A 69,468-nucleotide genomic window follows, 5' to 3' on the forward strand; every position below is an offset into this window, starting at 1 on the left:
TAAAAGCACACATTCTACTCATGTGAAAACATGCTGATTCCCAGACTGTCTGCGGGCTGGATTTAGAAGGTGATTGGGCCGCATCCGGCCCCTCGGCCTTAGGTTGCCTACCCCTGAGCCTAGGGCTTGCTGATCAGAAGGTTGGTGGTTCAAATCCCTGTGACGGGGTGAGCTCCCATTGCTTGGTCCCTGCTCCTGCCAACCTAGCAGTTTGAAAGCACGTCAAAGTGCAAGTAGATAAATAGGTACCACTCTGGCGGGAAGGTAAACGGTGTTTCCGTGCGCTGATCTGGTTCGCCAGAAGCGGCTTAGTCATGCTGGCCACATGACCTGGAAGCTGTCTGTGAACAAACACCGGCTCCCTTGGCATGTAAAGCGAGATGAGTGCCGCAACCGCAGAGTCATCCGCGACTGGACTTAACGGTCAGGGGTCCCTTTACCTTTTAGTAACTCTAGAACTGCAGGACGGCCATTGAAGCTGAATGTTGGAAGATTTGGGAAAGATGGGGGGGTAGTCCTTATTCACTCAGCGCATGTGGAACTCACTCCCACTGGAAGCAGTGACAGACCCTCCAAGTGCTCCTATTTCCCAGGGACAGTCCTGGATTTATAGAAACCATCAAGAGACAATTTCTGCGACGCTATTAATGCAGTAAGATCTGCGAAGGAAAGGAGGATGATAAAGATTAGACCACCCGCAAGAAAGAAGGAAAAGGAAAAATCACGGCACCTGCCACCAATTATATTGGAACACATGAGCAGAGAACACATGGTACATTTGGAAAAAGTAAGTTTTTACATTATTATTATTATTAAATTTATTATTAAACTTATTAACATTGTTAAATTTGCATTAAATTTTTATTTTTATTATTATATTAGTAGTATTATAATTAAATTATTAATTAAATTTCTATGCCGCCCTTCATCCAAGGGTCACAGGATGGTTTACAATATAAAAATGCAAAAATACATGCCATAGTAACAAACAGAAAGAATACCCCCACCCTCTGCCGCCCCAGTTTAAAAGGCCACAGATGACTGAATCAGGCAAAGGGCTGAGAGAAAAGGAAAGTTTTTGCCCGGTATCTAAAGATATTTAACGAGGGCACTAGGCGAGCCTCCCGGGGGAGAACATTCTACAAATGGGGAGCCACCAGATAAAAATCCCTTTCTCGAGTTGCCAGCCTCTGGATCTCTTGTAGAGGTGGCACATGAAGAAAGGCCTCAGGAGATGGTCACTGTATTTAAATACCAATTTCATTGATGCTTTGCAAAACATAAATGCACTTCACACTTCACATCTGGAATTCCCCGATTCTTAATTGGATTGCTTGACATTGGCATGCGCAGCTGATGAAGCTGACATGTAGCGCTGAAAAGCTCAGGGTTGACCATATGTGCTTCTCTAATTCTTTTTTGCAGGTCAAGGTGGGATGAAGGGAGGTAGCCAACACTCTAGACGACTGAAGGAGAAGCATCATCTTCACAGTCATTGTCTGTGGGTGAATGAGAATTGAAGTTTAACAGGTATGCTCATATTTAAAACCTGGCTACCTTTAATGGTTGCTTTGTGCATGGTGGCAATTGATTTGTCCAGGACATTTCATTCTCTCTCTCTCATATATTTGTTGTTGTTTTTAGTCATGTCCGACTCTTCGTGACCCCATGGACCAGAGCACACCAGGCACTCCTGTCTTCCACTGCCTCCCACAGTTTGGTCAAACTCATATTAGTAGCTTCGAGAGCACTGTCCAACCATCTCCTCCTCTGCCATCCCCTTCTCCTTGTGCCCTCTATCTTTCCCATCTTTTCTCTTCTCTTCTCATGAGGTGGCCAAAGTATTGGAGCCTCAGCTTCAGGATCTGTCCTTCCAGTGAGCACTCAGGGCTGATTTCCTTCAGAATGGAGAGGTTTGATCTTCTTGCAGGCCATGGGACTCTCAAGAGTCTCCTCCGGCACCAGAATTCGGCAGCACCTCTGCTTCAAGGGAAAAGCATTTGCTGGTGGCAGCAAGTCTTTTGCAGAGATTGGCCCCCTCCTCTCTCTGGCACTCGTACCAAAGTTCACTGATGTCCTTGTATGTTTTATGGAGATTACTGTAGCCCTTTGGGAGCTTACGTTGTAATCCTTACATGCAGCGTTGCCCATATAAACAATTGGCTGAAATATCATTCAAAACGCCTGGCTCTGAGCCAGAGAGCATACTCAATGATAGGATAGGGGAAGAAAACTATGTTACCAAGGGAATATTCTCGGAGGAAGGGTCTGGATTGCAGAATATACATTAGGCACAGCATAACCCAAGTACTTTTCTTTCAGTTGATCCCCCAAATCCCTCCAAGTCTCACAAAGGAAGGAAAGTGCAGACATAGCTGCTTCTCTCAAGCACAACCCTGACTTTTCTTTGCCAATGGCTATAAAGGCTTTTTGTAAATCCTCAGACCCAGTACTGCACTCAGCTCTGTTGAGGAATCCCAAACAAACAGTGCCCAAATCTTTTTGGAAGTAAAATCCTCTCATTGTAAGGAAACCTGGAATGTGTTTGTGTCACACACACATACAGCCAGCCAAAGAATGGGGAGCAGTCGATGGATAATGTACAGTAGGTGTGTCGATGATTATTCATTCTGAAGATTTGCTCGTGCCTTCGGACCACCAGACCCAGGCAGGTTGGCCGAGGCTCTTTTCCCCTCCCTCATACCTTCCTTTCTGGCTCATGGAATCGCACTTTGCGATCACGTACAAGTTTTTTTTGAGTTGCAGGAGTTTCAGTCTAGATGAAACTCAGGGTCCCCTTCCAAACCTGCCATCCTGTATTTGTGAGAGTGGAATGTGCAAGGCAAGGAACGGCTTTGGCTGGCTGGCTTAAGTACCACAATTCAGCATACCCAAAGAAGTTGCCCTGTGCCATAAAACCAAAATGGGTGGGCCTTTCCCCCCAGCCTCTCTCACTTGGCTGGTAAGGAGAATAACAATAGACTGAAGTGTGTGTGAGAGTTAGAAGGTGGGGCACACAGAGACATGTCACCCCTGGAAAACCTAAAGACAAAGCAAGGTCTGTCTGATTCTTAGGTTGTATATATGGGTAAATAAAATCGTATATCCTAAAGACACCACAGTCTCTGTTAACCTTCATTCCAAGGAAGCCAAACCTGGGTAAGTACAGGAGTCCCCAGAGTTCCTCACCTATCAGATTGGGGTGGCAAGTAACATTATTTTCTGCAGATTCACGGTAAATGTGTGTGTGTTGCAGAAATCCCACCCCCACTAAACAAAAAGGCAAATGGAAACTCAGCACGTTGTAGACAGACTTCAGAATGTCTCTTGCTTTACAGGACCAAGAGTCCAGACACTTACCGTATTTTTCACTCTATAAGATGCACTTTTCCCCTCCTAAAAGTAAGGGGAAATGTGTGTGCATCTTATGGAGTGAATGCAGGCTGCGCAGCTATCGCTGGAGCCAGAACAGCAAGAGGGAGAGCTGCGCAGCGCTCCCTCTTGCTGTTCTGGCTTAGCCACGTGAAGCCTCTTCAACATTTGATTCAGAATATTTTTTTTCTTGTTTTCCTCCTCTAAAAACTAGGTGCGTCTTATGGCTGGGTGTGTCTTATAGAGTGAAAAATATGGTAAATAAGAATTTAATGTGCAATTAACATACGTGACAATAGTCCACATGTCTGTTCAGAGGTCTTTTTGTGTTTAATTGAGCTTACTCCCATTAGCCTGTTATGTGCAGATGACATGCCATGTGATTTCAACATTGCCAAGTGATGCAAGACCCCCCCTTCATGGAGAAAGACCCCCCTTCATGGAGAGATACCCCCCCTTGAGTTTCAGCAAAGCTTTGGGGGTTCCATGTATGACTGCTGCAGCATGGCACCAATCTAGAGATCAGATGGAGAAGTGCTGCCCCCTGCTGGTGGATATATAGAGGACTTCAACATGACAACCTGGGCTGGTATCTGACAGCAGGGATTTAAGAGGCAGGGATAGGGATTTGAACATCTCTAAATATATGCTTCTTTAGACACACTCTTTATTATCTCCCCCCACTCCATTGCTGCCAACAAGCTTGGCTGAGCCTTTGCTGCATCACATGACGTACAGCAGGGGTCAGAAACCAGGGCTGTGGGCCAAATGCGACCAGGTCTCTCTCTCTCTCTGGCCCTTGGAATGCTCTCCAGCCCCCCCCCTCTCACTGGTCCTCCTGGAGCATTTTTGCTGCTGAATCCTTGAACTCTTGTTAATGACTCTTGCCTGACCTGCTTGGAGGAGAGAGGCTTGTGAGTGTCTGCAGAAATGAGAGGTTTCCTAAGAGGGTTTTTTTGGGGACTTCTCCAGACTTTGGGGCTCTGTAAGCCTGCTGATCAGTGCCGGATTTATGTATAAGCTAAACACGCTATAGCTTACCCCAAAAAAATTTAAAGGAAAAAACAACCATGTACATTTTCAAAATATAAGATAAAAAAACAAATAAAATAAAACCTTCATACAGCAACAGTGTTTTGTGTTGTGTAGGCTCCTATGATGTAAGTAATGAGCCCCACCTGCTAGCCTGCTCCCTAAGATATCACTGGTTTGCTCATTTCTATATATAGGGTGCCTACATTCTGCATGGACTGGTTGCATGGCAACATGGGCAAATGGTTTTGATACCTATTAGGTCCATAAATTACAATATAGCATATATTCAACACAAAAAACAGTAAGAATTTGTTGTTGACAAAGGACAGCTGGACATATAAAAGGCCCCATTACCTTCAGTAGCTTAGGGCCTCATCAAACCTAAATCCGGCCCTGCTGCTGATATTTCCCTCTTGGGTGTAAATGGTACCATTTTGGTGACAGAAGGGACTAAGTGTATACAAAGACTGGGGAACCTTTGGGATTTGAGTGCAGATCCGATCAGCTTGGACTACCAACCATGCTAGCTGGGGGGAGATGTAGCTCAGCAATATCTGGAGGGCCCTGATGTAAGATGGCGCCCATTCAGCTTTATTTCTTATTACAAGTAAGGTGAAGGTGAAGAGACCCCTGACCATTAGGTTCAGTCGTGACCGACTCTGGGGTTGCGGCGCTCATCTCACTTTATTGGCCGAGGGAGCAGGCGTACAGCTTCCAGGTCATGTGGCCAGCATGACTAAGCCGCTTCTGGTGAACCAGAGCAGCGCACAGAAATGCCGTTTACCTTCCCGCTGGAGCGGTACCTATTTATCTACTTGCACTTTGATGTGCTTTCAAACCGCTAGGTTGGCAGGAGCAGGGACCGAGCAACGGGAGCTCACCCTGTCGCGGGGATTCGAACCACCAACCTTCTGATCGGCAAGCCCAAGAAGCTCAGTGGTTTAACCCACAGCGCCACCCGCATCCCTAGTAAGGAAGGGTATTATTTCTTGGCATTCCATTCTGTACACATTTGTTCCTCATTCCAGAGTACATTCCTTCCTCTGTTACAGGAGAGGTGATCACAGCCACCCTTCTATTCCCCCAGAATGAATAACTAAACTGAGTCAGGAACCTTTTTCAGCCTGAGCACCACATTCCCTTTTGGGCAAACCTCCTAGCTGGTGGGCGGAAGCAGAGGTTTTAAAAGTGGGCAGAGTGATAGATGGGCATTTTACATTTTGTACTGCAGTTTCCACACAGGGTCACAAAGCTTCCCCACCTCTGAACTAAACGAATGTGATATAAACAAGGAAAGGAAAGGAAAGAAGATTTTAATAACCAAAACAGATGTTACAGAGATGCAGAGGGAGAGGAGGGGATCATTCCAGTAAGAGGGAAAGAAAGCAAAGAAAGAGGGGAGGAAGAAGGAAAAACAGAAAGAGAGAGAAAAAGTGAGAGAGAGAGAGAGAGAGAGAGAGAGAGAGAGAGAGAGAGAGAGAGAAATCCTTCCACACTTCTAGCCAGACCTGGAATAGTGCAAAGCCAAGTAATCTGACTGAAAGGCCAGCAAAAGCCAGACTGGATCCAGACTTGAAAGCTGACCAGGCAGCAGTAGGAAGAAAACACAAGCAAATGCTATTAAAAGCTTGCTGGGCCAGAAAGCTCCTGGGCTGGAGTTCATTGTTCCAGGTTGTTGTGAGGAGCTGGGGGTGGCTACTGCAGCTTCAGAGCATAGAAGACCCCCCAGCGCTGGTCCCCATCCACAAAGTGCTGAGGGACAGTTCTTTCTGCCAAAGTTCCATTCCTTTATGTTCTCTTCATTTGGACAAGTCTTCTTGCCTCTAATAGCTTCTTTGACTCTGCTTCTTCACCATGCCACTGTCCTTTTGGCCCTCATGGTACCTTTCCTAATCTGCAGTATACAGTTGAACTTCTGACACCATGTTGTGTTTTGAAGCAACACCCAAGCATTTTGGAGTGATACAACCCTTTGCCTTTCTAGTTCCTTTTCACCAATCATCTTGTTCAGGGGGGAGTTTCCTCTTTTGAAATCAAATGTGACCGTGATAGATTTTATCGGCAATTGCCCAATTGCTTCTTTGGAGAAGAATCAAGTTCACAGTGAGTTCATCTATTACAGGGTAAGCACTTCATCCTTATGATATAGAGCAGGGCTGGGTAATATCTGGTTTTTAATATCATGATATGTGAGTATGTATAAAGGTAAAGGGACCCCTGACCATTAGGTCCAGTCGTGAGCAACACTGGGGTTGCGGCGCTCATCTCGCTTTACTGGCCGAGGGAGCTGGCGTATAGCTTCCGGGTCACGTGGCCAGCATGACAAAGCTGCTTCTGGCGAACAAGAACAGTGCACGGAAACGCCATTTACCTTCCCGCTGGAGCGGTACCTATTTATCTACTTGCACTTTTTAGCGAGCTTTCGAACTGCTAGGTTGGCAGGAGCAAGGACCGAGCATAGTAAAAATCAATAAAATATATATGTTTTTTTTTTAATGATGGCCACGCTTCTCCTTATTTACAACCCTCCCCCCCCTTTTCAGCTTTTGACTTCATATGTCACTGTGTCGTTTCCATCTAATATCAAACTCATGCAGTGAGGTTTGACAGAAAATGGGGGCAAAATCGCCCAGCTGTGAGGCGTGAAGGCCGCTTCCTGCAAGGCCCTTTCCACCTGGCCTAGGGGGCAGGGCCCAAACTCACCAGCCCTACAAAAGAGGCTCCTTAATTCTTTTAATATGCTGTAAACCGCTTTGAGATTTTTATTAAAAATATAAAGCAGTACAGCAATTTTTTTTAAAAAAAATAAAAAAAAATCTGAGAAACAGAAGGAGAACCCCAGAGATTGCAGAAGATTCAACAACCTTCACATAGACTGTGTTTCAGCAATGTACCGTATTTTTTGCTCTATAAGACGCACTTTCCTCCTTTCTAAAAAGTAAGGGGAAATGTGTGTGCGTCTTATAGAACGAATGCAGGCTGCGCAGCTGTCCCAGAAGCCAGAACAGCAAGAGGGATCGCTGTGCAGCAAAAGCAGAGATCCCTCTTGCTGTTCTGGCTTCTGGGATTCAGAATATTTTTTTTCTTGTTTTCCTCCTCCAAAAACTTGGTGTGTCATGGTCTGGTGCGTCTTATAGAGCGAAAAATACGCTAAGTGTGCAAGTGTGGCCATTTCTACTATCTCCAGAAAGGACCCCACCTGCTACAGGCTCAGTTACTTTTTATCTTATGTGCAGTTCACTTTATAACCTCTTTTTCTGAAGAATTTTAAAGGAGGAAGCATCAGATGCAACTATTAGGCAATCTTTCCTGGGAAAGAAGTTTCCTAAACATGCTTCCACACCCCTCGCAGCTCGAGGGTATATTTTGCGTGGAGCCTGAAGCTCTCAAGCAAGATTCTTCCTCTTTCAGAGCGAGAGACCATCCCAAGTCCATTTCTTGACACCTCTTCTGCCTTGCCTTAGTTCATTCTGCAGACGGCCAAGATGAAGGTGCTTCTCTTCTTCTTCTTCCTCCTCCTCAATGCCTGTCAGTCTTTTGGCCAGCAAGGTAGGTGACCAGGGAGGTGGATGTCAAGCTTTGGGGAATTGACTTCCTCCCCCCATGGCAGCAGATAAGAAGATCAAACGAAAGGAACGTCTTACCAGTTAGAATCTTTAATAATCACAGCGAGAGAACAAAGAACACGTCTCCTAGAAATGGCGGTGCTCCCAACTAAGGGTCACCCCCCGGTCCCCGCTCATTCCTACGTCTTGTAATCTGAGTTTGTACCCTCTGCCCTTTCTGTTTGGACACTTTCTGGGGGGTGGGGGATGAATGCTGTTCAGAGACTGAATCTGTTAACCCTCTCTCTTCCAGTGTTTCTTCTGCTAGCTGTTCCCTATCCAGTATTTCCCAGCTTCTGCCTTCTGAACTGTGCCCCTCTGCACACCACTGTTCCAAACCTATACTGTCCTCCTGCTCCTGGGAAGATTCAGGATCAGGGGGAGGGGGTGGCTCCCACTTTCCTTCCTCAGTGCAACCCTCCTCAGCACAGTCTCTGACAGTGAGGTGGGAAGGAGCAGGGCATGGACCATTTCACTTGGAAAACACACATAAGCCACATAAGCACTGGGTGGAGGGGGTTTGACCTGAGGAGTGCTGGGGCACTGGCTCAGAACCCTTTTACATGTCATTGCCCTGGTGCATGCCAAGTCCCCTCCCATCTGGGTCTGCAAGAGCAAGGAGGGTCACAGCAGCAACTACAGGAGAAGAAAACCCACTGGCCGCACTGCAGGGCTGTTGTGTTGCAGCTGAGCAACAAAGAAGAAGTGAGAGGCTCCCTTGAGCATCTCCCCTTTGTCGCACCTGCTCAGGTGAAAAGTTTTGAAGAAAGCTATAAAGAATTTATTTATGTATGCGACAACAGTGGCAAGAGTCTTGATTGCACAAGGATGGAAGAATGAGGAAACCCCGACAAAAGAACAGTGGCAAGAGAAATTGATGAACTATGCAGAAGTGGCGAAATTGACATGCAAACTGTGAGACAAAGACAACTGTGACTTTAAGGAAGAATGGGAGCCTTTTACAAATTATCTAAAAAGACCACAAAATGAACTGGACTCCTTGGCAGGTTTTGAATAAACATACACAAATTTACTGAGGGATAATATATATGCAGAGGTTAACATAGGTTGAGAAACCAGAGAGAGGAGCTGAGGGAAGGAGGGTTTGCTGGGGAGGTGGGAGGGGGGGAAAGGGGGGGAATAATGAAGATGATTTGTTTTGATAATTTGCTATGTTGAAATTGTTAATAAAAAACTTTTTTAAAAAGTATTGAAGGCAGCTGCAACATTCTCTCTTCCTCCCCCCTCTTCCTTCAGGTTCAGGCCTCTCTGGGAAGCAAGTCGTTTTCCCGCAAGCATCGAATACTGCCCATGTGGTTTTGAAGGCCTCCCCGAAGCAGCCGTTGACCGCCTTCACCGTGTGCCTGAAACATTACACGGACCTGACCCGTGCTTACAGCCTTTTCTCTTATGCCACCCGGAACAGCCACAACGATATCATCATCTACAAGTACAAACCCAACCAATACAGCTTCTATGTGGGAGGTGAAGCAGTGACCTTCTTGACCCCAGAAAAACAGTCGCTTGAAAGAGAGACTTTGTGTGCATCTTGGGATTCTGCCACAGGGCTGGCCAGGTTGTGGGTGAACGGAAAACGTCTGCCGCCCAGGAGCCTGAAGAAAGGATACTCTATCCGCGCAGACTCATCAATTGTGCTTGGTCAAGATCAAGACAACATGGGGGGCGGCTTTGACATCAAGGACTCCTATGTTGGAGAGCTGCTGGACGTGAGGATGTGGGAGAGGGTGCTGTCCCAGGAGGAAATGAAGCGCGCCCTGCTTGACGACAATATTCCTGGAAACGCCATGTTTGTTTGGGAAACAGTCAATTATGAAGCAAAGGGTGATGTTATTATTGAGCGCGCATGGTCACCTTAAACACACAAGCATGTTCTGGAAAGTGGGCATGCCATTATTCTTTAAAATGTCTTGGTTGTTCATGTTTGTACGCAACTCGTTCGTGTGCAGTGAGTTTGTACGTATCTTCAATCCAATCGTTGAAGGCAGCTGCATTTTTATTCTTCCAGTTCATCAATAACCTGTCTTTTTGCCATAGTAAGGGCATGGAGATTCCACTCATATTGTCCCTTTGTTAGGTTCCATGTATAATCCAAAAGCATATTTCCCTCTGCAAATGTGAGATCATTCTGTACAGTCATTTTGATCGTCCCTACTACCTTCTGCCAAAAACTTATCAATATTGTAGAAAACATATGTTTTAGAGAAGCGTTATCCTTGTTACATATCCAGCAGCTACACAGCTTAGCTCGTCCTAAACGTAGACTTGCCATGGACAAATTCAATGATATTTGGAATTCATTTTTATAAATACTGTATTAGGTTAAGGTCTGGTTAACCACAATAACTTGATTTGTTTGTTTTCTACATGGGTCCTATCTTTTCTTCTTCTTTTGTGTCTTATCTAACACTGTGCACTTGCAATTATGTACTTTTTAATCTTTCAGTAAAGAATATAAAAAGGGAAATGTCTTGGTTGTTCAGTAGATATGGCCTCTGGGCTGATTCCTGCCGTTTCCTCTAAGTAATATATTGCATTATACAAGCCTCTACAAAAACGTGTTCTGTCCACGGCGAAGCAGCACAGAGTTACCAAGAGAGCACTTCTTCCTCATGGTTATATGCTAACAAATCCCGTGAGAGGGACAGGGGAACAAGAAAGTACTTGGTTACGACCTTTGGTTCATCTAGCTCAGTGTTACTCACACTGACTGGCAGCGGCTGTCCAGGGTTTTGGAAAGGGTACCAGGGAATGAACCAGACAGCTCTGCATACAAAGCAGGCACTCCAGCAATGAACTATGGCCTGTCTCCAAATATTAGTGTATGAAAGTTGCCATCATTTGTCTATCCAGCTCCGTTTCACTTACTGGTTGTTGTTTTTAACAAAATCAATACTCTACAACATGCAAAGCAGCATAGAATTATAGAATTGTAGTTGGAAGGTTTCCCCCTTGGGTCATCTAGTTCATGGGTAGGCAAACTAAGGCCCAGGGGCTGGATCCGGCCCAATCACCTTCTAGATCCAGCCCATGGATGGTCCGGGAATCAGTGTGTTTTTACATGAGTAGAATGTGTCCTTTTATTTAAAATGCATCTCTGGGTTATTTGTGGGGCACAGGAATTCGTTCATTGTTCTCCCCCCAAAATATAGTCCAGCCCCTCACAAGGTCTGAGGGACAGTGGACTGGCCCCCTGCTGAAAAAGTTTGCTGACCCCTGATCTAGTTCAACCCCCTGCAATACAAGAATCTCAACTAAAGCAGCCACCCTAGACCCTCCAAGTATCCTTATTTAGAGAAGCCGTTTCGGTTACTGATTTGAACCCGGAATGTCCTGCTTTTCCTTAGGATGTCCCTATCTTCATTGGAGAAATGTTGGAGGCTACGGCATTCACAGACCCACCCACACCCCAGACCCTTTGAACAGTAAGGTCTAGGATAGAGAGCTCACCCTGTCCCAGCCCACAGCCCTCCAGGTTCAGCCCTCTCCCCAACATTGGGACCCATCAGCTCTCAGACAGTTCAGGCAGGTGGCATGAACCATGAGTTTCAGAGATGTTCTGGCGTTTCCAAATACTGTATGACTGTGGCGGCACGGCACTGATTTATTGATCAGATGGAGAGCTGCTGCCCCCTGCTGATGGGTTTATAGGACTTCAACGTGACAACCTGGCTTGGTTCTCGTAACAGCATGGTTTTGCAGGGATGGGAGGAAAATGACTTGCTTGCCTGGATAGAAGAGACACAGAGGTTTGACAGTGTCTGCAGAAATAAGACATTTCCTAAGAGATTTTTTTGGACTTCTCCAAACTTTGAGGCTCTGTAATCCTGCCAATACTTCCCTCTTGGGGTTGGTGACAGGAGAAGGAGTTTTGTCATTGGTGTATACAAGGAATGAGGAATTTCTGGTACTCCAATGATGGGGATCCATTTTCACCTTCCCCTGGTGATGGGAGAGTTTATCTGGGTGGCAGCAATTTGCTGCCACTGCTTTTTATTTTCCCAGAATGTTGTGGCACATCAGAAAATAAACAAATAACTAAACTGGGAGCCTGAGGACCACATTGCCTTTTAGGAAAATGCCCTGGGACCGCTTGGAGATTGAGGCCTGAGGTAAAAATGGTTGGAGCGAGAGATAAGCATTTTACATTTTGTATACCGCAAGGCAGTTTCTACACATACTCACAAATGTGGTATAAACAAGGAAATAAAGAAAATGTAGTAAGTTTTTAATACCTGAAACAGATGGAACAGAGATGCAGAGGGAGAGGAGGGGATCATTCCAGTAAGAGGGAAAGAAAGGAAAGAAGGAGGGAAGAAGGAAAGAAAGAGAGAGAGAGAGAGAGAGAGAGAGAGAGAGAGAGAGAGAGAGAGAGAAATCCTTCCACACTTCTAGCCAGACCTGGAATAGTGCAAAGCCAAGTAATCTGACTGAAAGACCAGCAAAAATCCAGACTGGAAGGCGAAGTTTCTTGCAAACTCTGGCAGTGGATCCAGACTTGAAAGCTGACCAGGCAGCAGTAGGAAGAAAACACAAGTAAATGGTATTAAAAGCTTGCTGGGCCAGAAAGCTCCTGGAGCTGGACAGGAGTTCACTGCCCCAGGCTGTTTGGGGTGGGGGGGCAGCAGCTACTCCGGCTTCAGAGCATAGAAGACCCCCCAGCGCTGGTCCCCATCCACACAGCGCTGCAGCTTCTCCCTCCATCCAGAGGCCAAGGACTCAAACTCGCTCTCTGAGAATTCCTAGGCAGAGAAGAAAGAGAAGAGTCACTCACAATCCCTGGTGGGGTGAAATTTATTGTTTTGTTCTCTGTCCAGGGAGGGGACAGATCTGTCAATTGAGGTTTCTTCCAGTTTCTTGTTTTTCCAAGCATAAGTTCAGTTGTTTCCATCTGCACATCAGTTTGGGGACTTATTTTTAAAGTCCTTGTGAAAATCCATCAGCATTTCAGTACAAATTTCTCCCAACATACACATTTTCTTAAGTATTTTCGCCTAATGCATGCATTTTTGCAAAGCGTCTTTCCCCATATATTTATATTTCCCCTCAAAATGCGTTTTTATGCTTCATTTCACCAAGGTGTGCTTTTTTTATGCACACCTTACCTTCATTTTTGCATTTTTGTACATGTTGCTTGGTTAGAAACTGCTTTGCAAAATCCAGAGAAGTGCAAATTTTCAAGAATAGCTCTGTTTCAGTTCACATATTGTTCCAGTTAGTGCAAATTAGGTAGGTTCGTCTTTAAATTCAAACTGAATCATGTTGTCCCCCCCACCCCTATCACCGTATGGTTTGTTTTTATTTACACTGCTCAGAAATACTATGATTATGCACAATATAAATGCTGTAAATAAACAGAGAACAAGAAGGAATTGTAAATGTCCTCATGGTGCAGTAGAAATATTTATACTGCCCGCTCTCCGCTCCCTTGGAGGTTTTGCCTAATGTTTGTCTGAAATCTGCTTGCCTGGAGCTCCCACCTGCTGCCTGATATATTTTTTTTTGGGGGGGGGAGGATTATTACAATTAATTACACCTATTTGTTGCTCATAAAAGGTCTCGAAGCAACTTACAACTGTAAAAAAGAGACAAGTTCTAAAGCTTAAAACATCATATTCTAAATGTGCTTCTCCTGCATTTTGATAAAAAGGACAAATCCTGCCTCACCTCAGCCCAAGATGACCACCATAGCATTATTTACTTTGAGTGGCCATAATGCCACTCCCAGCCTAGGTCACTGGTTCTACTTTGGCCCTTTTCAACTGCTTGCCCAGTCCCCCGAAATGCCCTTGCTCCCCCCAATATTTGTTTTCATGGTGCCATCATTGGTCAGGGCCAGCCCACCCATGAGGCAGACTGAAGAAGCTGCCTCAGGCGGTGGAATCCCAAGGCAATTCTCTGCTCCTGCCACCAGAGAAGTGAGAAGCGGCAGAGGCAGCTTCCGGCGACATCTTACCACTGCTTCTGCTCGCTTTTTCCCAGCCACTGGAGAAGCGACTCCAGCTTCCAGGTTTCGGCGAGATCTCCCCGGGAGCTGGAAGCCAAAGCCGTGTGACCCTGGTAAGTGAGGCTTTGGCAGAGGGGAGATGAAACAGGACAGGCTGTTCCTGCCTGTGGTCCAAGTCCGTCAGTTTTCAACAGGTAGGGGTGTGTGTGTGTGTGTGTGTGCGCGCGCAGCCACACAGGGAGAGAGACAAGCTCAGCTCTAGGCTGTTTCATCTCCAATCTGCCAACCCACCTGGACAAATTGCTGCCGACTTCTTTCCAGTTCTTGCAGCTCTTGAGTCAAGGCTGACAGCATCCGCTCTGTATAGTCCAACGCCTGGACCTGCCTGAATCCAGCCTCCTGCAGCACCTGGAAGGTGTTGGCAATGAGGATGAGAGGTGAGGAACCTTTCTGAATTCAGCTCTGCCAGAATCAATGGCTCCCACCCCTAGCACATCCAGCCTTTTGGGAGCCTGTTTATACGATCACATTCCCTACAGCAGTGGTTTTCAACCAGTGTGCTGTGGCACCCTAGGGCATAGATGTCAACTTTTCCCTTTTTTAAAGGGAAATTCCCTTATTCTGAATAGGATTCCTCACAAGAAAAGGGAAAAGTTGACAGCTATGCCTTAGGGTGCCTTGAATGGTGCTCAGGGGTGCCTTGGGCAACACTGGCCTCTGTCCCTCCTTCTTTCCCTCCCTCCCTCTGATGCCCTCTCACGTCTCTGCCTCCCAAAGGCTTGCACAGCTGTTTGTTGCAGCAGCCCTGGCTACAAGCTCCCCAGGTGAATGGTGCCTCCGGCGCTGGCCAGGGGTGCTGGTTGCCAGGAGCTGAGGTGCCTCAGAGTAAGCAAGCAAGCAGGTGAGGGAGCCCAGCCAGCCAGCCCTCCAGCCCTTGCTGTTGGGAATGGACAGACAAGTCCCAGGCCCTGGTGGGGCAGTGTGAGGAGGCACCTCTCTTTGGGGTGGGTGTGGGGAGCAGCTTAGAGACCAGGAGTGGCAGCAGCGGCTGGCCAGAGGACTCCCAAGGAGAGGGGAGAGGAAATGAGGCTGAAGGAACCCTAAACACAAGGGAGGGTGTTCGAAAAAGGGTGAGAGGCTGTGGGCTCTGCAGGCAAGGGGTGACATAACTGGGTTCCTGAGTCCCACAGGGGTGCCACAGAAATAATGCAGTGGGCCAAGGGAGCCTTGGACTCAAAAAGGTTGAAAACCCCTGCCCTAGATTGAAAGCAGCATGTGAAGGACAATCATGAATGATTCTGGATTGAGAAAAGCTATGTTTTGGGGCTACAAATAGGGTACGCAGCCTTAATCTAAATAAAACATCTGCTATGGCCTTCTTACTTGCCTGCCTTCTTTCACAAACACACACACCCATACCTGGCCATATTCCCAGGGTGTGAGAAGGCTGTAGCCCCTCCGTCTGACGTACTCCGTGAAAGCTTTCGACCAGGGGCGAGGCCCACAGCAATAATCAGAGATGAGAAGCTGCCCGCCTGGCTTCAGCCACGACTAAGAGAGGAGAGAGAGAGATGGCTGGGTAAGATTTGAGGGCAGTGGGCGCTGGTGGGACAGGATCCAGGATACCATCATTATAATTACAGTGGACGCTCGGGTTGCAAGCATGATCCATGCGGGATGCACGTTCGCAACCCACAGCGTTCGCAACCTGTGTCTGCGCGTCTGCGGGTTGCGATTCGGTGCTTCTGCGCATGCGCGACTGCTGAAACCCGGAAGTAACCCATTCTGGTACTTCTGAGTTTCGGTGGTCCGCAACCCGTAAAGACACAACCTGAAGCGGCTGTAACCCGAGGTATGACTGTATACTATTATTAATTAATTATTATTATATTATATTATTATTAATTATTCTTATTCTTATTCTTCACTCTTTATCCATAGATCTCAGGGAGGTTCACAGCATGGTGTTATAGATTTGCAGGGAAGGGGGGACTCTTTAAACCCTAGAAGTTGCTAAACGGTAGGATTTTGACTGCTTGGAGTACTGAAAGGAAGACTGGAGGCCAGTGGAAAAATATAGACTAAGCTTTCTTTCCAAGCTAAGGTCTCACCTGGGAGAGAGGCATTAGAACGGCAAAAGGTGATGATGACGCATCTGAGGTGTGCCTGGAAAGCACAAGTCAAAGTGGTTTCCCCCTTGCCCTGTTCCTTGCCTGGGGAAAACCTGCTCTTTAGTGCTAAATTGGAACAAACGTCGATCCGGGGAAAATATAGATTGCTGTTTGCTCCAACTGAACACTAAAGAGCAGTTTTTCCTGGGGGAAGCAGCTGGACAAGCGTAAGTGTGAATAAGCCCTCTGTTTTGTTTACACCAAAGGTTGCTTCCTGTTTGTGTGTGTTTCCTCACAGAACTCAGCAGGAAAGAAGATAGGGGCAAAACCAGAATGTGATTGGCTCTATCGCCACCTAATGTCAGCCTCCCTGCCTTCTGCCCTACCTGGGGTTGCCATATTTCAAAAAGCAAAATTCCTAACACCTGCAAAGTTGGTGAGCTTTTTTTTTTTTAAGGAAGAACCCCAAATTGTTGAGCTTTGGGAGCTGTTTCTGCTGCTTTTTCCATCGCGTTGCCATACATCCGGGTTTCCCCCCTCACACCATTTTTACACCCGAAAACCAGGACAGGTCAGGGTTTCTCCTGACGCATGGCAAGCCGGGCCCTCCCAAACCCATTGGGCACGAACCGCTTGTTAAGGGCATTGATAAAATAAAGTACTGCTGTTTCCCATGTACTCTGAGCGCTGCTTCATTTTAGGGCACTGGGGGAAAACACAGTTTTTGGATTCCGCCAGAGGGCTGCCCCCAATGATGCGAGGCTGAATTGCTTGTATTTTTCTGCACGTTAAGAGGCAGGAGACTCACCAAGAACTTTGCAAAGAGAGCATTCTTGCCTGGCACATGCAGGACAGTGTCCCGGCTGTAGACGACATCAAAGGTGTTCTCTGGGAACGTCCTTCGCGTGGCATTGCCAATTTCAAACTGCACCTAGAAGCAGAGCCGGCACAAGAACGTTTCGGAGTGAAATCCAAGCAGCAGCCTCTCCTACTAAGTAGCATTGCAGCTGATCCACCTAGGACAGGCATGTCTAAATTCAATCCTAAAAAAAGCTCAGCAACTCTGGTCAGCTCTCACGCATGTTCACTTCATCGAATCTGGCCCTCTTTGAAGAAAGTTTGGACACCCCTGACCTAGGAAGTGTTTTCACCCAAGCTCCCATGAAATGAACAGGAGATCTGCCCTTTTAGATGGCTGACTTAGAGAGCTACACAACATCCATTTTTAGCTCTCCCCCCTTGAATCCTGGGAATTGCTGTTTAGCCCTCACAGAGCTACAATTCCCAGCACCCTTAACAAACTACAGTTCACAGAATATTATTTTGGGGGGGAGGGGGATGGAGTGATGTACTTTTAAATGTATGGTGTGTACACAGCCTTCACTTGCTTAGCTGCTTCCAGATGACCTGTTTATCCTGATATCTTTGCAGGGAGATTCAACAATATTGGCTATTGAATGAGCATTCATTTCTGTTCTGCTTTCGGGGAGGTTAAGTGATGTTTCTTCGAAACTATAATTATCCCACACTTCTCAGTGCTTTTTCCTGTAACTTTCCTTAATGCAAAAAGTCCAGTTTGGGGGAGGGGAAGCAGTTAGGGATGAAGGAATCTGTTAATTTCAGTTTGTCTCAGTTTCTCATTCTTCCAATTTTAAATTCAGTTCTATGAATTTCCATAGCAATTTGTGATTTTTAAAAAACAATTTAAAGTCTTGATGAATTCCATATCAATTTATGGATTTTTATATATATATATATATATATATATATATATATATATATATATATGAATTATGTATCAATTTGAGATTTTTAAAAAACATTAAAAAATCTTGATGAAAATTCATCAGTATTTTAGTGCAAATTTCTTCCTAATACACACATTTTTGTACATATTTTTGCACGTAATTAATATAAAATATATTTGTTGCTTGAATGAATATGCGCATTCTATGCACACTTGCTGCTGATGCGTGCATGCTTGTACACAGTTTTTGGTTGGAGAACTGCAACTCAAAACTCAGAGAAGTGATCATTTGTGAAGGACAGCTGTATTCTGGTTTGAGTATCGATTCGAGAAGTGCAAGTTGGGTAGTTTCTCGTTTAAATGCAAACAAAAACGAATCTCTCCCCATCTCTTTGTTGCCCCAAAGCACCAAATCAGCTTTAACTGCTTAACATGAATTTGCTGACATGAGATTGAGCCAGTTTGCTACAGTCTAGATGCCCCTTTAATTCCCTTTAATTAATTCGGAAGGGCTGTAGCTCAGTGGTGGAACATCAGCAATGCATGCAGAAGGTCTCAGGTTCAATCCTAGCATCTCCAGGTAGGGCTGGGAATGTCTACCCTACCTGAAACCCCAGAGAGCCCCCTATCAGTCAGGTGGACCTGAAATAGGTATAACTAGTATAATAGGGCAGCTTCCTTTGGTTCCCTCTCCCTTTCCCCTCATCATTACCAAGGATCCAGTCTCCTTTTGCGCTCGTTCCAAAGCCAACTCCACCATGTTGTGGGAAAGATCCATGCCCAGGACTTCCACGCCAAACTCCTTGGGAGGAAAGGAAAGAGTCAGGCCACCTCAAGGCTAGATGATAGCTCAAAGATGGGACCATAATCACAGGCTGTCCGTGAAATCATTTTTTTTTTAGGTTTACTTAAAATGTTGTGGTCCAGAGGTTTAATGCTTTGAGTTTTATAATGTACATTCTGGGAATGAGAGATCGTTTAATCCTGTTTTGTATGGTTTCCTTCCTTCCTTCCTTCCTTCCTTCCTTCCTTTTTCCTTTCTGCTCTCCTCTTTTGCTATATCCTTGTTTTCATATTTTTATGTTGTCACTGCTGAAAATACCATTAAAAAATTCCCTCCCCGTAAAAAAAATATGGGGCCATCATGGAAGAAAACAGGAGCTTCCAGCACTCAGTGGCATAGCATGAGTTGCCAGTGCCCAGGGCTGCCCAGAGGAGGTGGTGGGAGAGAGGGAAACAGATGGAGAATGCATGCACATTCAGCTGTCTAACAGTATCCGCGCCAGTGGCATAGCGTGGGGGGTGCAGGGGGGGCCGGCCGCACTGGGCGCAACATCTGGGGGTAGGGTTAGGGGGCGCAAATCCACAGGTTAGGGGGCGCAAATTACTTGTCTTGCCCCGGGTGCTGGCAACCCACGCTATGCCACTGATCCGCGCCACCCAGGAGATCACAGCCACAAAGATAAGAAGAGTCGTTCCATTGTCTGGAGAGGTCACTCCCAAGTTCTCACTGCGAGAAGTGAGGTTACAGGGAACCAGGCAGAAGGCCTTCATGGTAGGGGCGCCCGCCCTGTGGAACGCCCTCCCATCAGATGTCAAGGAAATAAACAACTATCTGACTTTTAGAAGACATCTGAAGGCAGCCCTGTTTAAAGAAGTTTCTAATGTTAGAAGTTTTATTCTGTTTTAGTCCTCTGTTGGGAGCCACCCAAAGTGGTTGGGGAAACCCAGCCAGATGGGCGGGGTATAAATAATAAAATTATTATTATTATTCGTTCACATGGAGAAGCTGTTTTCAACGGAGCCCAGCGATGGAAGCACTTAGCTGCATCGAGGCAGCACCGGGTGTTGAAATTTTGCACCCCTAACAATTGTGTGTCCGGGGCAACCGCCCCGTGCCCCCCCTCCCACGCTACGTCACTGCCAGCACTAGAGTCTTAAGTCAGCCCTACTCATTGCAGTAATCTGATGTCTAGGTTAGATGACTGCAAGGTGTTAGACGTGGGGCTGCCTCTGAAGATGGTTCAGCTGGTGCAGAATTCAGTGGCCAGGTTGCTCACTGGGGCAAGGCGGTTTGAGCATATTACACCGATCTCGGCCCAACTGCACTAGCTACCAGTCAGTTTCCAGGCCCAAGTCAAAGTGCTGGTTTTGACCTATAAAACCTTAAATAGACTTCATGGAAGATACAGCTATCAGTATCTACTAGCTGGGATGGCTGTGTTCCAGCCTCTGAATACCAGTTGCTGGAAATTGCAGGTGAAGAGAGTTGCAGCGGCACTTCTCCTGTTTGGGGGCTTCCTATAGACATCTGGCAGTCACTGTGAGAACAGGATACTTTGGGCCTGATCCAGCAGACAGGCTTTTCTTATGCTCACAGCCAACCCATGTTTTCTGGGATAAGGGACATGGATGGCATGCATGTCAAAAAGGCCATACAGTCTGATAGAAGATGGAATGGTGGCAGATGATGCAATACTGCGATGTCACAAGTTGCACTCTTGCATCATTCCTTCTTGTCCGCTGCTCTGTAAACCTGGGGTGGGGAATCTGTGACCCTCCAGAAGCTGTGGGGAAGCTAATGTCCATCAGTTCCAGCCAGCCCCTTCCCCCTTGTGTTGGATTTTAGTTGTGTAAGCTCCTTGGGAGTAGAGACCCGTCCTCTTGTACTCTGTGGAAGCACCATGCGACGCTGCCAGAGCCAACCATCGTCACCATTCTTAAAGGTAAAGGGTAAAGGGACCCCTGACCATTAGGTCCAGTCATGACCGACTCTGGAGTTGCGGCGCTCATCTCGCTTTATTGGCCGAGGGAGCTGGCGTACAGCTTCCGGGTCATGTGGCCAGCATGACTAAGCCGCTTCTGGTGAACCAGAGCAGCACACGGAAATGCCGTTTAGCTTCCTGCCGGAGTGGTACCTATTTATCTACTTGCACTTTGAGGTGCTTTCGAACTGCTATGTTGGCAGCAGCAGGGACTGAGCAACGGGAGCTCACCCCGTCGCGGGGATTCGAACCGCTGACCTTCTGATCGGCAAGCCCTAGGCCCTGTGGTTTAACCCACAGTGCCACCCGCGTCCTGTCACCATTCTTATTCAAAGGTTTATTTGCGCTTGTACCTTAGCCATGTAGAAGTCACTCCCGCCGAGTTCGCAGCCAACATCCAGCACTCGTTGGCCCTGTTTCAAATCCAGCATACATACCAGCTCCTGTAGAGAGATGGGGAAGGGGTAGGTGGGTCTCTGGCAGGAGGGCAAGGGCAGTAGCTGAGTGGGAAAGCATTGGCCTTGTGTGCAGCAGGAGCTCCCAGGTTCAATCCCAAGTAGGGGTGGAAGAGACCCCTGCCTCAAACCCTGGAGAGCCACTGCCAGCCAGTGTAGACAGTGCTGAGCTGCATTGACCAATGGCCTGACTCAGTAATAGACAGATTCCTATATAAGCCAGTCCTTTATTCAAGACCATGTGGACTAGAAACTTACTTTATTTTGAAGAGAATGTCTGATGGGCTGAAGTGAAGAAGTGATTGTATTTTGCAGGCGTTCGATAAAGAGTGGGGTTGAAGGCCCTTGGCTGGTCTCCTGCAGGGAAAAGATGCTAATAGGATTGGGAGCTTGATGCTTGGCAACCAACCAGGGCTGGATTTAGGTTTGATGAGGCCCTAAGCTACTAAAGGGACGCAGGTGGCGTTGTGGGTTAAACCACAGAGCCTAGGACTTGCCAATCAGAAGGTCTGCGGTTCGAATCCCCGTGACGGGGTGAGCTCCAGTTGCTCGGTCCCAGCTCCTGCCAACCTAGCAGTTCGAAAGCACATCAAGTGCAAGTAGATAAATAGGTACTGCTCCGGTGGGAAGGTAAACGGCGTTTCTGTGCGCTGCTCTGGTTTCGCCAGAAGCGGCTTAGTCATAGAATCATAGAGTTGGAAGAGACCACAAGGGCCATCGAGTCCAACCCCCTGCCAAGCAGGAAACACCATCAGAGCACTCCTGACATATGATTGTCAAGCCTCTGCTTAAAGACCTCCAAAGAAGGAGACTCCACCACACAACTTGGCAGCAAATTCCACGGTTTAACAGCTCTTACTGTCAGGAAGTTCTTCCTAATGTTTAGGTGGAATCTTCTTTCTTGTAGTTTGGAACCATTGCTCCGTGTCCGCTTCTCTGGAGCAGCAGAAAACAACCTTTCTCCCTCCTCTATGTGACATCCTTTTATATATTTGAACATGGCTATCATATCACCCCTTAACCTCCTCTTCTCCAGGCTAAACATGCCCAGCTCCCTTAGCCGTTCCTCATAAGGCATCGTTTCCAGGCCTTTGACCATTTTGGTTGCCCTCCTCTGGACACGTTCCAGTTTGTCAGTGTCCTTCTTGAACTGTGGTGCCCAGAACTGGACACAGTACTCCAGGTGAGGTCTGACCAGAGCAGAATACAGGGGCACTATTACTAAATAGCTGGCCACATGACCCGGAAACTGTACGCCGGCTTCCTCAGCCAATAAAGCGAGATGAGCGCTGCAACCCCAGTCGGTCACGACTGGACCTAATGGTCAGGGGTCAATTTACCTTTACCTTTAAGCTACTAAAGGTAATGGGGCCCTTTATATGTCCAGCTGTTCTTGGTCAACAACAAATTGTCGCTATTTTTTGTGTTGAATATATGCTATATGGTAATTTATAGGACCTAATAGGTATCTAAAGCCATTTGCACAATGAGCAAACAATAATAATAATAATAATAATAATAATAATAATAATAATAATAATAATTTATTTATATCCCGCCCTTCCCAGCCGAAGCCGGGCTCAGAGGGCCTGTTTTTGCCTCATTTGAGACTGTTTTGAGAGCTAGTGTGGTGTAGTGGTTAAGAGCGGTGAACTCGTAATCTGGTGAACCGGGTTCGCTTCCCTGCTCCTCCACATGCAGCTGCTGGGTGACCTTGGGCTAGTCACACTTCTCTGAAGTCTCTCAGCCTCACTCACCTCACTGAGTGTTTGTTGTGGAGGAGGAAGGTAAAGGAGATTGTTAGCCACTTTGAGACTCCTTTGGGTAGTGATAAAGTAGGATATCAAATCCAAACTCTTCTTCTTCATTGCATTGGCAGCACATTTTCCAAGGCATCTGGGGTTCCCCCAGCGGTGAGCGCAAGGAAAGGAGCTCTAGGATGTTGCTGGATTTGACATAGCAGTTTCTAGCTGCTTCCAAGAGGTGGAGAACTTCAGACCCAGGGGCCAGATGCGGCCCTACAGAGCTCTCTGTCTGCTGGGATTCTCCCCAAGGGCCCTGCCCACCACAGGGATGTGGCCCTTGGAATGTGATTTTTGTGTTGCATGCTGTGCCCATGGCCATGATGTTTGATCTGATGGTGACTTTGGGCTGATCTAGTGCAAAAATCATGATTTGACGGTGAGTTTGGGGTGGCCCAATGCAAAAAGCGTGAGGATCCATGAAGATCCGTGCTTCAAAACCACGTTTTTGGGCCACGGTACGGCCAGGAAGCCGTGGATTTGTGATTTTGTGGTGCAGGCTGTGCCGCTGGACATGATGTTTGATTTGACGATGAGTTTTGGTTGGCCCAATGCAAAAAGCATGAGGATCCATGAGGATCCATGCTTCAAAAGCAAGTTTTTGTACCACTGTACAACCAGGAAGCCGTGGATCCATGATTTTTGTGTTGCATGCTGTGCCCATGGTCATGATGTTTGATCTGATGGTGCCTTTGGGCTGATCTAGTGCAAAAATCATGAGGATCCATGCTTCGAAACCACGTTTTTGTGCCACGGTATGGCCAGGCAGGCGTGGATCTGAGTTTTTTTGTGGTGCAGGCTGTGCCCCTGGCTATAATGTGTGATTTGACGGTGAGTTTGGGCTGGCCCAATGCAAAAAGCGTGAAGATCCATGAGGATCCGTGCTTCAAAACCACGTTTTTGGGCCATGGTTTCACCAGGAAGCCGTGGATCCGTGATTTTTGTGTTGCATACTGTGCCCATGGCCATGGTGTTTGATCTGATGGTGACTTTGCGCTGATCTGGTGCAAAAATCATGAGAATCCATGAGGATCCGTGTTTTTTAACCATGTTTTTTGGTTCTGCCTACAGACTAAGATGTGGTCTACAGTATCATGGAGTTTTTATTTTGTTTCAATATAAAATTCATATGAATTCATGAGGATCTGTGCCTTGGATCCATGTTTTTGTGGTGCTGCAGCGCGGTAAAGTGTTGGATCCACGTTTTTTATAGTCCAGTCTGTAATCGTGCCTTCCAGGTGTGATTTGACACTGCATTTGTTGGAGTTATTTTTTAAAAAGTAGAGGATCCATGAGGATCTGTGTAGATCCGCCTTTTACCCAGACCCGTTTTTATGAACAGTTCCCATGTGCATTTTTGTTTGGCAGGAGAATGGCAAAATAGTGAATTTGGGGCAAATGCAAAATTGTGATGGGTGGTTGTGTTTTGGTTCCAGAACATGAGAACTTGATAAACCCAGCTTTAAATGCAAACTGAATTTCACCCCCCTCATCCCTAGTTGCTGGCCATTGGCCATGAAGGCTGGGACTGATGGGAGTTGGAGTCCAATTTAGTTGGGAGCCCAGATTTAGCTGAAGGGAAAATCTGTTCCAGCTCAGATTTAAATCTAAGCGGGAGAGCAACTTTTTGGTCAGTGGTGTGTGTGTTCAGCTAGGAATGGCGAGCTGCAGGTTCAAATACTTGGAAGCAGTGGGCACATCTGTTTTCTTTTTTCATAGGCCTTCCCTCTCCAGAGGTTAGCTATGAGCGTAAAATGAGTGTGAAGGAAGAAAGAACCATATACAAGCTCCTTGGAGGAATGCAGGCCCACTTGGGGCCTCACTGTCAAGACCTCCTCTCCCCCCCCCCCCCGCTTACACCAGTCTCTGGCAACCTGGTGCCCTCCAGATGTTGTGGGACTACAACTCCCATCACCCCCAGCCAGCACCGGTTGGGCCTAATGGGAGTTGTAGTCTGATATCATCTGGAGGGCACCAGGTTATTTATACCACCTGAGAGCACCCTCCACAAAGACTGCCCCCTCTCCATCCAATCTGCAGAGGGTCCCTGAAGGGGCCACCAGCTTCTATTGAATCAGCTGTGGCTGTGGAGCTGCCTGTTCTTTTGAGTTCTGTGGGTCACAGACTCAAAATTTGAGTTGTCAAGTTGGAAGGGACCCCATTGTGAAGGTTGTGGCCTACATATCCAGCCACCGACAATACCCAGGGCACCTTCAGCGAAGTAGGGGCCTTATGTGCATTTAGATCTGTCCTATAAATATGTTAATAATAATAATAATAATAATAATAATAATAACTACTTTTAAGCAAAATTACCCTGGAATGGGGGAGATCAGACTTATGTCCACGTGGAAGAGAGAGGCACTACCGGAGAGCTGAGGGGATGTATGCGAAAGCAGCCCTGCTGGATGAGGCCCAACTAGTCCAGCATCCTGTTCTCACAGTGGCCCAAGAGAAGGACCTGAGAGCAACAGCACAGTTCTTCACTGCATCCCCCGCTGCACTTGCATATAGTGAGAAGGTATTTGCATCTCTCCTCTGTTCAGAACAGGCGGGAGGGAGAAGGTCCCGTCCTGGCATCCAGTGTAATGTGGACGTGCTTAAGCAGACACATTCCCTGTCCAGAGAGGCCGAGCCAGTGCAAAGAGGAACTGAGCAGGAAGAGGACACGGTCTCACCAGCACAGTCCATTATTTGAGGAGATATATACTGAGACTTTCTGCAGGAGGTAGTGCAGGCAGGCAGGAGCTGGGTTGGCTATACTTGAAAGATTGATTGAAAGATTGATTGATATACACACACACATACACACAACGTCCCTATGCAGATCATAGAACTGCAGAGTTGAAAGGGACCACGAGGGCCATCTGCAGTGCAGAAATCTTTCTGCCCAATGTGTGGTCTGAACCCACAACTCTAAGATCGTCTCATGCTCTACCGGCTGAGCTATCAGAAATCAAGATACATTACGCCCATAACATTCCCCTGATCCACCAAGCTTATCAAAAAAAGAAAAGAAATGAGATTTGTCTGGCATGCCTTGTTTTTGAGAAACCCAGGCTGGCTGGGTCTTGGTCATCGCAGTACCCTTTTCTACCGGACTTGCAAAATACATCCATACATATGCATTTATTTATTTGGAATGCCAAAATGTTTAACAGATATACAAGCCCGGACCGCGTGACCTCGCAGGCTTCCTCCCCCCCCCCCGCCGCAATCCATTCTTTCAATTCGCTTCCATGAGACTTTGCAAGTAGCTGTTCAGCGAGGGCAGCAGTCTCCAGTTGTCTGTGCGAATGCCCACACAGGCTGCCTCTCCCACACTCTGCACCCGGAGGAGAATGTGGTACTGGGGAGGGAGGGCCATGCCAATTTCATAGGAGCCCGACTGCTCAGCCAAAACGTACCGGGAAAAGTGATCGCATACCAGGGGCGGCAGGGACTGAGGTGCCACAGGCCAGGTGGTGAGGCTTTCGGCGCCCGCTTCATTGCTGTCGGGGTGAAGGCGTTGCCAGAGGGCGCCAAAGAGACGGCGGCGCTTTTCTAAACTCCAGGAAGGCACCGCCAGGGGCATGAAGAGATCGGGAAAGGCTACCTCCAACGGCTCCAGCTGGCTGGAGCGAGTAAGGCCTTCCTGGGTTGTGTAGAGAGCAAAAACATCCAGCTGCGTCGGGTAGGGGCAACGTGGCTGCAGCGTGAGCGTCAGCGTTTGGGGAGGGCGTGCTGCTGAGAGGCAGGGCACGCACAGTTCCGGGACGGGCTCGTAATGCCGGTCCGAGCACATGAAGCGAAGGACCACGCAGAGCAGGAGGTCATAGGGGGGGCTTGAAGGACCCGTGTGGACCAGCTGGTACGTCAAACTGAGCTGCGATGGGGCGCGGGGCTCCAGCAACCACTGGCAATAGCCCTCCACATCTTGCTCAGGGCGAGGGGCCTGCTCAGGCCTGTTGCCGCTCGCCCCCACCCGCCGCAGCCTCAGTGGGGCTGGTTGCACCGGGTGCACGGTTAGAGAGGCCACAAAGCTCTGGCTGTCAGCCACGATGGAGGAGGAGAGCGTCCGGGCCTTGACGGCACCTCCCGGAGCCAGTACGGCCCCGAGCTTCTCGCCAGAGAGGTTGGCCAGCAAGGTGTAGTAGAACCGAGCCCGGTCTCGCACATCCACGTCCAGGTGGCTGAGAGACACAGCCTGCAGGAGGTCGGCTAAGTGGGCCGGGGCGGGCAGCGGGCGCAGCTGCATCAAGTTGCGGCAGACGCTCAGGAGGACCTGGCCTGAGCGCCAGCCCCCAAGGCGGCCCGAGGCTACCAGGCGCCTCAGGAACTGCATGGTGCTCCCCTGAGGGACATCCTTTTCCTTTGCCAGCCGCGCCAAGACCCTGAGGTGCCAAGGCAGGTCCTCCTCTTGCAAGGGAACACCCACGACAAGCCCTTGCAAGGCCTGGGCCAGCCCGCCAGCCCAGCTGCCCTCTTCTGGAAACTTCCACGCCTCGTCCAAAAGATCTATCAGGTTCGGCGCCAGGGCGCAGTTCTGGCGGTACAGGTCCAAGAGGCACTGGGTGAGCTCTGCCATTGGCTGCTCTCGGGAGCCAAAGTAGCGGGCAAATAGGAAGGCTGCCCGGAAAAAAAGCCGGGTGGCCTCCGGTCCTCCTCCCCTGGCCACCAGCCCCCCGAGGGTCAACACGTGCTCCAGGAGGTATCCCACAGCGCGCTCGGCTGTTGGGCCTTCGCTCTCCACACACACCAGGCACAGCAGGTTCAGCCGGGCCAAAACCGTGCCCTGGTCCTGGAAGAGTCCGGGGAACAGGCCGGACGTGGTGCGAGGGGTGAGCAAGACCGGCAGGCCCTCGTCCTCCGTGGCTGAGCCCAGCGGCCGGTTTTCAGGGAAGTGCAGGAGGCAGTCCAAGTGGAAGAGCTTCACCGGGGCGGGCAAGGCCGGGTGTTGGGCCAGACCCACAAGGCGGCGCAGCAGGAAGGCCTCATCCTCAGCTGTGAAGAGGCTGTCGGTGAAGAGGCCCTTGAGCTGCAAGACGGCATGCTGGAGCGTCACCCCCGCCGTGCCAAAGAGGCGCACCAGCTGCGCCTTGAAGATGGCGGGAGACTGGGTGCGCACGACGCTGACGGCCTGGGCCAGCTGCCACAGGAGGTGGCTCTGGGCCACAGAGGACAGGAGGTAGGAGCTGTCAAGGAGGGAGGACACCACAGCTTTCAGGTCCTTGACATCGCCCGACGAGGGGAGCAGGGCCAGCTGCTCGAGGGTCGCCACAGAAAGGTCCCCCAGTTCCCTCGTGGCCTCCCACACCAGTCCCTCTTTGCTCTCCAGGAGTTCCCCCAGAGTCCCGAGGCCTCCCCGTCTGGCCAAGCGCAAGATGGCGTTCCTCAAGGCCAGCCCGTAGAGCAGCGTGTAGCCCTGGTGGGCGGGCGACGTCTCCTGGTGTTGCAGGGAGCGCAGGACGGCCAGCCGCTGAGAGAGGAGCCCCGGGTAGCAGCTCTCAAGCTCCCGCAGGCACTCACAAGCTGCGACTCGCACGGGGCGCTCCATGGCTCCCCCACGGCAGTCGTTGAGGTCAGACACCAGTTGCAGCAGCAGGGAGAAGTATTCATGGGCAGCCTGGCAGCTCTCGGTGAAGGAGTCCGTGGCCACCAGTACTGTTGCCATGGCATAGAGGAGTTGGCACCGCAGATACGCCTGTTGCTTGGACGAGGGGCCCATCTGGCCAAAGAGGGAGAGGAGGGACGCGGCCACCTCTTGCCCAGCCTTGGCATCTGGGCACAACAGGGTGGGGTACTCCAAAAGGAGGGTCAACATGGAGATCTGTCCAGAAGGGGGAAAAGAAGAAGCTGTCAGGGAAAGCCAGGTGGAAAGAAACAAGTCTTTAGACTTAAGCTGACAGAATATGCACAGCTTGCAGACTTAACATATAAAATAAGAGAACAAGAAGAACATACTTTAGAGAAGATTGGAAAACGTTTATTGAAGAAATGGGAAAAAATTGTGTACACTTGAAAACTTTGGCAGAGTTAAGATAAATTCAACAGTGTAAATATGTTTTGATGGATTTAATAATGGAATACTGAATGGTTTAGTTTTTGTAAAATATGCAGGGATTTATGATATGCAAAATGACCCATGGAAAGAGAAGAAGGGAAGTCATTGATATTTTAAGGATACTGAAATGAGCATTCTAAATTGTAAAACAGAAAATTTAATTAAAAAGTATATAAAAAGAAAAAAAAGTCTTTAGAAGGCCCTACATGAGAGGGCACGTCCGACACTGAGCAGCTTTGAAATCCCCACTCAGTGAGCTTAGGCTAGTCACTGTTCTACCTTGGGGGATCGTTGTGAGAATAAATGTGGAAGGAAGAGAACTATGTATGCCACCTTCAGGAAAAAAGGTGGGCCGTCAATAAGACAAACAAACAAATATTTATAGGTTTTTGAAATGTTTTCTCTCCCCTCCCCCATCCTCCTTCTTTAGGTCTTTAGAGTTTTTTATTTGCCTCTTTGTTTTGTTTTTTACCTTGTGTTATAAGTATCTGTTGGTGTTCACATTGCATTTACATGGGGTACATGTGCTGATTGGTTTGATTCACGGTTTGTACACCAGTGGGCACATTCCGAATTTTGAGGAAGCCGATCACAAAATGGCAGCCGTGTGATGTGCGGCTAAGATAAAATGGCCGCCACGGGCAACACAGCACATCCCAAACGGCAGCCGTGTCTAAAAGAGTAGGGAAAGAAACGGGAACACAAAATGGCATGTTGCTGCCCTCTCCAATCTCATGCATTGTGGATTTTTGAGGGGATGTTTACTTGAAGACCTTTTGTGGGTGCCATACCGGAGGGTTGGTGGACCTGCGAGCGAGACTCTTTGCTGACTTTTCCTCCTCTCCAGACTAGTGGTTTTAGTGGGCTCATTAACAGGGGGGTCTTCCCAAACGAGCGACAAGGCCAGTCCCACAGCTCACCCTTTTGTGGGTGCTGGGGGAAAGTTAGAGGCATGTTCTCAGCTCACCCACAAACACCCTTCAAGCCATGGGTCTCACGTACCTTGATCTGCTCCCCCAGCCTCTCGCCTCGGAGCTCCTGCAACAGCTCAGCCACAAAGGTGTCGCCAGCCCCATGGGAGAGGAAGGCTGTGGGGCACGAGCGGAAAGAAGCAACTGCGCTGGCCCAGCCTTCCACGCTCCTTGACCCCATGGCCGACAGAAGACTAGGGGGAAAGAAAGAGAATGTTAGTCATGCTCATGGACAATGGGCCTTCACACATCCCACTTAGTAGCAACCCTAGTCTTAAGGATGTGGAGGGCTACCTCCTCCTCATCCTGCTTTGGTCACCCCAGAGGGCATCATTTAGGGCATATCAAAGGCTCTACATTGGTAGCAATTCATCAGTGTGGGATTCCACATAAATAGGAACCGTCCTGCTAGGGGTGGATAGGCCCATGTGGCTCAGTGGCAGAACGCTTGCTTTGAATGTAGAATGTCCTGGGTTCAATTCCTGGTGTCTCTAGGTAAGGCTGCGAGAGACTCCTTGCCAGAAACCCTGGAAAGCCGCTGCCAGTCAGTGCAGACGATGCTGAGGTGGATGGACCGTTGGCCTGTCTTGCTATAAGGTAGCAGTCCTGTTAAAGCAAATCTCTGCCCAGGAAGAACAAGTCTATGAGTGGAACTGCCAGCCTCAGGGGCAGTCAACCTCTAAAGTACCAGCTGCTTGGAGAAACAGAAGAGGACTTTTGTATCCCATGCAGAATGAAAGGGAAAAGGGAGGAGGGGGTGCATTTTAATGTTGTGAACCAACCTGAGAACTGCAAATTAAGGGCAGTATACAAATTTAATTATTATCATTATTAATAATACAAAGCCCTCTTCCCCGCTTCTTCTTCCTAATTGTTTAAACCAATTCATGAACCAAGAATGTATGCATTGACCACTAATAGTGAAACATAAGTTGTAGATATTTTTCCACATTTGTTATGCTATTTTTGTGATACAGAATACAAATGACATGAGAAAACTTGGTATACTTATTTGTATAACATTATTCTTGTTTGTATTTTATATATATATATATATATATATATATATATATGCTTTCGTAGATTATATATATTTATATATAATCTATATATATATAGATAATTTATATATAGATAATTTATATATTTATATATATATAATTATATATATATAATTGTTATTATTATTATATATTATTACATTTCATAACAAAAGATTCCTGCATTTCAGGGGGCTGGACTAGATGACCCACGTGGTCCCTCCCACTCTACAATTCTATGAAATGTAGTAATAATATGTCAGGCGAACCTGTGGCCTCTTGACGTTGCTGGACTACAACTCCCATCATGCATTTCTACCCCACCTCCAAGCAGCTCCAGCTGGTTGTGCACGGTTCCCTTCTTCCCCATTTTATCCTCACAACAGCTATGTGTGGTAGACCAGGCCGAGGGAGCAGGACTGGCCCAAGATCCTCCAGGGAGCTAGGGGGCCAAATACTCCCCCGCTTCAGGAAATGGGGCCCGCATTGTGTGGGGCTGGGAGAAAACCCCTTTGCACAGGGGAGGAGAGAAAGTGAATTCCATCGGGTGCTGTAGGAAGGATGGTGCGCCGCCGCACCCCACGGAAGGGGGGTAGCCAGGTCTGGATCCACAGAAAGTTTGTGCGCCTGGGGGGAGACCTACAAGCAACATGGACTCGTGGCGATGCAGGGCAGTGGGGCTTCTGTGGGGCCAGGGAAAGTGTGGGACAACGCACCCCACCCCCACGAACCGTTTGCACGCAAATGCAACAGCTTCCCAGTCGCGACCCACACGTACCTGCGGGGCTCGCTCGCTCCTCTACCTCCGCTTTTGCAATTGCAGCCGCTCAGCTGATCTCCGGTCCCGGGCAAAGCGGCGCTTCCGACTTCCCTTCCCGACGATCCCGCCTCACGCCGCTAGAGGGAAGCGGAGCAGCGGCGGAGCAGAGCAGGAGAGGAGCAATTGGAAGAAGCGGCGGTGGGTTCATTATCTTAAAAGGCTCCTCCGAAAGCCATTGCTGCCTGTCCTGGGAGGTCTCTCCTTTAATCCCGCCCCTATGAAGCCCGCCGAGGACGAGTGCTGGCGAAAGACACTCTGCACATGCTCTGAGACCAATTCCAAAATTATTATTATTATTTAATTATGTTTGAAGCAGGCCCAGGAAATAACACACACAGAAGGGCGGTAGCTCAAAAGCACAGCCCCTTCCTTGCACACACAGAAGGTCCGTGGTTCAGTCCCCAGCATCTCCAGGTAGGACTAGGAAAACTCCAGAGAGCTGCTGCCAGCCAGTGTCTACAGCATAGAGCTAGATGGACCAGCTGTTCCCTATGTCCCTGGGAGAGCATGTTCCATCACTCCCAGAGCCACCAAAGAAAAGGACCTGCAAGGTAAGTCACAGCTGCAGCCCACAAGAGGCTAGAACTTGGCTCAGGACCTCAACAGGTGAGCTTAAAACCCGAGGCTGTACTGGAGAAGGCAGTCCCTGAGACATTCATTGTGGCCAGCGGTCAGGGAGGGTGGGAATTATAAATCATTTGGAAGGCCACAGGTCCCCTTATCCCTAGTGCAAGCCTTTAAAAGGGGGAAAGGGAACCCTTAGCAGCCCGAGGGCCACATTCCATCATAGGAAAGCTCCCAGGGGCCACATACTCGGGGGTGCAGCACCAGAGGCAAATGTCGGCCGAGTAACAAGACTACAACAGACTACATCTCAGCCATGCAGATGCTATAGCTTTCCATGCAGACACACGCTGAGATCTAGCAGGGCTTCATTTGGCCCCCAGGTTCTCCATTCTTGCTTTAAAAACGCAGCCATCTTGAGCCGGGCCCAGGAAAAACACGGTCCTTTTCTTTTCCTAGGCCAGAGCACAGGTCTCTCCAGCAATCCGGAACTGCACAATCGAGAAAAAATAAAGAAAGAGGAGGAGGCCTTTGTTCAGCTTCTCAGCTGTCAGGGAAGGGAAGGGTGCCAACAGCTCCAGGGAGCATCTCTCAGGCGCATGGTTCACGGTGCCCAAGCAGCCTGTTGGAAGAAAACAGTTTTTGCTGGAAACTGTTGGCTCACCTTTTGGGAGGGGGCAAAGTGAGCGGTTACATGAACTGTTACTCAGGCCTTACTCAACGAAACTCCTGCAAGCCTGCTCTTGCCTTCAGCCTCCCTTCGCACCCAGGGCCGGGCGTAGCTGCCACGGTAGCGCCTCCGTTAGTTGCTCTGGAGATCTTATCTGGAGAAGGAGCCTGTCTCCCCAGGTTAGCTCCCCGGTCCAAAACTGGGGAGGGGAGGGGTTGCTCTTCTTGTATCTGAAACTAGCCTCCAGTTTAGAAAGTTTCTGTTTCTAAAAACCATGGCAAGTTTCTCATAGGAGAAAGGGGTTCGTAGGGTGTTTGCACTTCCTAAACTTAAGCAGGCATTGGACAAGGCTGGGGGGAACAAGCGTCTAAGCTTGTTCTCTCCTCCCCCCCCCACGCCCCCCACACCAAAGTTATTGCTTGAGTGGGGCTCATTCTCTCCCCACACAGTACACCCTGTGACCTGGCCCTCTTGCCACCAGGGGTCTTCTGAACTACAATGGTACCTCGGGTTAAGTACTTAATTTGTTCCGGAGGTCCGTTCTTAACCTGAAACTCTTCTTAACCTGAAGCACCACTTTAACTAATGGGGCCTCCTGCTGCCACTGAGCCGCCGCTGCACAATTTCTGTTCTCACTCCGAAGCAAAGTTCTTAACCTGAGGTACTATCTCTAGGTTAGCAGAGTCTGTAACCTAAAGCGTATGTAACCTGAAGCATATGTAACCCAAGGTACCACTGTAAGGGCACAAAAAGGACTGCTTTTGACCAGACACAGAGTGTTGAACATTTGGGAAAGCGCACCCCCAACCAAGGAATTGCACAGATTCTAGTTGACTTAATCAGCTACATCCTGTTGCCACCCCTAGTCTGCGACATTAGTTATCGAATTGCAGATACCCCAATAGTAAGTGGCACTCTGTAGCTGCTTAGAGGCTCACAGCAACCAAATCTGTGGCTCGAAATTAAGTCTGTGTGTGAGATTGGAGGGGACAGTGGTTTCTACAAAGCAGTGCTCGACTGCGAGTCCCCAGCCAATTTAGCCAATGGTCAGGGGCAATGGAAAGTGTAATCCAACAGCTGGGGACCCAAGGTTGAAGTATGTTGGTTTAAAGGTGTGTTTTTTACCTCGCACCAAGTATTTGAAGCAGAAACCTTCCTCCTAGGAATCCTGGGAATTGCAGTTTGTTAAGGGTGGTGGGAATTGTAGTTTTGAGGGGTAAACTACAGTTTACAGGGAAGCTAGGTGGTTTTTAATGTATGATGTTGCTGTGATATTAAGCCAGCCCTGCTGTGTTTGGAGGAGTCCCCCATATTCCGTCTGGTGAGGCGTTTGTAGGAGGAAGCTCTGGGCCCCTGCCTCCAAATTCTGCTCTGACAGCATCCACTGTGCAAAAATAAAAAAAAATGAGAGAGCTGTTGCTTTTGCAAAATGGGAAAGGTTGCCTGAGGTTGACGGCTGGGGATCAGAACTCCCTGGGTGTCCACTCCACCTGCCCCCACTCGGCTTCCACATTCCTGTTTCAGCTAACACGCCTTCCAGCTTGCACCGGGACCTGTTCCCCAAGCGGTACCCGCCCATCCTGCCTCCAGGATTCAGCCCCAGGCAAGGGCAAGATCAACACCTCCAACAGCAGGCGACAGTTCTGAAGCTTCAAAACAAATCCAGTCTCGGGATCAGCTAGGAAGGGCCATGGGTATAGCTTGCAGAACATGTACTCCACTCCCGAAAGGTCCCAGGTTCAGTTCCCTGTACCATCCTTACTTGAAACACCAGAGAGCACCTCCCTGCCAGTGCAAACTTTTAAAGTTGAGATTAATTTGCCAAAGGTGCGCACAGAAAAGCTGAATGGAATCCGAACAACCTGTTTGCAATACAGTGGTATCTCAGGTTAAGTACTTAATTCATTCTGGAGGTCCGTTCTTAAACTGAAACTGTTCTTAACCTGAAGCACCAGTTTAGCTAATGAGGCCTCCTGCTGCTGCCACGCTGCTGCTGCGTGATTTCTGTTCTCATCCTGAAGCAAAGTTCTTTACCCAAGGTACTATTTCTGGGTTAGCGGAGTCTGTAACCTGAAGCGTCTGTAACTGGAGGTACCACTGTACTAGGTTTCCATCTGAAAGCACTAGGTAAAGGTAAAGGACCCCTGGATGGTTAAGTCCAGTCAAAGGCGACTATGGGGTTGCAGCTCTCATCTTGCTTTCAGGCCAAGAGAGCCGGCGTTTGTCCACAGACAGCTTTCCGGGTCATGTGGCCAGCAGGACTAAACGGCTTCTGGAGCAATGGAGCACGGAAACGCCTTTTACCTTCCCACCGCAGCGGTCCCTATTTATCTACCTGCGCTGCCATGCTTTCCAACTGCTAGGTTGGTAGGAGCTGAGACAGAGCAATGGGAGCTCACCCCGTTGTGGGGATTCGAACCACCGACCTTCTGATCGGCAAGCCCAAGAGGCTCAGTGGTTTAGACCACAGCACCACCCGAGTCCCATACTGAAAGCACTATCCCAGTCTTGTCTGCTGTGACTGACTCTACGATGTGGTGTCCTCTGGGTGTTGCCAAACTACAGCTTCCATCATCCCTGACCATCGGGCTATGCTGACTAGGGCTGGTGGGATTTGCAGTCCAACAGCAGCTGGACCCAATCGGCAGGCGGTTGGACACTTCCAGGCAGACACCTGGGAAGGGACTGCCAGGGATTGAAGCAATTTGCATGCGTAAATTGTATCCTCTACCCAGTGATTTAGCAGGAGGTTGCACCAGCTGCTAACTATCGGAGTTGGAATGCCACATTTGGCAGGCAGCACTCGCGAAAAGCCTGACCTACTTACCAGCTCCAGGTAGTTGGGCAAGAGGCCTTCTAAGTCCCTTCTCCCCCGAGGCAGGAGAGGAAGAAAGAAAAGAAGGTACGTGGGTTTTGGCTCCATACTATAACTGTAAACAGCCAGTCTCAAAACACCTGAGGTAAAGAGAAGGTGTTTAAAACTTAGTCCCGCATCCCGTTCTGACAGCGGCCAAACCGATGCCTCTGGGAATCCCGCAAGCAGGAGCTGAGGGCAACAGCAAGCTTATAATTAACAGCAACTGATATTTGAAGGCACATTTCCTCTGACAGTGTAGGAAGAACATAGCCGTTGTGGCTAGTACCCATTCTCCATGAATTTGTTGGAGGATGCTGGTCATCAAGCCCTCCAAAAAGTTCTCCAATGAAAAGAGGGTCGTCCTGTTCCATCATCAGCTTTGTTCTTGTTGTTTATACCCTGTTCATCTGACTGGTTGCCCAAGCCACTCTGGGTGGTTTCCCACACATATAAAACATGAAACATTTTTTTTAAAAACTTTCCTATGTGGGGCAGCCTTCAGATGTCTTCTAAAGGTTGTTTAAATTATAGTGGTACCTCGGGTTACATACGCTTCAGGTTACATACGCTTCAGGTTACAGACTCCGCTAACCCAGAAATATTACCTCGGGTTAAGAACTTTGCTTCAGGATGAGAACAGAAATTGTGCAGCGGCGGTGCAGCAGCAGCAGCAGGAGGCCCCATTAGCTAAAGTGGTGCTTCAGGTTAAGAACAGTTTCAGGTTAAGAACAGACCTCCGGAACGAATTAAGTACTTAACCCGAGGCACCACTGTAGTTATCTCCTGGGCTTGGTGGTCACATAACTCCATGCCCTCCAATGTTTCTCCAATGAAAATAGGGACATCTTTAAGGAAAAGCGGGACATTCCGGGATCAAATCATAAACTGGGGTGGCTTATGAAAATCAAGGACTGTCCCTGGGAATTAGGGACACTTGGAGGGTCTGTATCTTGTGGGTACAAATCCCCCAGTTTCGGGATGTGCTGGGTGGATTCCTTTTGTCTGTCCTTCATTGGCTCGTCCGAAGTTCTGGCGACATGAGGGCAGGAGCAAACCCTTCCTGCTATCCATTTACTCCACAGGGTGCCTATTTTTAGACACCTCTGTGGTTTCCAAGGCAGGAGAGATCATTATTGCCAGGCAGCAACTCCCTTTTTATATATTTATAGAACTTAGGCCTGGCGATTGCACCCAAGTTCTGGAGGGGAGATCATACCCCAGTTTCGGATGGGGATTACGGCAGCAGGGATCAACACGGTGCATGCGTAGACGTGCTCAACAACACCTGACAAACGCTTGGCTCTGTCCACTGTGGATGCTGGCCAGGGGTGACAGAAAAGCAGCCAGCACATGCTCAGAGATGCTCTCTTCACAACAAACAGCAGAGAGCCTTACATGCCACACTTTGTCGTATTTTAAAGGATTTCATGGGACACGGGTGGTGCTGTGGGTTAAACCACAGAGCCTAGGACTTGCCAATCAGAAGGTCAGCAGTTCAAATCCCCGCGACAGGGTGAGCTCCCGTTGCTCGGTCCCTGCTCCTGCCAACCTAGCAGTTCGAAAGCACGTCAAAGTGCAAATAGATAAATAGGTACCGCTCCGGCGAGAAGGTAAACGGCGTATCCATGTGCTGCTCTGGTTTGCCAGAAGCAGCTTAGTCATGAGGGCCACATGACCCGGAAGCTGTACGCCGGCTCCCTTGGCCAATAAAGCGAGATGAGCGCCGCAACCCCAGAGTCGGTCACGACTGGACCTAATGGTCAGGGGTCCCTTTACCTTTACCTAAGGGATTTCATACCTGCGCCGTAAGGGCCCATGAATCACCCCTGGCCCCTGGATTCCACTTCATGACAATCATGACTTTCTCTCTTGAGTTTCTAGTCCTTAAGATGCATATGGCTAAGAGAGGATTTTAGGACTGTCACCTTGGGTGCCTTCCATAGCGTCCTGTTCCTCAGCACATCTGGCAAGGGCCAATTACATTTATTCGTGCAAAAACAATGCAAAATCCAGCAGATTTGCCTCACTAGCTATTTTAATAACAAGTCTGAGAATCTTTTTTTTGTTGTTGTTCTCTCTCTTATTCGCTCCCCATATTTTGATTTTATTGTCTAAATTATGCAAAGAAAGAAAGAAAGAAAGCCTGACAATCGTGACATTCTTGACTCCTTCCCTCTGACCCCGTTTTGCAAACGGCAATCCTCCTCCTGCCTCAGTTTCCCTTCTGCGGGATGAAGTTAATGATACTCCTCCTGTCCCCAAGGAGGGGGCGGGTGGTTTCACTAGTGAATGCGGGTGAGGCAATGCCTGCATGGTGGAGATGAAAGCAGCAGCAGAGCCAACATTTTAAAAAGCACGGCGGGCTGTTATTAAATTAATATTAACTGGGACGTGATAACTGTGGGACACGTGCTCTTTGTGGCCTCTGCACATTAAGCCCCGCAGCCCTTTGAGCGCTGGGCTGGAAGGCAGTTCAAAGAAAGCACTCCCAGTTAGCTAATGGGCAGGTTGGCAAACACACACCCCACTCAGAAGTTGCGCTGGCTAGGCTGGGGCACCCAAAGCTTGCCTCCCTCTGGAGATCAGACTTGTGGGCAAGGCAGCGTCCCAGAAATCCTAGCTCCAACTCTCTCCCCCTGCCCTCGCCAGCCCCACTGCCTTCAAACGGGGCCCTCTCTGAATATCTCAGCTGACCATGAGATCTGGGGTTGGTGTAGCATTGCCACATTTGGTTGGGCAAAATACAGGGCAGGGTAGGGTGGGAATTGGGGGACACACATGAAGCCGGATCCTCAAACCCCGCACCCCTTTGTGGAGGGGGATTAACTGCCTACCCCACTCTTCAAAATAAGCTGCTGATTTTGAAGGCAGCTCCCCTAAGTTGGGATGTTTAGAAATCCCATACTCTCTCTCTCTTTCTCTCCCTCTCTCCCTCTCTCTCTCACACACAAACACATACACCTACTTCAACTTTAGCAGACTAAAGAGGTTACTCTGTCATCGGTGCCCATTTTAGATGGTAAGCGGATTCTGGAAAACGCCATCAATGCTGATGGCATGTATGAAAAGCCCTATTGAATCAGGCACATCTAGTCTGGCATCCTGTTCTCAGTGGCCAACCAGATGCCCATGGTAGGAAGCCGTGAAGCAGGACCTGAGCACAGCTGCAACGCTCTTCACTTGCGATTGCCCACAACTCACTATTTAGAGCAGGGGTCCACAAACTAAGGCCCGCGGGGTGGATAAGGCCCGAAGGACTCGTTTATCCGGCCCACGGCGACAAGCCGCCACCTGCTGCCACTGCCCGCTGTTACCAAGTGCTGTACGGTGCGGCTGCCCACTTCCGGGTCGGAGGAGCACCGGAAATAGATAGCGCGCATGCGCAAGCGTTATTTGCACATGCACAAGCTTTTTTTCCAGTGCACATCCGGGTCGGAGGAGGCCCGTGCACATGCGCACAAGCTATTTCTGGAGCTCCTCCGACCCAGAATGGCGCCAGAAATAGCGTGTGCGCACGCGTATGGGCACATGCTCCCCTGCCCTCCGGCCTGCCGCACAATCGGCGCTGGAGACACCAGCCTGAGGCACGGTAAGTTTACTGACCCCTGATTTAGAGGCATACGTGGAGGCGGAACAAAGCCATCATTGCTAGTAGCCATTGACAGCCTCCTCCTCCATGAATTTGTCCAGTGCTCTTTTAAAGCCATCCAAGTTGGTGGCCATCACTGTCCCCTGTGGCAGGGAGTTCCATAGCTTAACAGTGTGCTGTCTGAAAGCCTTTCTCTTGTCTGTCCTGAATCTTCATTGGATGTCTATAGGTTCTAGTGTTATGAGAAAAGCTTTTCCCTATCTGCTTTCTCCCTGCTCCATGAAAAAATTTTTTTTACATGTCTCCTCTTTCTATCATGTCTCTTGTTACTCACATTTCCTCTAAACTGAAAAGTCCCAAATGCTGCACCCTTTCCTCATAGGGCAGTCACTCTGTGCCCTTGATCATTTGGGTTTGCCCTTTTACAAACTTTTCCCAACTCTACAATATCCGGGTGAGGCGACCAGAACTGCCCAGTGTTACCAAAAGCAGTAACACCATATAGATTTGTAGAACAGCAATATAATGTTGGCAGTTTTATTTCCAGTTTTTTTCCTAATGATCCCTAGTACGGAGTTTGCCTTTTTTCACAGCTTGCCTGTCCTCTGAAATAAAAATCCCTGAATATTGTAACTTTTAAAATCATAACATATACAGTAGTACCTCAGGTTACAGACACTTCAGGTTACAGACTCCGCCAACCCAGAAATAGTACCTCAGGTTAAGAACTTTGCTTCAGGGTGAGAACAGAAATCACGTGGTGGCAGTGTGGTGGCAGCAGGAGGCCCCATTAGCTAAAGTGGTACCTCAGGCTAAGAACAGTTTCAGGTTAAGAATGGACCTCCAGAACGAATTAAGTTCTTAACCCGAGGTACCACTGTAATAGCAGGGTTACCCTGGTTATGTTTACTATATGTTGAAAACCAATGAAACTTCCATGAAACGAAAGAATAAATCCCGTTCTTAGAGATTACAAATCTGAAACCCTGCCCATGCCACCCCCTCAAAGGCATTCTTTCCCTCTCTCCTCTAATCATTAGTCACTACTTCCTCTCCACAACAACAACAAAACTTGGAACAAAACTCTGGACTCAGGAGCCTTGCTTCAAAAGGAGAGGGAATACCCTCCTTCCCTCGTGTTCTCTCAGCATTTAAGTGGATTCTCCCGCAAGGTGGACAAGGAAAGGTATACTAGCTTTTGTTTTATCCTTTCCCTGCAAGGGAAACATTAGCAACCCAGGAATCTCTCCGCCTTCCAGGATGCCCACTATGTAACACTTTGCCTGATCGTCATTCCTGTTAGTTTCTCCTTCCCTCCCTCCTCCCGGTATTCGGAGGAACCTGTTACACTGGCGCCACAGCCGGTCCCTTTGGGCGTGATCAGCGTCTTTCGGAAGCCTCGCATCCTGCTGACAGGCTATGTTATTGGGGGGTGGCGGTGGTGCGGGGGCAGATGGGCAAACTGGAAATCTGAGCGCCCCTTTAGGCTGCAAGGCCAGTTTCCACAACCGGATCTAAGAGATGTGGCTCCCCAGGAATTTTATAGCTGCTCCTTCCTCAGTACCTCCCTACTTCTGTGAGCGTACTAACCTGTGCCAAGACAGTGTGCCTCCGTATAACAGCAGTGCCAAATTTAGGATGGTGTGGGTCATTCCCCGCAACAGGGTGCCGAGCTGAGGGGGCACAAAATAATCATCATCATCATCATCCCAGTCATACCTCATCTTACGTTTGCTTCATGTTACGTTCTTTCAGGTTACGTCCTGCGGCAACCCAGAAGTACTGGAAAGGGTTACTTCCGGGTTTCGCTGCTCGCACATGCACAGAAGTGCTAAAACGCGCTTCGTGCATGCGCACAAGTGCCAAATCACGCTGCACACCTGCGCAGATGCGGCGCTTCAGGTTGCACTCTTATCATGTTGCAAACAGGTCTCCAGAACGGATCCCATTCGCAACCAGAGGTACCACTGTATTTACATACCCTCCAACTTTTCTCCAGTGAAAATAGGAGCATCCTAAGGAAATGTGGGACATTCTGGGATCAGATCAGAAAACGGGACGGCTTCTATAAATCTGGGACTGTCTGTGGAAAATAGGGACACATGGAGGGTCTGTTTTTATATGTGTACCTTCTCAAAGGTAGGCCCTGGTGTGCTTCAGAGCATGCGCAGAACGGAATGTGAGTGGGAAGAGGGCATGAAAATAAGAATTTGTGGGGGGGGGGGTGCCAAATTTTGTCCTGGCTCAGGGCGCCATATTACCAAAGTCTGCCCTAATACCAGTTTCTAGGAATCGCAGATGGAGAGAGTTTTGCTGTGTTCAGCAGGGCACCCAGGGACCCACCTGGTATCTGGATAGACACACCTCAACCTTTAAAAATCCATGCCCCCTTTTAGCTAATGCAGCAATCGCAGGCCCACCCCCGTCCAGCTCCAAACCTGGCTCTCCTACTTACTTGATCTGAATTTTCAAAAGAATGGCAATATAATTACCTCTAATTATAAATTATATTTTCAAGCTTGATAATAAAGATGAACCAAAATACTTACGTTTTTGTATTAAAAAAAATCCACAGGAAATTGGAAACTACACCGAATGACTGATGCCTCATGCTTGCTGCAAGTGTTTGGATTCTGGGCACATGGAAGACAGAGCACAACTTAGGTTGATTTCAATGTACCTCGGGTTAAGTACTTAATTCATTCCGGAGGTACGTTCTTAACCTGAAACTGTTCTTAACCTGAACTTTAACTTTAGCTAATGGGGCCTCCTGCTGCCACCACGCCGCCAGAGCACAATTTCTGTTCTCATCCTGAAGCAAAGTTCTTAACCCGAGGTACTATTTCTGGATTAGTGGAGTCTGTAACCTGAAGAGTATGTACCGTATTTTTCGCCCTATAGGAGGCACCGGCCCATAGGACGCACCTAGTTTTTTTGGGGGGAAATAAAGGGAAAAAATTTTATCCCCCCCCCAGCCACGGATATCTGGCTGCGGTGTGCCCCGCGCTCCGGGCAAGCAGGCTGCTATCCACAGCCTAGGGAACCCTGCGGGAACTCCCGCGGGCTCCCCAGGCTTGCTGATAGCTTCCTGAAGCGTGGAGAGCGAGAGGGGTCGGTGCACACTGACCCCTCTCGCTCTCCACGCTTCAGCGAAAGCCTGCATTCGCCCCATAGGACGCACACACATTTCCGCTTCATTTTTGGAGGGGGGAAAAGTGCATCCTATAGGGCGAAAAATATGGTAACCCTAGGTACCACTGTACAGCCTGTTGCGCTGCTTTGTTTTAGCAGCCAGCAGGGCAGAAGCACCAGCTTTGCAAAGCCATATGGGTGAAAACAGCATAATGATGCACAGGGACTGCTCTCCTGTTTTGCGGTATACAGGGAGCCATTTCAACCCAAACTTCCCCAAAGCGAACTGTTTGGAATCATCTTTGGCAGATGAATGACACTTGCCGTTCAAAAGCTCCTCCTGGGAGATACCCTGGCAAGAACTGGATGTCAGTGGCAAAAAAGGTTCCTCACAGAGTGCTCCTAAACGGTCTGCTCCGTTTCCTGTGCCAGAGGATTGTGTGCCATCTGCAGAATCAAGTTTGCTAACTAATGAAACTTTTTTCCAAAGGGTTTCTAGATGGTCCACGTCAAGGCTTATCAACACTTCATCTTGTTCCGCTGATTTTCCCTGGGGGAAACCGCTCTTTAGCACTCAGTCGGAGCAAATGGCGATTCAAGTTTTCCCCAGATTGCCATTATTATTATTATTATTATTATTATTATTATTATTATTATTAAATTTGTATACCACCCTTTATCCGGAAATCTCAGGACTATTCACAGCATAAAAATACAAGACACATAATACAAACAAAATACACAATAAGAACAAGAACAAACCAAACCAATAACCTCTCCACTCCCTCCCACAAACACAATCAAAAGGATATAGGATGTTAGTCAGCCCAAGGCCTGGTTGAAGAGGAACACTTTCACCTGGCACCTAAATCTGTATAATGAAGGCACCAGGCGAACCTCCCTGAGGATGTTGCCACCCTCTGGACCTCTTGTGGAGGAGCCACACAAAGAAGGGTCTCAGAGGATGATTTCAGGGTCCATTTGTTCCAATCTATCACAAAACGGATGGGTTTCCCTTGGAAAGGAGTGGGGCAAGGTGGAAACCGCTCAAACCCATGCTTTCTAGGCAAAGCAGAGACCCCCTGACTCAGTCCAGGCCTATGGTTGGTCTGATCCAGGCATAGGCAAACTCAGCCCTCCAGATGTTTTGGGACTACAACTCCCATCATCCCTGAGCACTGGTCCTGTTAGCTAGGGATGATGGGAGTTGTAGTACAAAACATCTGGAGGGCCGAGTTTGCCTATGCCTGGTCTGGTCCATCTGAAAGGCCTGACTAGGAGATGGATGGGTTTAGTGAGCAAAGCCCAAAGGGATGAATAAATTAGTAGTCATTTTCTGGATTGGCTCACTAACTGGATCTCATCTGCCTCTCACACCCAGTCGAAGATCTTCCTCCGTCTCTTGTATTTGTCTGGGGGAGGGGCGGAATAAAAGGGAAATCGTGAGTGCAGCACACCTCCGAGGAAGCAAACGTAGGTATCTGTTTTCACTGATGGGCCGTCATTGTGCTCAAAGGCCATCATGGCCTCCCTATCTATGGATCTATGTTTTACCTTTTTTCATCCATTAAAATGTGGCACCATGGACTGAGCAGGATCCCAGAGCAACTGTTTTACATCGGCTTCAGAAGAAGACATGCAGAGCATGAGACAAGCCTATGGAGTAAAAACAATGAGGAATTGGAGGTGACAAAGTGTTACCTACCCAAAGAGTAACCTGAAACAGAGAAGGTTCTGGCCAAAAAGAAGGAGGTGTCTTAATATGGCTAGGTAAATGCTTAAGTATGGATATTGAGTTCACCTAATCTGTGTACTGTACACATCGTCCCTGACATTGCCTATCATTTACACACTGATTAAACACCTACACTGCATATCCAGTCTTCTCCCCGCTTTCCCCAAATGGCACATTTTGGGTGGAAGTCTATGATGCACTATGACGACTGGGGTGTATGTGGTGTTTGGGGAGGGGGACACACACCATGCTCCTTCTAAGGTAGCTTATCCACCGTTGGACCTGATCCTGCACTCAGCTCTCGTTCGTGGCTCACCCTGGGAATGGGCTTCAACTGGCCTGCTAAACCAGGTGAGGATAGCCAGTGGTTCTCAAGCACCCAGCAAGTTAGGGGCTTCCTCTGCCTGCGAAGACAGGATCCGGCAGATTGAGCGGACAGAACCAAAAGTGGGTCCAAGGGTCAAGAAGGCAGTTTGCTAAAAACTGGAAAAAAGAAACTGTGCCAACAAAAAAGGAATAGCAAGACAAACTGTTAGAGTATATTGAACTGGCTAGATTAACAGAGGCAATTAGAGATCACACTAGACAAGAGTTTCAAAAAGCATGGGGGAAATGTAGAGAATACTTCACAAAACAGTGCCCTAAAATACGTACCTGGACTTGTTTCGATTAATGTCTGCAGGAGACTTTATGGATATTTAAGTTATAATTAGAAAAATCTTAATAATTATTCATAAAGGAAACAGCTTATAAGAAGTAAATAAGGAGGCCAGATAAAGGAAGTCTTTTATTTGGTTGTTTGTATCGGGTAAAACCTCAGTGCCTAGGACTTGCTGATCGCATGGTCGGTGGTTCGAATCCCCATGGCAGGGTGCGCTCCTGTCTTTCGGTACCAGCTCCTTCCCACCTAGCAGTTCGAAAGCACCCCTAAGTGCAAGTAGATAAATAGATACCGCTTTACAGCGGGAAGGTAAACGGCATTTCCGTGTGCTGCGCTGGTGCTGGCTTGCCAGAGCAGCTTCGTCACGCTGGCCACGTGACCCGGAAGTGTCTCCGGACAGCGCTGGCCCCTGGCCTCTTAAGCGAGATGGGCGCACAACCCTAGAGTCGGACACGACTGGCCCGTACGGGCAGGGGAACCTTTATCTATGTTATGCTTATTGTATGTTATGTTCATGTTTAATGAAGGTGGATTTCTGTATTGGGGGGTTATGTTATGTTGTAAATAAAATTTCCAATAAAAATTTATTGAAGAAGAAGAAGAAGAAGAAGAAGAAGAAGAAGAAGAAGAAGAAGAAGAAGAAGAAGAAGAAGAAGAAGGTGGTTTGTGCATGTGCTGTAGAAGGAAGCGAGGGGCAGATGGGGCTCATCCACCTGGGAAGGTAGCCCATCTAAGAGAAAGAAAACTCTAATACTAAACTTCTGCTGCCTTGAAGGATATCTTCAGAAGAAAAGGCTAGAGTAAACACTACACAAATCGAGAACGGAGTCCCTAAGACAGCTGGATGGCACCATGTATGCCTCGTTCTGGCAACTCCTGCAGTCAAGCCAGAGCCAAATGTATTGCTCTGCTTTCCTTTGAACCACATCAGCAAGGCCAAGAGGGGGTATTGTCCTCTGGGCAACCCAGGACCTCCATACACCCTGCCCAGGCTTGCGCCCCGGAGAAGGCCCTTCAGTGCTGCTAATGCAGCAATCTGATTTCACCCCCGATGGGGCACTCCAGTCAACAACAAATGTGATGACCGTTCCATCTCCACAAGGACGGCAGCTTTCTAGATGGAATGACCCCTCCTCCTCCCCTGTGCTCTGTTCTGGGAATTATCGCTCCTCCCACCAAGCGTCAAATATGAGTGAGGGCCGCCAAAAAACGTCTTGAGGGCCCTGGGGCTGCGTGTTGGACCACCCTGCGTTAAAAGCATGAATGTAGAACCTGTGGTTCTTGTTTCTTCTTTGCCCACTGGCCATACCTCCTGGGATCTGGAGTCCCAACAACTTCTGGAGGGACACGGGTCCCCCATCCCCAGGCTAGGGACTGCGTACACACCACACAGCACTCCCCCAAAAAGAACCTAGGAACGGTAGCTTAGAGGGAGACCGTTCCAATGTTGAACGGCTTTTACCGTCAGAAAGTTCTTCCTGGTGTTGAGTCGGAATCCTCTTCCTCATAACTTGAATCCATTGGTTCAGATCCTTACCCTCCAGAGCAGGAGAAAACAAGCTTGCTCCATCCTCCTTGTGACAGCCCTTCAGATAATTGAAGATGGCTATCTTATCTCCTCTCTAGAGAACTGCATTGATTGTGGAGATGGAACAGTCACCATAGTGGTTCTTGGCAACCAGCCAGATGGGCAGAGTAACAACAAAACAACAATCCATTGGGTCCTAGAATGGGTGTAGCCAGGATTTATGTTGGGGGAGCAAGACACCCACTTGCCATTATCCTCTTGTCCCCTTTAGTAATTTTTTTTGTTTACTTGATGGGGGGGACAGCAGCCCCCCCGCTTCCCCTGCCTACACGTGGGTGGCGCTGTGGTCTAAACCACTGAGCCTCTTGGGCTTGCCGATCAGAAGGCCTCAGTTTGAATCCTCACGACGGGGTGAGCTCCTGTTGCTCTGCCCCAGCTCCTGCCAACCTAGCAGTTCAAAAGCACACCAGCACAAGTAGATAAATAGGTACGCTGCAGCGGGAAGGTAAACGGCATTTCCGTGCGCTCTGGTTTCCCTCATGGTGTTCCGTCGCGCTAGAAGTGGTTCAGTCATGCTGGCCACATGACCCAGAAAGCTGTCTGTGGACAAACACTGGCTTTCTCGGCCTGTAAAGCGGGATGAGCGCCGCAACCCATAGTCACCTTTGACTGGACTTAACCGTCCAGGGGTCCTTCCCCCACTTTTTTAACCAGCGTCTGGAGCAGGGGAAAAACAAGCTGGCTCCATCCTTAATGTGAAGATACCCTTTATGGCAGCTTCATATGGCTGCTGGGAATTATAGCTCTGTTGGCAGGCGGTAAGCTAGGTGCCATGAATTGGGGGGGGGGGCAGGCAGGGAGGTAAATGTGCTTTACTATAGGGGATGTAAACAGCTACTGTCCAAAGATGGCTGCTCCCTGGGTGTGCCCCCCCCCCCCAGTGTCTGGCCGCTTCCCGTCACTCCAAAACACCCTTTCTTGTTTGCAAGAGCCTTGGCACTCCAAGTGCCGTTTGGAGTACCAGAGGGCGGAACACAGCGAGCAGGTGCCTGCTGAGCCAGCCCCAATAAAGCAGCCGGGACCTGGCTCGGGAGCTCCTGTGCCTTTGCCCGTGGGGCATCGGCAGGGCCCCAAGCAGGAGAGCCTGCCAAGGGACTCGACGACGCAGCAGCAGCAGCAGCAGCCACCCCGCGTGGCAGGTGAATCACGTACGGTCCGGTCCTCGCCCAAGCAGAGGAACCTGAGGAACCGCACGACGCCGACGCCACTGGGGAGGCTCCCAGCCGGCACCGCAATGAAGTCGTGAGCTGCTTCTGAGCACCCGCTCCCTTCCCCGAGGGGGAAAACGCAAGATTGGATTCCAGAGCGGATTCCAGGAGTGTTGCCGCATCCACACCTGTCGCAGGCAGCCACTACAAAGAGCTTTCTCCTGGCACCTGGAAGGATAACGCATTTGCTGAGGAAGGGCCTTCACAGAACCATAGAGCCCAACCCCCTGAAATGCAGGAATCTTTTTGCCCAACGTGGGGCTCAAACCCACAACCCTGAGATTAAGAGTCTCATGTTCTGCCGACTAAGCTATTCTTCCAGAAGTGACAGGACAAAGCCAGCTTTTCAGGGATACAACCCCAAGCTTCGTACCTGATTACTACTACTACTGTTGTTGTTGTTTTGTTGTTTTTACCGTGCCCATCTGACTCTGGGCAGCTTCCAGCAGATATAAAAATATAATAAAACATCAGACATTAAAAACCTCCCTATACAAGGCTGCCTTCAGATGTCTTCTAAAAGTTGTGCATTTATTTATCTTCTTGACATCTGATGGGAGGGCGTTCCACAGGGTGGGTGCCACTACCGAGAAGGCAGAGGCTTGTAGCTTCACTTCTCGCAGTGAGAGAACCAAACAGAAGGCCCTTGGAGCTGGGAGCTCAGTGTCCAGGCTGAATGCTGAACCTTTGCCAAGTTCCCAGCTCAAGCCTAAAACTGCTCAAGGGGGTGCAGTGTGTCCCCCCTCCCCTCCTCCATCAATGGCCACGAGCTGCAGTGGCTCCGATTTGCCCTTGCTGATGGAGGCAGTGAGCACTTCCAGATGTCCCATTCACTGAGCATTCACCTGGATCCATTTGTGGGGAAGTCAGAAGATGCTGCATCAAAGCAAGTCTTATCCCTTTACTGTGCATTTTGCCATCCCTTTCTTTATTGCAAACAACAACAAAAAAAGGTTGGCTCTTTTGGGGAAGTGGGTTTCTTGTCCAAGACCTTGTAATGGACTGTAAATCTGCAACCTGAATTTTCTGGGGTGTGATTGAACCTGACCCTAAAATAATGACAGGTGGGGAAAGCGTGTTACCTACAGGCATCTGTAGATTGGCACTAGGACACTGGACTAGGTGGGCCACTGGCCTGATCCAGCAAAGCTCCTCTTGTGTTCCCCCACTCCTGTCCTTGTGCCACAAAGAGGTGCACTTGGCTCTAGCCATTAGGCCTCACACCCTTTTGACACCCAGGGCCATGTGGTACTAGGGCACCAGGTTGCCCTCCCCCACAGCTCATGGGAGAGGTGCTTCTAGGACCAAGATGAAAGCTCCCTTGTTATTTTTGCTCTTCAGGTTTGGATGTTGCTAATGTAATCATGTTCTATTTACAGTGCTGAAATGTTTTTTTGGGTGCCTTGTTTGCTACTGTGTTGTTTTTATTATGAAACTGTTTTTTGCATGGCTAAATTTTCCGATGCGTTCCTGCGATCTTTGTTGTAACATGCTTTGAACGTGACTGGTGTTTTTGTGTGTGGAAATGTGGCATACAGATAGCATTACGAATAAATGATTGGAGACCCTCCCCCAGCTTTGTTGTTCCCCCTCCCCTCAAAGAACCGGAAACTTGAACCCTGGAAGACGCTCTCCCCTCATTCAACCACCACTGTCACTGAGCACCACAACTGCAAGCCCTCCAACCTGCTTTGCCAGAACTACAAACAGGACCCAGGAGTCCTGGTGCCTGGCTACCATCCTTTTGAGTGAAATGAAAGGGTTTGCTTTGAGAAGGGGCTCCTCTGGAAGAGGGGCACAGCTTGTCCCCCGATCACTCACTGCTTCTTTAAACAGATTACCTTTTGCTTCTGAGCTGGCAACTGGGGGCTGATGGTACATTTGAAGACAGATGTTGCCCTTGAGCCACCTGCTGTTGAACCCTGCTGCTACCAGAAATATGTGCAGTTGCGTTCTTTTTGTGGAGTGTATGGGGTCGTTTGTCCACCGTTGGTCCTCACCCTGCACTCAGCCCTCCCCAGTGGGTCCTAGAAGCTGTCAGCATGCGACAGCAGCCACACCCCAGGAAATTGCTTCGACTGGCTGGCTAAACCAGGTAGCCTATTGGTCTCAAAACACTTGGTGAGTTAGAAATTCTGCCAGCAAGTGAGGGTGGGCTCTGGGGGATTGAGCAGACGAGACCGATGACAGCGGGTCTAATGGGCAAGAAGGCGGTTTTTGCACAGGCTGCGGAGGGAAGTGAGGGGCAGATGGGGGCTCACCCACCTGGGAAGGTAGCCCATCGAGGAAAAGGAAAACCTTGCAGAAGAGAAGGCTAATAATAATAATAATAATAATAATAATTTATTATTATTTATACCCTGCCCATCTGGCTGGGCTTTCCCAGGCACTCTGGGCGGCTCCCAACCAAATATTAAAATGCAGTAATACATCAAAAATTAAAAGCTTCCCTAAACAGGGCTGCCTTCAGATGACTTCTGTTTGGTAGTTGTTGTTCTCTTTGACATCTGGTGGGAGGGTGTTCCACAGGGCGGGCGCCACTACCGAGAAGGCCCTCTGCCTGGTTCCCTGTAACTTGGCTTCTCGCAGTGAGGGAACCGCCAGAAGGCCCTTGGCGCTGGACCTCAGTGTCCGGGTAGAACGATGGGGGCTAAGGAGTAAGCCCTACACAAATCCAGAGTGGAGTCCCTGAGACGGTTTGGCAGCTCCTGCAGTCAAGCCAGAACCAAATGTATTGCTCTGCTTTCCTTTGGACCACAGCAGTGAGGCAGGTGGAAGTGGGAGATCTTGTTGTCTGGGCAGCCCAGGACCTCCTGGTTTTTTCCCTGGGAGGGCACTTTGGCGCTGCTAATGCAGTCGTTTAACTTCACCCCCAGAGGCGCACTCCATTGTCTCTCAAGACAGATGGATGCCAACAACTTATTTTCATCCACTCCAGGTCTGCAGTGTCCACTTCTTCACTGCTCATACTATCCATGCCTAAATTTGCACTAACTGCCCCTCGCACCACTGCTGTTCAGCTGAGCATGGAGACAACACTTCACCCATCTCATTATTAAGCCTTCACCCTTTTCACAAATGAAAACCAAATTATCTGAAACTCAGGCCCCAGAAATGCCCAGTTCCACCCCCCTCCCTTCATCCAGACGATACTAATCGAACCCTTCCACTTCTTTTTCCGTTTGCAAAACAGTTCACAGCCTTCGTTGTGTTTGCCACTTCAACAATCCCAGACCCTCCAAGTGTCCCTATTTTCCCGGATTTAGAAAAGCCATCCCAGTTTGCGATTTGATCCCAGAATGTCCTGCTTTTCCTTAGGACGTTTCTATTTTCATTGGAGAAATGTTGGAGGGTATAGAGTTATGTGACCACTCGCCCCAGCCAACAAGATCAGTAAATCTACAACCTTTAGAAGACATCTGAAGGCAGGCCTGTATAGGGATGGGTTTTTTTTAATGGACAGTGTATAAATAATAAAATTATTATTATTATCATCGTTATGGAATTGTTGTTGTTTAGTAGTTTAGTCGTGTCCGACTCTTCGTGACCCCATGGACCAGAGCACGCCAGGCACCCCTGTCTTCCATTATGGAATAGGACGTCCCTATTTTCTTCAGAGAAATGTTGGAGGGCATGCAATCCTTGGAACCAAAACACATCCATACCCCCCACTCTGATTCACAAAACACACAGAACTCATTGTACACCTTTAGGCGCCAGGCAAAAACATTCCTTTTTCAACCAGGCCTTGGGCTAATCCGATTTACATCTTATACCCTTTTAAAATGTGGGTGGTTTTTTTGGAGGGGGCTATTGGGCCGTTGTTTTATTTTTATTAGGTATATTGTGGTTTTATATCTTGAATTTATTCTGTGAACTGCCCTGAGACCCCTGGGAATACGGTGGTATATAAATTCAACAACAACAACTGTAGAGGAAAGCGACAGTGACTTGACGAAGGTTGCACACCAAGGTCTGTAGCAGAGGTGGGGAATTAAAACCAGCTCTCTCTTCTTAAAAGCCACAACGATCTCCATAACCCTCGGGGAGCTTCTCCTCTTCTGGGGCCCCGCAGTCCACACCCAGGGCTCTTCAGGAGACAGCAAACACGATTTGAAAAGGCACCAGGACTTGCAAACCCACGCAGGAAGGGCCTGATTTTCCACCTCACGCCACCCGCCCAGCTGACTTACCGCTGGAATATGCTCCGCCGCCCGCCTCCAGCAGGATCCTCCGTGCCGCAACCTGGAGAGGAACAACAGCGCAGCTTCTCCGCCGCCGCACCCCGCCCCATTCCCCGGGGCGCTGCGAGGCAGTTGTTTGCAAAAGCGCCCTGTCATTTCTTCGGAGGCCAGCGAGGCACACCTGACCTTGCCCAAACGCTCACCTCAAAGAATCCAGGCACGCACCTCGGGAGCAGGTGGGGACATGGGCATAGCCAAGGGGTGGGGGGACAAGGGGGGCAGCTGCCTCCTCCCCCCCCATCAAGTAAAACAATAGAAATACTTAAGTAACTGACCAGTCACGTCAGTTCTAACCCCCCTAACAAAAGTCCTCCCCCCACCACTAAAATCCTGGCTACACCCATGGGTGGGGAGGCTGGGAGTGAAGGGGGGGAGAGGGAGAGAGAAGAAAAAGCACACACACAGCTTGCCCAGTGCATCAGCTGGGGGGGGGGGAGGAAAGGGGCTAGCTGAGTTTTTTGCCATGGGTTTTTTGCCCATTGAGGCTCCCAGCCTGTGTGTGTGTGTAGGAAAGTGTGCACTGGGTGTCTCTCTGTGTGTGTCAAACTGGGCCTTTGACCCGGGTGGAATAAAACCTAGTTTTGATCCTGGGTCCCCCCCCCCTCTCTCTTTCCGAGGGATGGATAACAAAAGACTTCAGCAAACAGCAACACAAGCAGCAGCGCTCAGATCAGGCTGCAGGAACAGCCAGTCACCTTCTCTTGCGAAATCGCAACAGCTGGAAGGAACATCAAGAGTGGCTGGACGAGACCAAAACGGACGTGTAGTCAAATGTTTGTCGTCCCTGGTGGGCCTCTGCCAGAAGCTTCTGGGAAGCTCACGTGTGAGCTGAACACCATCCAAAATCGCACCAAAAAACCACCCCTACCTGAAAGACAGGGCGAAGCAGCCACTGCGCTCCCCACCCCTTGCATGTTGCTGTCCTAAGGAGGGAATAATGCACTTAGTAAGCAGAGGTGCTGTGGCAGAGAGGACTTTGGGGTAGGCATGGGGGGGGGGGTAACCTGGAGAAGGACAGCCTCCCACACATTGAATTGAAGTGTGTTGCAGGGGGTTGGTCTAGATGACCCTTGGGCTCCCTTCCAGCTCTGCAATTTTGTGATTCTATGAATAAATGCACACAAATGTCTAAAAGTTGCAGCGGGGTGGGGAGACATCATTTGAAGTATGACCATCTAAAGCAGTGTTTCCCAAACTTGGGTCTCCAGCTGTTTTTTGGACTACAACTCCCATCATCCCTAGCCAGAATACTAATAAAGAATAACATGTCCCAGATCATGGGCAGAGTGCTTTTCTGTCACCATCACTAAGATTCATAGAATCATAGACTTGGAAGGGACCCTGAGGATCATCTAGTCCAAGCCCTTGCAATGCAGAAACAGGCAGCTGCCCCTTGTGGGGAATCAAATCTGTGACCTTGGTGTTATGAGGATCATGCGCTAACCAGCTGAGCTAACCACCGGTTCTGGGACACAGAGAAATACTTTCTAAAGTGTTGAATCCTTGAGAAATTAAATTTTGGCTCCAAGGGTGACAGACAGCTGGCACTGCCCAAAGGACTCCCAGCCTAGCCTTACCTGGCAAGCAAACCCCACCTCTGAGGCTGACAGTAAGGGGCTGGGAGATCAACACAGAACCACATCTGTAGGTGCCTGCATGCAGCAGGATCAAGGGGAGACTGCGTGGGGATCTGTCAAGGTGTTGCAACTGAAGGAAGTACCCCACATAGGGCTGCCTCAACTGCTATCAAGCAACTCCCCTATGAGGAAAGATTACAATCTTCAGCACGGGTAGGCAAACTAAGGCCCGGGGGCCAGATCCGGCCCAATCGCCTTCTAAATCCGGCCTGCGGGCAGTCTGGAAATCACCATGTTTTTACATGAGTAGAATATGCCCTTTTATTTAAAATCCATCTCTGGGTTATTTGTGGGGCATAGGAATTCGTTCATCCCCCCCCCCCATATAGTCTGGCCCCCAACAAGGTCAGAGGGACAGTGGACCGGCCCCCTGCTGAAAAAGTTTGCTGACCCCTGATCTTCAGGCTCTGGATACAGAGGCAAACAGTCTCCAACAGTGGAGTGCAAACTTAGCCACTGTGGCTGGTAGCCACCGACAGTTTTATCGCCCACCAGTTTGTCCAATCTTCTTTTAATGCCACCCAAGTCAGTGGCCATCACTGTGTGAGCAAATGCCACCAGTAGACCCACACCACACATTTAAAGCACATCCATGCACATAACTCCCCCCAAAGAATTGTGGGAACTGTAGTTCCCACCCACCGTTCTACAATTCCCAGCACCCTTAATGAGTTCCCAGGATTCTTTGGAAGAAGTCATGTGCTTTGAATGAATATGTGGGGTGGATCTGTCTGCAATTCACCTGTCCCCCGTGTGAAAAAGTCATTTTTCTCTGTCCCAAATCTCCCAACAGTCCACTCCATTGGATGCCCCGAGTTTTAGTTTTCTGTAAGGTGGCAAAACAACACTCTAGCCACTTTCCCCCAAACCATGCTACATTCTGCACCCCACTTGCTTCGCCTACCCAAAACGTCGTAACTTTTCCTCGCAGGGGGAGTTGCTCTCCACCACCTCCTTGATGTTGCCTTTTTCCAAAGCTTTTCCAGGGCCTTTTGGAGGTGAGGCACCCAGAACTGTCCACGGCACAGTATTCCAAGTGTGAAGAGAAGCCTTGTTTCAATGTCACAGGACTTTTATTACTTCCCAGTAAGGCTGCAGTTTTCCCAGTAGTGATGTATGGAAGTGAGAGCTGGACCATAAAGAAGGCTGATTGCTGAAGAATTGATGCTTTTGAATTATGGTGCTGGAGGAGACTCTTGAGAGTCCCATGGACTGCAAGAAGATCAAACGTATCCATTCTTAAGGAAATTAGCCCTGAGTGCTCACTGGAAGGATAGATCGTGAAGCTGAGCTCCAATACTTCGGCCACCTCATGAGAAGAGAAGACTCCCTGTTGGGAAAGATTGAGGGCACAAGGAGAAGGGGACGACAGAGGACGAGATGGTTGGACTGCGTTCTCGAAGCTACCAACATGAGCTTGACCAAACTGCGGGAGGCAGTGGAAGACAGGAGTGCCTAGCGTGCTCTGGTCCACGGCGTCACGAAGAGTCGGACACGACTAAACAACTAAACAACAACAAAGGCTGCAGCATATTTGGGGTCCAACAATTAACAACAGCAACGACAAAAGGTGGGGAAACGTTATTCAAAATGAGGATGGCCAAGGTACGCCAGTCTCAAGGAATACAGAGTTACCTCCTAGAACTGCATACAATGTAATCAGTTTGCTGTGAAAAAACACAAAAAACCCAACACCCTGGGGCAATGCACCCATTTTGGAAAGCCTTGCATCCTAATTCAATGCATGCTTAGAAGGAAGATTCCTAGGCATTTTGGTCACCTCCACCCTGCATATTTAGGGCAATCTTATACCACTTTAATAGCCACAGATTCCCCCACAATATATATATATTCTGGGAACTGTAGAGGGGTCAACTATTAGCACTGTTAACAGCTCCCAGGATTCTTTGGGGGTGGCCGTGACTGTTAACAAGGTATAGGAACGCTTTGCATGTATGGTGTCAATGTGACTAAATAGGACTGACACCCAAGTAGACACGGTGTTAGGCTCACACTGTTACTTCCTAACGTGGCACAAACAGGACTGTGACGGAAGATTTTCTTTTTGAGCTTGCCGAACTGGACTTGGGAAAGTTTAGTCTCAGAGGAAGCAGTAGCCAAAACAATCCCCAAGAACAAGAAACTCATCAAATGTACTGGACTTCAGTGATTTTTCAGGCCCTGTGTTTGCCACTGATGCTATTGTTTCAGCCTTCTCCAGTCTCACACCCTCCGGATTCTCTGAATTACGTCTCCCACAGCTGGGCTGGGCTGATTGGATTTTGTCCTGAATGCCTGGAGGGCACTAGATTGCCTAACTCAGAGGTTTTCAAACCTTTTTGAGTCCAGGGCTCCCCACCCCCTGCCCAGCCCCAGAGGCACCATTCACCTGGGGAACTCGCAACAAACAGCTGTGCAAGCCTTTGGGAGGCAGAGATGTGAGAGGGCATCAGAGGAGGGAGGGAAGGAAAGAGGGGCAGAGGCCAGTGTTGCCCAAGGCACCCCTGAAAGGAGGGGGCCCTGGCACACTGGTTGAAAACCACTGGCCTAACTATTCGGTGCCCAGCCAAGGAGGTGGGGGCACAAAGAGGATGGGGAGGGGGTGATCCAGACACTTACAGTGCCACTTAATCCATGGGGGGGGGGGCCATAACATAACGGGAAAGCACTGACTCAGTCCTTGATTATTTCAAAAGGCTCATTTGATTCCCCCTTGAAACAGACCCTAAGGATCCCAAATTCCACCCCTCCCCTGGCCTTTGCTTGGGATCAGTGCATCTGAACTCTCTCCCTCCCTCCCTCCCACCCACCCCCCTTCAATTGTTTGACTGAGCTTTGTTCTCCGTGTTTACTGAAGTTTCCCATTCCAGGTAGAGAGGAAAGGGGGCTGGGGAGAATGCAGCCCTGCCCCACTCGCAGCCTTTTTCTCCATCAAGGCCCCTTATCCCTTGGTTGGTTCCTCTTTTCTTTGGGTGGGGCTGGAGGGGAGAATATTGATAAGACAGCACAGCCTGGTCATATGCATGATTTCCCCCCTCCGCACAAGCAAACCTCACCTTTGGTTTTCGTTTATTCCTAAATGAACAGAGATTTTTTCCTGGTGGTGCTGTAGTCTGGTTTTCCAGCAAATTAGGGGACTAGTGCTTGCACACTTTATCTTACATCTCAGGTTCCACAAATGCCACCCCCAGTGGCGTAGCGTGGGGGGTGCAGGGGGGGGGGGCCAGCCGCACCGGGTGCAACATCTGGGGGTTAGGGTTGGGGGCGCAAATCCACAGGTTAGGGGGCGCAAATTACTTGCCTTGCCCCGGGTGCTGACAACCCACGCTACGCCACTGGCCACTGTGATAGGAATTTTATGGTTTTAGATATATGGCAACGTCCCCCCCAAAAAGCAGGCACATGGCTTCCCCCAAAGAACAATGGGAACTGTAGTATACCCTCTCACAGAGCTACAGTTCCCAGCGCCCTTAAAAAACTACAGCTTCCAGGATTCTCTGCAGAGAGCTATGTGCTTTAAATGTATGGTGGCCTTACTCCTTTTTTCTTTTTAGGTGAAAACTGAGAATCTGGGTTTGTTTGTTTGCTTGCTTGCTTGTTTAGTTAGTTAGTTAGTTAGTTAGTTAGTTAGTTAGCTAGCTACCAAAAAAAGTCTGAAAGTGAATTAGTGCAACAGATAAAAACAATTAAAACAAGAACATTTATACTAATGTACAATACAAAATATCTAGGTTATAGGATATAGGTTCATGGGAGGGGCAATTGCTCCCCCCAATTTAGGAAGAAAAGTCCGAGGGGGAGCATAAATAACCGAATTGCCCCACCCTCCAAAAAAAGAAAATGAAATGTGTGCGTGGGGGAACAACAGCCAAACCCAGGCGCCATCCTGGAAAATCGTGGGTGCTTTAAGCACCCGCCCCCTCCTTCCCCCTCTCAAACCGGTTTGGCAGCCAGGTAACAAAAGGTAAGGACACCGTTATTTCCAAACGCATGCGCCATCCCCACCACACCCCCAAACATCTGATCTAATTAGAGGCAAGGAGAGGGACGAGTTTTGCTGGAGTCTCTCATTCTCCTGGCGCAAACAGCCGAACTCGCGTCTCGTTGGGGTGGAGGAAAAAGCATCTCTCTCCCCCCCCCCCCCACCAACAGCGAATTCCACCGCCAGCGCGCAACTAGCCGCTGCCCAGACGAGGTGGAGGTGGAAAAGAGACGGCGAAGTGCGAGGGACTTAACCTGCCCGCCTCGCCGGCTCCCTCCCACCTTGCTCGCTGTACCTTGACCCTCCGAGTTCAGCCCGGCGCGCCAAAGACGAACCGGCTCGCGGGGACGGGCGAAACTGAGCGGCTTTGGAACGTTCGGCGCGCGGGCGTTCCATCCGTAGAACGCCGGGAAACATTTTTTTGTCTTTCTGAACGTTCCATCCGCAGAACGTCGGGAAACTTTTTTTGTCTCAACGTTCCATGGGCGCCCGTTAATAACGAAAACTAATAGGGCTTTTTTTTTTTTTTTTTGCTTTGTTTTGTCTTGAAGTAGCGGGGGAAGAGGAAGTGGGCCAGGAGTAAGGAAAAGAGGCCATTTTTTTGGGAGTAGCGGGGGGTTTATTTATTTTTTAATTTTTTAAGCGCTCACCAAAACAATTTAAAGATGCCCAGAGCTTTCCTCGTGAAGAAAACTTGCGTTTCTACCGGCAAGAGGAATTGGAGCGAACTTCCCGATGAAGAAAGAGGCGAGATTTACGTCCCAGGTGAGTCTTGGAGGAGAGGGATCTGGAGTGCGGCGAAACGGCTTTAGAATGAAAAAAACCTTTGCTTTCGAGCAAGTTTTAAATTTTATTTATTGATTTATTATTTGATTTTTTAAAAAGAAACTTGGTTTAGAGATTAAAATTGCCTCCGGGGTGGGGGGAGGAAAGGGGAGGACGGAACCAGGTGGCGCATAACGGCCACCATCGTTGGAGGGCAAACTTACGGGCTCCTTCGGGGCTCCGGTGCATTCCGGAGAGGCTCGGATCCCCACCCACTTCGTTTCCTGGAGGGAGGAGGGGGGTGTCTGAGGGGAAACTGGGAGGAAGGGGGAGCGCGGTGGGTGAGGGGGAGGAGGAGCAGGAGGAGATCATAACTCCGTTCCCCATGAATCACCTCCAGGCAAAACAAGGGAATCGCTGCCTTACTCATGGCAACTCCCACACAGACCTTTTCTCGGAGCGGATCGCACCTGCGCGGCGCGCCGGGCCATCCAGACCGGCCGCTCGCCTGAGAATGCTGGGAAAGGGCAGTTATGCGCGACATGGCTCTGCTCGACCGGAGCGTGCGGCGTTTAAACACGCCGGCGAAGGGGCTGGTTGGTTGGCCGGGAAGATCGAGGCGCAAAGAGTGGCGGCGGCGGCGCCTTTTCTAGGATGGGATTGGGCGCTGCGGACGCCGCTCTTGCTGCTCCCACGCTAATTAAACAAATGCAAACAAGCAAATTTAGAAGTTAGTTAAAGCCTCGCTTCGTGCTACGGATTGAGGTGTCAGTGTTTCTGCCAGCACTGTCCGCTGATTTGGGATTAAACGATCTGAATTTTTTAAAAGGCATAAACATTTGAGTTTCTGCAATATTTTCATAATAATAATAATAATGATGATGATGATAATAATAAACAATAATATAATATTAATTAAAAAAAAACATAGACGACTAATTTGGCAGCCTAGGGCTGTATCCAACTGAGTCAAGTGCTGGATTTACGTATAAACTAATCAAGCTATAGATTAGGGACCTACTCACTTGGGGGCCCCCAAAAAAATTAAATAAAAAAACCCTTTCCAAAAAGAAAAAAAACATTTCCAAAATATAAGATAAAAAAGACAAATAAAATAAAACCTACATACAGCAACAGTGTTTTATGTTGTGTAGGCTCCTATGTTGTAAGCAATGGGCCCCCAATCATTTTATGTTAGAGCTTCATAATTATTTCACTATTAATATACTACTTCTTAATTGTATTTCAGTTCAACAATTACTTTGATAAAATACACATTTTGTTATGTGCAAATGGCTTTAGATACCTGTTAGGTCCATAAATTACCATACAGCATATATTCAACACAAAAAAGTGACAATTTGTTCAGTGGCGTAGCGTGGGTTGTCAGCACCCGGGGCAAGGCAAGTAATTTGCGCCCCCTAACCCGTGGATTTGCGCCCCCTAACCCGTGGATTTGCGCCCCCTAACCCGTGGATTTGCGCCCCCTAACCTGTGGATTTGCGCCCCCTAACCCTACCCCCCAGATGTTGCGCCCGGTGCAGCCGGCCCCCCCTGCATCCCCACGCTACGCCACTGAATTTGTTGTTGACAAAGGACAGCTGGGCATATAAAGGGCCCCATTACCTTTAGCAGCTTAGGGCCTCATCAAACCTAAATCCGGCCCTGAACTGAGTCCTGCTTGGAGTAAACCCACTGAAACCAACGGCCCTACTCCTTTCCTTAATACAGGGTCCAGAACGATAGTTAGTGCAGTAACTACTGGGTGTCACTTCGCTTCAGGGAGCAAGCAACAAAGAGGAAGAAACTGCATCTTGACTTTCCCCTCTAATTACTCTGCACTTGCGCCCTAGACCAGTGTTTTCGGCCTTGGTCCCCCAGTTTCTGTTGGACTACAACTCCCATCAAGCACAGCCAGCTTAGCCAATTGTTAGGGTTGGTGGGACTTGTAGTCCGGCAACATCCAAGTTGCACCCAAGGTTAAAGAACGCTGCTACATGCTTGTCACTACATTTTACTTCCAATAATTATAGGCCACTTTTCACCACAGCGTGTCACCACCAATAAAACAATTGATCAGGTAATCCTGTGTTGAAAACGAAAACTTCAGACAAGATTGTGGGGGCGGGGGGGAACCATAAACAGGCATAGTACAACTTGCTTGAAATTGTTTTTGAAGCGGAAAGGTCTTAGTCAAGCTCAACTCGGGAGGGAGGGAGTTCTGCAGAACTGGGTCCATAGAACTGAATGCTCTGTTCCTGGTGGATACGATGAGCTTCTCATCTGAGACCACAAACAGAAACGCCACAAGAAGATTTCATTGATAGGGCAGGAGGCTAAGGGATCAGGTGGTCCTGAGGTTATCCTGGACCCAAGTTTGTAAGTTAATAGAAGAACCCTGAACTTGATGCAACCACATTACTGTATGAGATCATTTCCTTAAGGGTAGCTCTGCCAGGCTCTGTACACACCATATATTTAAAGCACATCCCGCCCCCCCAAATATCCTGGGAACGCTAGCTTTTTAAGGCTGCTGGGAACTGTAGTTTTGTGGGGGGTAAACTACAGTTCCCAGGAATCTTTGCAGTACGTGTGCTTTAAACATATGGTGTGTGCACAGCTTTAGTCTGTGGTAACAGCAGGACGCAGGTGGCGCTGTGGGCTAAAGCCTCAGCGCCTAGGACTTGCCGATCGAAAGGTCGGCGGTTCGAACCCCCGCGGCGGGGTGCGTTCCTGTCGTTCGGTCCCAGCGCCTGCCAACCTAGCAGTTCGAAAGCACCCCCGGGTGCAAGTAGATAAATAGGGACCGCTTACCAGCGGGAAGGTAAACGGCGTTTCCGTGTGCGGCTCTGGCTCGCCAGAGCAGCGATGTCACGCTGGCCACGTGACCCGGAAGTGTCTGCGGACAGCGCTGGCCCCTGGCCTCTTAAGTGAGATGGGCGCACAACCCCAGAGTCTGTCAAGACTGGCCCGTATGGGCAGGGGTACCTTTACCTTTTACCTTTAACAGCAGTCTTGTGACATCTTCAAAAACAAGCACATTTATTACAGCAATACGGTGGTGTGGTTAAGTAATTTTACAGTCTGGTTACATGGGGAGGGTGCCCCATCTTAAGACAGTAATGTGTGTTCCTTGACTGTCTTTGGAATGTGGCAAGCCAGCCCTTCGGTGTGGGGTTTTTTTGGGGGGGGGTATTCCTGGTTATTCTACTGAGTGGGGACCTGGGCTTCTCCCCCTAATGGCCCTACTTGTGGCATAGGTTTTGCAACTCACACTTTGCTTTGATGAGATGCATGCTGCATAATCCTCTATTGGCAGGTGCATATACAGTGGTACCTCGGGTTAAGTACTTAATTCCTTCCGGAGGTCCGTTCTTAACCTGAAACTGTTCTTAACCTGAAGCACCACTTTTGCTAATGGGGCCTCCTGCTGCCGCTGCGCCACCGGAGCACAATTTCTGTTCTCATCCTGAAGCAAAGTTCTTAACCCGAGGTACTATTTCTGGGTTAGCGGAATGTGTAACCTGAAGCGTATGTAACCTGAAACGTATGTAACCCAAGGTACCACTGTACACTGTACGGGGTAGTGGGAGAATCTTGAGGTGTGTAAGAGACAGAATCATAGCATTGGCAGGGATGGCGAGGGTGATCTTGTCCAACCCCCTTCAATCTTTTGTCCAATTCGGGGCTCGAACCCACAACCTTTAGATTAAGAGTCTCATGCTCTACCAATGGAACATAAGAAGAGCCTGACTGCTGCTGGATCAAGTCAAAAGCCCATCCAGCCCAGCCTCCAGTGGCCAGCCCCCAGTGACTGGTATTCAGTGGTAGACTGCCCCTGACTTTGGAGGTTCCATTTGGCTATTGGGGCTATGAGGCCACAGAGAGCAGCAAGGTGGTCATGAAGAGAGCGGGGTGGTGGTGGTGGCACCTGGCTTGGTGATGGAGGGGGAGCCCAAAGGAATTAGGCGGACGCCTGGCGCTCTGCTCGTAAACCTCCCTGTCTGTCTTGGCAAGCATCACAGGGCCTGACTTGAGAGTCTGTAATTAGCTTTTAATTAATCACGCTGGAAGCCTGCTCCTGGTTTCCTCAATAGATTCCAATGTGCTGACATGGGGAAAAGAATTCCACTGGTTCCTGCTGGCCCTCTGCTGAGGACCAAAAGGAAAACAGCCTGCCTTTCATCTGTCTGTAAGCTGTATTAGTTCACTAGCAAAGTGTTTCCGCGGGGAGTCTGGGTTAAAGATAACAGGAGGGAAATTGAGGCTGAGACACACAATTACTTTGCTATATCCTGAATATCCTGCCTTCTCTTCAAGGAGCTCAAACTAGTGCACATGATGTAGTATGGGGGGGGGGGCTGATTAGAGTGTTGGCTTAGGACCTGAGAGACCACGGTTCGAATCCCCACTCAGCCATGACACTTGCTGAGGTGACCTTGGGCCAGTTGCTGTCTTTCAGCCTAACCTACCTCACAGGGTTGTTGTGTGAATAAACTGGGGGACAGCCATGCACACCACCTTGAAACCTCTGCCATGAAAATAAAATATCCGCCTCTCCCTGTGAGGAAGTTGTGTGCTTCATGGCTAAATAGGCACTGGAACCCAATCTTTGGGGTCCTAGTCTGACACTCTAACCACTAGGCCATGCTGCCTCTCCTCCCACTACCTCTTTTGAGGTAGCTTGGGTGGAGTCACTCCCTCTCTTGAGGGTGGTCTGTAGCCTTCCTTCAGAGGTTGTTGGAGAACAACCACCATCAGCCGTAGCGGAGTTCGAATCTCACCACAGCCGCAGGCTGTTCAGTTTCCTCCTTCCTGATCTCGATTGCAAGCTCTCTGGGGCAGAGGCCTGTGTTTGTGCCTCTGCTTCTCTACAAACAGCCACACTGTGCTTTCTCTAAGTCCCACATTCTGACGCTCCATCCCACTCTACTGAAATTGTGTCACATACTAGTGTGTCCAAGAAAGTGAACCTGGGGCAGAGCTATGCAGATTAAGGTCTAGGGCTGGGGAAAGTTACTGGGCCACCAGTGATGAGGATATTTGATCTAGCCCCCTCCCCAATTACAGCTAATGATGATAATAATAATAATAATAATAATAATAATAATAATAATTAAGGTCTAGGGCTGGGGAAAGTTACTGGGCCACCAGTGATGAGGATATTTGATCTAGCCCCCTCCCCAATTACAGCTAATGATGATAATAATAATAATAATAATAATAATAATAATAATAATAATAATAAATTATTATTATTATTATTTAGTATTTCTACCCCGCCGATCGGACTGGGTTACCCCAACCACTCTGGGCGGCTTCCAATATATATAAAAACATAATCAAACCATACCCTCCAACATTTCTCTGATGAAAATAGGGACGTCCTATTCCATAATGATAATTTTACCATTTATAAACCCACACATCTTACTGGGCTGGCCCAGCCACTCTGGGCAGCTTCCAACATAAATAAAAACAGTGCTTTTTTCTAAAAAAAACAACAACATATTTAAGGGTACTCTCAATTTCCCACTCGTATTGAAATATTGTCCCTCAATGAGGCCAGACTTAGGTTCACAAAAGGTTTAGGGGTATGAGTACCCCTGCATCCCCCCAGAAAAAAGTACTGTATAAAAACATAATAAAACATTAAACATTTTTTAAAAATTCCCCTATATATGATTGCCTTCAGATGGCTCAGTGGTCGGATAACTCCATACCCTCCAACATTTCTCCAATGAAAATAGAGGCATCCTGAGGAAAAGTGGAATATTCCGGGATCAAATAAGAAACCGGGACGTGTTCTCTAAATCAGGGACATCCCTGGAAAATAGGGGCACTTGGTGGGTCTGTAAAACATTACACGTTAAAAAGCTTTCCTATACAGGGCTGCCTTCAGATGTCTTCTTAAGGTTATATAGTTATCTCCCTGATATCTGCTGGGAGGGCATTCGACGGGGTCGGTGCCACTACCAAGAAGGCCCTGTTCCATTCCCCCCCTACAGTGCCAGGCTGGAGACCCTCTGGCCTGCCAGATGTGGCTGGACTCCAATGCCCATCAGCCCCAGCCAGCATAGCCAGTGGCCAGGAATGATGGGAGTTGTAGTCCTGGCAAGATCTGGTGGGCCACTGAATAGAGCAGGCATGTTGCCTGGGGGAGAGCGTGATGAGTGTAAGGAGCCCAAAACACCTGGAAGGGCATCAAGTTGGGGAAAGGGTGCTAAACTAATGCGCTGTCAGGGAGGACGCTGTGACGATGAGGTTAAAAACTACTTTCCGCCGCTGGCATTGGGTGCCTTGGCCCTTCCTGCTGGTGTTCCCACAGGGGAGACCAACGTGTCCCAGTCACACAGTCCCCTTTTCATAACACTGGGTACTTTGCTAGTCACAGCAGCAAGATGCTATAACTAATTGTTCTAGTTGTGCATATTGGGGGGTTCTGCGAAAGAAGCACTCTGTACCTGCTCAGAGACACTAAGAAATTCCTTTTTTTTTAAAAAAAAGGAAAAAAAGCGGAGGATCTGGAGAGCATGGTTATTTTATTTTACTATTCTTTTTATATCCCACCTTTTCTCCAAAGAGCTCAATGTGGTGTTGAGCTGAGGTCCCTTTGCCCCCCCCAAGAAAACTATTTGAGGAGGCTGCCCCCCCCCAGTTGATGGGCATTGTTGTTCAAATGGTGTGTGTGTGCTGCATCTTCTGATCGCTGCAGCGTAGGGCTTACCTGCCCCCCCAATATTTTAATCAAGTTGGCACCCCTGGATGACATTCACAGTTCTCCCCCTCTCTGTTTTATCCTCACAACAACCCTATGAGGGAGGTTAGGCTGAGAGACAGTGAGTGGCTCAAGGTCTCCCAGTGACTTTCACGGCTGAGCAGGGATTTGAACCCTGGTCTCAGGTCCCAGTATAACCCTCTGGCCTCTCTGCCTTGCTACATCCCCCCCCCCTCCATTGATGACCACACTTCTCTCCTTTTTTTGGAACTTTGAAAAATAGCAGCTTTGATTGTGGCTCAGTTGGAACCCTGGTTCAGCTCTGTGCCAGGTGGTACAATGCCTCTGAGCACGTGCAGAGGTGCTGAGTAACTGCAGCCAGCCCTGATACATATATCTGCAATTAATATAGGGGGTGGGTGGGAAGGAAGAGAGGTGACTTTCCAGGGAGATTTAAGTTCCAGACCCTCCTTTCAAATTGCAACTGCTTTGGAACAAAACAGTTTCATCAAACTCTTTTTAATTAAAGAAGGAGGGGGGAGGAGGAACACCCTGACAAATTTGACAGGCTTCAAATAGCTTGCCAGTTCACTCCGGGCTCCTTGATGGATAAATCAAAATGAAACTTAATACTGTTTCCGTGCGAAGAAAGTGGCTCAAAGAAAATGTGCGGAGATTTTTCTTTTTAAAAAAGTTTGGTACAAATGGGTTCTCCAAGCTGCAAGGTGTATCTGAAACTTTGCTTTTACTTAAGTTTTTCCCCCTTTTAATATAATTATCGTTGATCAGCCCCATTTTGGCTACTGATCAGCCTTTGGCTGGCCATTGATCAGCCCTTTTCTGCAGACCCTGTGAGGAGGGCTTGGGCATCCTTTCTCTCCACGTTGCCTTTTGAGCCTGGCTTGTTGTGTCCTGAGCCTTTTGTGACTCCCACTTGGCCGCTGCCTAGTGCTGAGGTGTTCTTTCTCTTTCCAACGGAGCCGAGAAGAACGGGAAGGCCGGGAAGATGTGCTTCCAGTTGGTTGGAGGGCGATTGCGACATGTGCCCTCCCACCCCGCTTCCCCCCCAGGCAGGTGACAGGAGATGGAATGGTGGCGCCGGCCCGGAAACGCTTAATTAACAACCTGGGCTGGGTCGGACTTTCCAATAACATCCCGGTTAACCGGTTCTGAGCTGTTTACTTGCTGTTACAGCTGACCCTGGCTGGTGAGAATGATAGTGGAAGGGAAAGGGGGTCAGTTCTGGTGGTGGGATGGAGAAGGGAACCCCGTGACATTTTCAGTTGTGTTCCTGTAATGAGGACTAGCGCCTTGGGGTGGGGGGAGATGGGTGTTACGTGTTATTCTACGCTTCCTGTCTCTGTGTGTTTTCAGTGTTGCATCCACTTACTCCACTCCTTAATTAGCCACTTAATTAAAAGTTAGGCTATGTACACCTTTAAAGCACATTCAGAGCACATTCATTCCCCCTCAAAGAACACTGGCCATAGTAGTTTGTTAAGGGAGGCTGGGAATTGTAACTCTGTGTGTGTGTGTGTGTGTGTGGCATGGGGAACTACAGTACCCAGAATTCTTTGAGGGAAAGGATGTACTTCAAATGTGTTTTAAAGATATAGTGTTTACATGGCCTTAGTTTTAGGGCAGGGTTGAGGAAGCCTTTTGCATGTTCTCGGAGCCCAGCTCGCATTGGCCCTAGCCAGCATGGCCAATGTCCATTTTTTATTATTTTTATTTATTTTTATTAGATTTATATATACCACCCTTCATCGAAAGATCTCAGGACGGTTCACAAGATAAAAACACAAGAAAAAACCACAAATAAATAGTCAAAACAGAAGCAACAAAACAGTAACCCTCCTTCCCACAAACACATTTAAAATACTGTATTTTTTGCACCATAACTCTCACTTTTTTCCTCCTTGAAAGTTTGTTATGGAGGAAATGCCTACGGGTGGCATGCCTACGGATTTTCCTCCTCTAAAACCTACTTGCGTGTTATGGTCGGGTGCGTGTTATAGAGCAAAAAATACGGCACTTTAGAATATTCATTGGGGATAATGGGAGTTGTCGTTGCGGTGGCATGGGCCACAGGTTCCCCATCTCTGATTTAAGTATTAAGTGAACACATATTGTAATCCTGTACCCCCTTACCTGTAAATAACCCCATTGAATTCAATGGAACTAAAGAGTGGGGAACCTGCAGCCCTTTCTGGTGTTCTTTGACTCTGTCTCCGACCAATCCCAGCGAGCCTGGCCAATGGTCCAGCAACATGTCATGGATGTTCTAGGTGAGATCCCTGCATTGCAGGAGGTTTGACTTGATGCCCCTTGGGCTGTGTTAGAAATTAGCCAGGCGCATTTTGCTACTGGTGTGGGTCCAATTGCGACTAGCTGGAGATTTCTGGGCACCAGGTTGGTGACCACAGTTTAGAAGCCTTAATACATGGAGACCCAAGTTTGGGAAACCTTGACCAGGGGGGACAAGATGGCACTTCTCAGATCCTTGAAGGCCTGTTGCAGCAGTGATCCTATTGGGGCATCCACTGTGAATGCTGGGCTGGATGCATCGTGACTGTTTCTATGTTCTTGTACCAGTGGAAGTGACCACTCGCCAGTGTGGTGTAGTGGTTAAGAGTGATAGACTCGTAATCTGGGGAACCGGGTTCGCTTCCCCGCTCCTCCATATGCAGCTGCTGGGTGACCTTGGGCTAGTCACACTTCTCTGAAGTCTCTCAGTCCCACTCACCTCACAGAGTGTTTGTTGTGGGGGAGGAAGGGAAAGGAGAATGTTAGCCGCTTTGAGACTCCTTCAGGTAGTGATAAAGCGGGATATCAAATCCAAACTCTTTCCCACCTTGCAGTCTCCTTGGGCGGCTATGCCCTGTGGAAGGATCTGGAGCCTTCGGTGGCCGAGCCGCCATCGTACCCGATGCCTTTGGACATGACGATACGGAGCTCCACCTACACAGCCGCCCAGCCCCATTGCACAGCCCAGGTCCCAAGTGGGGTGCATCAGGATGAAGAGCCGGGGTTCTTGCACCCCAAGATCAAGGTATGAGCTTGATAAGAGAGGGAGATCTCCTATGTTTGAAGGGATTTCAGGTAGCTGCTAGTGGGGAGGGTATGTTAGAAATTAGCAAGGCGCCAGGCGCGTTTTGCACCTGGCTTCCGGCCATTTGCAACCAAGTGAAGATTCCTGGGCTCCAGGAAGGCGCCTGACATCTCCACCATCTGGAGGAGTATGCATGGGGATCCTTGGATCTTGACTGTTTTCACACACTAATACTCCATCCTATAGAATTCTTTTTTATCTGCACAATCTGAGGGCAGCTGCCTGTGCCCTCCTCTGGCTCCATGTGGGCAAGTGAGTCTCACAAAGCCTCTTCCACCGTATTTTCTCTGCAGGTGACGCAAGGCGACGGCCCTGGGGAGCAGTTCTCCTGCCCCTACTGCAAGAAGGGCTTCTCCTACCAGCGCATGCTGAACCGCCACTTGAAATGCCACAGTCAGGTGAAGCGCCACCTCTGCCCCTACTGCAACAAGGGCTTCAATGACACCTTTGACCTCAAGCGCCATGTCCGGACGCACACAGGTGAGCTGTGGTCCTCTCTTACTTGAGAGCAGAGTTGACGCAGGCTGGTGAAGAAACACAGGTGTCTCCACCTCCTGCTGCGACAAGCTCCTCTCCCCACTGGTCTCCCAGGACCAGGAGAGGCGTGAAACAGGAGGAGCAAAATCAGGCATGCTGGCGTAGTCTCAGATTCCATGGGGAAAACTCTGGAGAGGTGTAGACTTAGGCAGCTGCAGGAAGGAGGGGACCTTTAGTCTCAGCAACTGCCTCATAGGGGCAAGACCTACCGGAGAGAGCTGCTCCACTAGGTCTTGCCCCCATGGAGTTGCTTACTCTTCTCTACTATGCAGCAGTGATTCATTTATGGATCTGCCCTAGTTCAGTAGCAGCTGCAAAAGCACCACACCCTTCTGAGTCCACGTAAAAGTGCTCAGCTTTTTGCAGCAGTTACTGATCTGCCTGCCCAAAGACGAATGAGAGGGGGTGCCAGCCCAAGAAGAAGGTGCTTTAATACCATTTGGAAAGTTGAAATGGAGCACATTCTACTCTTGTAAGAAACAGGTCTTTCAGTGTGCCAGCACCTGTACTTTGGAACTCCCCGCCTATTGATCTCAGGCAGGCGCCTTCCCTGTGCCCTTTTCAACGCCTGCTAAAATTGTTTTTGTATATGCAAGCCTGTCTGGACATGTATGAGCTGTCATGTGTTTCCATCTGGTTTTTAGCTTGTCATTGATTTTAATTAACTTTTTTTTAAAAAAAAGCGTTTAACTCTTTTTCTGATAATCTCATTGTTTCAAACAACACATTCAAGCTTTC

The 69,468-nt window shown here is 48.8% G+C and overlaps 4 protein-coding genes across 8 annotated transcripts in view; 2 read left to right on the top strand and 2 right to left on the bottom strand.

Moving 5' to 3' along the window:
* The first annotated feature begins 7,779 nt into the window (after window positions 1–7,779).
* Window positions 7,780–10,497, top strand: LOC310833120 (C-reactive protein-like). Its single transcript, XM_083715465.1, has 2 exons — window positions 7,780–7,956; window positions 9,270–10,497. Exons 1-2 carry the CDS (start codon window positions 7,893–7,895, stop codon window positions 9,887–9,889), a joined length of 684 nt encoding a protein of 227 aa, XP_083571591.1. The 5' UTR covers window positions 7,780–7,892; the 3' UTR covers window positions 9,890–10,497.
* Window positions 10,498–12,237: 1,740 nt separating this feature from the next.
* Window positions 12,238–21,298, bottom strand: LOC310833032 (uncharacterized protein). Of its 2 annotated transcripts, XM_083715382.1 has the most exons (6): window positions 20,954–21,280; window positions 18,548–18,637; window positions 16,897–17,019; window positions 15,397–15,528; window positions 14,269–14,385; window positions 12,238–12,772 (listed from the first exon to the last, which is right to left on the bottom strand). In XM_083715382.1, the coding sequence occupies exons 1-6, from the start codon at window positions 21,029–21,031 to the stop codon at window positions 12,659–12,661; spliced, it is 654 nt and encodes a 217-aa protein (XP_083571508.1). In that variant the 5' UTR covers window positions 21,032–21,280; the 3' UTR covers window positions 12,238–12,658. The 2 variants fall into 2 exon arrangements, with proteins under 2 accessions (XP_083571508.1, XP_083571509.1); XM_083715383.1 differs by lacking the exon at window positions 16,897–17,019 and having other exon boundaries at window positions 20,954–21,298.
* Window positions 21,299–25,967: 4,669 nt separating this feature from the next.
* On the bottom strand, window positions 25,968–52,264 carry AP5B1 (adaptor related protein complex 5 subunit beta 1). Of its 4 annotated transcripts, none has more exons than XM_083716435.1 (3): window positions 51,929–52,264; window positions 29,903–30,065; window positions 25,968–28,666 (listed from the first exon to the last, which is right to left on the bottom strand). In XM_083716435.1, exons 1-3 carry the CDS (start codon window positions 52,027–52,029, stop codon window positions 26,084–26,086), a joined length of 2,847 nt encoding a protein of 948 aa, XP_083572561.1. In that variant the 5' UTR covers window positions 52,030–52,264; the 3' UTR covers window positions 25,968–26,083. The 4 variants fall into 4 exon arrangements, with proteins under 4 accessions (XP_083572561.1, XP_083572560.1, XP_083572562.1 ...); XM_083716434.1 differs by lacking the exon at window positions 51,929–52,264 and adding an exon at window positions 41,002–41,535; XM_083716436.1 differs by lacking the exon at window positions 51,929–52,264 and adding an exon at window positions 31,690–32,553.
* A 5,434-nt stretch (window positions 52,265–57,698) lies between these two features.
* Window positions 57,699–69,468, top strand: part of OVOL1 (ovo like transcriptional repressor 1) — a 12,640-nt gene continuing 870 nt past the window's right edge. The window contains exons 1-3 of the mRNA XM_083716555.1: window positions 57,699–58,363; window positions 67,943–68,133; window positions 68,487–68,673. Coding sequence (XP_083572681.1) covers window positions 58,264–58,363; window positions 67,943–68,133; window positions 68,487–68,673 — 478 coding nt within the window. The 5' untranslated portion in view covers window positions 57,699–58,263. The remainder of the gene's footprint in view (window positions 58,364–67,942; window positions 68,134–68,486; window positions 68,674–69,468) is intronic.

This window comes from Podarcis gaigeae (assembly GCF_964106915.1).
Source record: "Podarcis gaigeae genome assembly, chromosome: 16".
In the NCBI taxonomy this organism is placed as follows: domain Eukaryota; kingdom Metazoa; phylum Chordata; class Lepidosauria; order Squamata; family Lacertidae; genus Podarcis; species Podarcis gaigeae.

Bases quoted from the DNA above. Each gene is read 5' to 3' on its own strand.
- LOC310833120 (XM_083715465.1), top strand. From the start codon at position 7,893: ATGAAGGTGCTTCTCTTCTTCTTCTTCCTCCTCCTCAATGCCTGTCAG. The intron at 7,957-9,269 runs GTAGGTGACCAG...CTCTTCCTTCAG, and splicing joins TCAGTCTTTTGGCCAGCAAG to GTTCAGGCCTCTCTGGGAAG.
- LOC310833032 (XM_083715382.1), bottom strand. From the start codon at position 21,031: ATGCTGGATTTGAAACAGGGCCAACGAGTGCTGGATGTTGGCTGCGAA. The intron at 17,020-18,547 runs GTAATGATGAGG...CTCTGCTTCTAG, and splicing joins AAAAGGAGACTGGATCCTTG to GTGCAGTTTGAAATTGGCAA. The intron at 12,773-14,268 runs GTGGGTTGGCAG...TTCTCTGCCTAG, and splicing joins GTCGGCAGCAATTTGTCCAG to GAATTCTCAGAGAGCGAGTT.
- AP5B1 (XM_083716434.1), bottom strand. From the start codon at position 41,135: ATGAGGTATGACTGGGATGATGATGATGATGATTATTTTGTGCCCCCT. The intron at 30,066-41,001 runs GTTAGTACGCTC...CTTTCCCCCTAG, and splicing joins GGCACACTGTCTTGGCACAG to TCTTCTGTCGGCCATGGGGT. The intron at 28,667-29,902 runs GTACGTGAGACC...CCTTCTGGACAG, and splicing joins GGCTGGGGGAGCAGATCAAG to ATCTCCATGTTGACCCTCCT.